The sequence below is a fragment of the Bos mutus genome, chromosome 26, assembly GCF_027580195.1.
Source record: "Bos mutus isolate GX-2022 chromosome 26, NWIPB_WYAK_1.1, whole genome shotgun sequence".
In the NCBI taxonomy this organism is placed as follows: domain Eukaryota; kingdom Metazoa; phylum Chordata; class Mammalia; order Artiodactyla; family Bovidae; genus Bos; species Bos mutus.
In genome coordinates this window covers 37,275,190-37,347,278 of record NC_091642.1, presented here as the reverse complement: position 1 = coordinate 37,347,278, position 72,089 = coordinate 37,275,190, and the positions used below count along the sequence as shown (strand labels likewise).

Below are 72,089 nucleotides of genomic sequence, written 5' to 3'. Positions count from 1 at the left end.
GAAATTACATATTTAACTATGATTTTGATTATTAAAAATATAAGTATAGATATTGGAAAAAATATATCAAAATATTAGTAGGACTTCCCTGGTGGCTCAGTGGTAAAGAATCTGCCTGCCAATGGAGGAGACAGAGGTTTGATCCCTGGTCCAGGAAGATCCCACATGCCTCAGGGCAACTAAGGCCATGCTCCACAACTACTGAAGGCCATGCATTCTAGAGCCTGTGCTCTGCTGCAAGAGAAGCCTCCGCAATGAGAAGCCCGAGCCCCATAGCTAGAGAGGCTCACCCGCTCACCACAACTAGAGAAAAGCCCTTGCAGCAACGAAGACCCAGCACATGACAGCCAAAAGTAAATAAATATTAAAAAGGAAAGAAAATCATCATTAAAAAATACTAATAGTTATCACTAGGTAATGAGAATCTATTATACGCATATAGGAATTTAAGAAAGAACAGGGAAAAAAAAAGAACAGGATTCATGTTGATGTATGGCAAAACCAATACAATATTGTAAAGTAATTAGCCTCCAATTAGAATTAAAAATAATAAATTTAAAAAAAGAACAGGAAAAAAAAAACACACATAGTAAAAATGTTCAATGAATATGTCAAAATTATTTTCCAGAACTGAAGGAAATGAGTTGCCAGACTGAAAGGATCCACCAAATGCTCAGTTTGGTGGGTGAAAATAGACACATACCAAGTCAGATTATTGCAGAATTTCGAGAGAGCTGATTATTAAGGTTCCAGAGAGAGAGAGAAAAAAGAAGCCACCAACAAATGTTCGGGAGTCAGAATGACTTTGGACTTCTCAGCAGTAGCAGAACCTAGAAAACACTGTCTTCAAAGTTCTGGAGCAACAAAGCACTTGTCCTAATGGTGGTCCCAAAGCAGCAGAGTTCCCAGTCTTAAGAGGCAAGTTGCACAATAGACATATCAGAAGTAACTCATAAACCAAAATGTGGAGGGCTCTCCCCACGTGTTTTTCTCTGTGTGAACCCCTGGGCCTTTGCACATCCCAGAGTGTGAGTTGTGTGGTGGAACTTGCAAGAGTAATCAAGGTTGAAGTTTCCAGGTGGAAGCAGAACTCACATTTAATGTCATTTAAATAAAAATAATGTGATATTTCTTATACCACTCAAAATCATGGTTGCAAAATCTTATCTGCTATCATAGTTATTAGAGTAAAATTTAAGGACATAAAAATTATAGTAATAATCATAGGTATAAACTAATTACTATGGAAAACCAGATGTTCGTGAGCTGGTGGTTTATATAAAACTCTGTAAGTTCTCCAGATTACTAATAACTTCCAACAGGTGTCACATAGAAAGTCCAAGATAGTAGCAAACACTTGCCATCCTTAAATTATTCTTCAAAAAGGCCTAGCTCCCTGCTTGGAAGAAAATACAGTGAGAACAAAACACAGACTTATATTTCAATAAAATATAATTCTGCACTAGGACAATAGGATGCCTATTTAATATGCTTTTTTTTATTTTAACGATAAAAGTAAAGCTCTGTGAAATGACCAAAGATACTTTTTTTTAAAGGTTTTGAAAACTATTCTTTGAGAGCAGTTTTAGGTTCACAAGAAAATTGAAAGGTTCTGAGTTATCCTAAACACACCCCACCTGTACATGTACATGGTCTGCCCTATTATCAACATCCCCCACAAGAAAAGTACATTTATTACAATTGATAAACCCACGTTGAAACATCACTACTACCCAAAGTCCATAGTTTACATTAGAATTCACTTTTGGTGTTGGACACCCTATGGATTTGGACAAATATAATGACATGTATCCATCATTATAGAATAATACAAAGTAGTTTCATGGCCCTAAAAGTCCTCTGTGCTCTGCCTATTCATCCTTATCTCCCCCAAACCCTGGCCAACACTGATCTTTTTACTGGCTCCATAGTTTTGCCTTTCCAGAATGTCATACAGTTGGAATTATTCAGTGTCAAGCTTTTTCAAATTGGTTTCTTTCTTTTAGAAACACATATTTAAATTTCCTCCACATCTTCTCATGGCTTGATAGCTCATTTCTTTTTACCACTGAACGGTATTAACTTCTTTGGATATAGCAGTTACGAAAAGGACATCTTGTCAGCTTCTAAGTTCTGACAGTTTTGAATAAAGCTGGTATAAACATCCACTTGCAGGTTTCTGTGCAGATGTAAGTTTTCAATGTTTTTGGGTATATACAGTCATCCATCAGTTCTCACAGGCGTTGGTCCCAGGACTCTCATGGATATAAAAGTCTGTAGATGTTCACATTCCTTATACAAAGTGGTATGATATAGGTGGTCCTCCATATCAACGGGTTTCACATCCTTGGATTCAACAAACCATGGATCAAAAATCAATCTATAAGGAATTCCCTGGTGGTCCAGTGGTTAGGACTCCACACTTTCACTGCCAGGGGGCCGGGTTCAATCCTGGTTTGGGAACTAGAATCCCACAAGCTGTGTAGTGCAGCCAAAAAGACAAAACAAAACAAAAATCGATCTACATCTGTGATCCACAACAAATTCTTTCTTTGTGAAGTATGTAAGTCTATGTCTAGAGTCATATTTTTGCCAAAAGCACATCTTGTGTTTAAAAATTAATCACTGCAGAGAAGATGCAGAAGTACTTCTGTTGCAAATACCAAAAATCATGCTGAGGAATTTTTTTACTGAGATAAAATTCACATACCATACCATTTGCCATTTAAAAGTATATAATTTAGTGGTTTCAAGTATATTAACAAGGTTGTGCAAACATCACCACTATCTAACTCCAGAATATTTTAATCACCCCCAAAAGAAACCCAATCAGCAATCAGCACTCCACTATGTCCTCCTCCCTCAGACCCTGGTAACCACTAATATACCTTCTGTCCTTATGGATTTTCTTATTCTGAATATTTTGTATAAATGGAATCATACAAAATGTGGTCTTTTGTGTCCAGCTTCTTTCACTTAGCATAATCTTTTCAAGGTTTATCTGTATTGAAACATCTATCAGTACTTTAATCCTGTTTATTGTAGAATAGTAAATATTCCATTGTTTAGATGTACCGTATTTTTTAAAAATCCATTCATCAATGGATGGACATGTGGGTTATTTCCACTTTTTTTTTTTTTACTATTTTGAATAACACTGCAATTGAACATTTGTGTACAGTTTTACATGGACATTTGTTTTCAAATCTACTGAGTGTATACCTAGAAGTGGAATTCCTGGGTCATACAGTAACTCTGTGTGTAAACTTTTGAGGAACTGCAAGACTGTTTTGCAAAGTGGCCACACCATTTTGCATTTCTGCCAGCAGTGTATGAGGATTCCTATTTATCCACATTCTTACAGTTGTTATTATTCATTTCTAAAAAAATATAGCCATCCTAGTATATGTGAGGTAATAGCTCCACACTGAGATTTTAAATGTATTTGTGGAACAATTACTGATTGTGGACAAAATACTGATTGTGGACAAAATACTGATTGTAGAACAAATATTGATTATTTTAATCAGTGAAAGAGCTTTTCAAAGCCCAACATTGTTATTTCTGAAGTGATTAGTGAGAATGTAATTAATGTATAATCATTATCTCCTACTCTACCCATGGTTTATGACTTCTCACAAGTATAACTCAAGTTATACAACCCAGACAATTACACAAATATTAGATGATTATGTTTGTGATGAATATAAATGGGTTATACAATAAAACCACTGACAGCTAGAGAGTCCCATATGGCAGCTCACAGAAAGAGAAATCTACTTTTGATAGAAAACAGACTATAACTACATTTAATCTTATCTGGGATCTTTGTATTGGCTAACCAAAGCTCTTTAAAAAATCCATTAGAATATAAATTCAGATTCCTCATCAGCACTAAGACATTTAACAGAACAACATCAGAATAAATAAGGGACTTTTATTATATCCTTCCTGTGGTAGGTTGAATAACTATATCCCCAAAGATATTCACATCCTATTTCTTTTGAATGTCACCTTATGAAACAAAAAAGGACTTTGCAGATGTGATTAAATTCAGGAACTTGAGATGAGGGGATCTTGGACTATTACTCAAGTAGTCCCTAAACGTAATCACATGTATCCTTATAAGAGAGAGACAGAAGGAGATTTGACATAGAGGAGAAAACATGGAAGTACTGGAGTGATGTACCATAAGCAACAGAAAGCTAGCAGCCACCAGAAGGCTGGAAGACACAAGAAACAGATTCTCCCTGGAGAGTCTCCAGCAAGAGTCTGGCCCTACTGACATCCTGATTTTGACCCAGTGAAACTCTGTTCGACTTCTGGCCTCCAGAACTGTGAAAGAATGTTTCTGTTCTAAAACCAACAAGTTTGCTGTGAATTGTTACAGCAGCTATAGGAAGCTAATACACCCCCTCAAAAAACAAAAAAACTTGACATAAAAGTACTTAGAATCTGGAATTCTATGCATCAGTTCAGTTGAGTCGCTCAGTCCTGTCCGACTCTTTGCGACCCCATGAATTGCAGCACACCAGGCCTCCCTGTCCATCCCGAACTCCCGGAGTTCACTCAAACTCATGTCCATCGAGTCGGTGATGCCATCCAGCTATCTCATCCTCTGTCATCCCCTTCTCCTCCTGCCCCCAATCCCTCCCAGCATCAGAGTCTTTTCCAATGAGTCAACTCTTCACATGAGGTGGCCAAAGTATTTGAGTTTCAGCTTTAGCATTAGTCCTTCCAAAGAACACCCAGGACTGATCTCCTTTAGAATGGACTGGTTGGATCTCCTTGCAGTCCAAGGGACCTCAAGAGTCTTTTCCAACACCACAGTTCAAAAGCATCAATTCTTTGGTGCTCAGCTTTCTTCACAGTCCAACTCTCGCATCCATACATGATCACTGGAAAAACCATAGCCTTGACTAGATGGACCTTTGTTGGCAAAATAATGTCTCTACTTTTCAATATGCTATCTAGGTTGGTCATAACTTTTATTCCAAGGAGTAAGCATCTTTTAATTTCATGGCTGCAGTCACGATCTGCAGTGATTTTGGAGCCCAAAAAGATAAAGTCTGACACTGTTTCCACTGTTTCCCCATCTATTTCCCATGAAGCGATGGGACCAGATGCCATGATCTTGGTTTTCTGAATGTTGAGCTTTAAGCCAACTTTTTAACCCCCTCTTTCACTTTCATCAAGAGGCTTTTTAGTTCCTCTTCACTTTCTGCCATAAGGGTGGTGTCATCTGCATATCTGACGTTATTGATATTTCTCCCAGCAATCTTGATTCCAGTTTGTGCTTCTTCCAGCCCAGTGTTTCTCATGATGTACTGCATATAAGTTAAATAAGCAGGGTGACAAAATACAGCCTTGATGTACTCCTTTTCCTATTTGGAACCAGTCTGTTGTTCCATGTCCAGTTCCAACTGTTGCTTCCTGACCTGCATACAAATTTCTCAAGAGGCAGGTCAGGTGGTCTGGTATTCCCATCTCTTTCAGAATTTTCCACAGAAAATAATGAGTCAGAGTAGAATAAAAACATTTTCAGACAAGCAAGTTCTCAAGAAATTTATCTCCTCTATACTGTTTCTCAGAAGTTACAGGAGTAAATAAGAGAGTAAACCAAGAAAGTGTACACAGATCAGATCCAGAAACATGATCTCCAATATTTTGGTCAGCATGGCCAAAACAACAGCAACAACAAAAATAACCAAGGGAAACCCTGGCAGCCAGTACAGGCATAGACAATAATCAGCTCAGTTTGAAACTGATAGATTTCTAATGTGACTGAACTGGTGGAAAGTTTTACTGAGAGGATATAGGAAGAATTAAGAAAGCAAGGAAAGCTAATCAAACAAAATTGGGCAACGATTAACTTTAGGATAGGCAAAAAGCAATGGAAACATAATCTCACTAGATTGAAATGCTCACCTATGAATAGGCACATAAGCTAAATATGCTAACAGGTCTTTGATTTAAGAAAAATTGTAATATTGAATGTATGGCAAAGGGAAAGCAGAGGGGATGGTAAGATTCTACCTTTGTTAAGAGGAAGTCAATAAAGTTGAAAATCGATTAATCAAAAGATAATAGTATATACAAATTCTTTACAGAAATGAAACACATGTAAATGCTAGAAAAGTAGTCAAGTTGAAAGTAGTTATTTCTGACATGGAGGTCTGGAGAGACTGGGGGTGAGATAAGGTAGGAAAATAGCTTTTTTATTGTCATTGTTATAAGCCTATTAGAAAGTATTTAACTTTTAAAATAATGTCCATGTTTTACTTTTAGAAAAATAAAATTCAATTAAAAATAATTTTTACAGGATGTATACAGACTTTTGAAAGAGAAAATATCAGGATAAGCACAAGGCCAATGATATTGCATTGGTAGAATTTATGTTAACTATTCTTGAGATCAGATCAGACCAGATCAGTCGCTCAGTCGTGTCCGACTCTTTGCGACCCCATGAATCGCAGCACTCCAGGCCTCCCTGTCCATCACAAACTCCCGAAGTTCACTCAGACTCATGTCCATCGAGTCAGTGATGCCACCCAGCCATCTCATCCTCTGTTGTCCCCTTCTCCTCCTGCCCCCAATCCCTCCCAGCATCAGAGTCTTTTCCAATGAGTCAACTCTTCACATGAGGTGGCCAAAGGACTGGAGTTTCAGCTTTAGCATCATTCCTTTCAAAGAAATCCCAGGGCTGATCTCTTTCAGAATGGACTGGTTGGATCTCCTTGCAGTCCAAAGGACTCTCAAGAGTCTTCTCCAGCACCACAGTTCAAAAGCATCAATTCTTCGGCGCTCAGCCTTCTTCACAGTCCAACTCTCACATTCATACGTGACCAGTGGAAAAACCATAGCCTTGACTAGACAAACCTTTGTTGGCAAAGTAATGTCTCTGCTTTTGAATATGCTATCTAGGTTGGTCATAACTTTCCTTCCAAGGAGTAAGCGTCTTTTAATTTCATGCCTGCAGTCACCATCTACAGTGATTTTGGAGCCCCCCAAAATAAAGTCTGACACTGTTTCCACTGTTTCCCCATCTATTTCCCATGAAGTGGTGGGACCGGATGCCATGATCTTGGTTTTCTGAATGTTGAGCTTTAAGCCAACTTTTTCACTCTCCACTTTAACTTTCATCAAGAGGCTTTTGAGTTCCTCTTCACTTTCTGCCATAAGGGTGGTGTCATCTGCATATCTGAGGTTATTGATATTTCTCCTGGCAATCTTGATTCCAGCTTGTGTTTCTTCCAGTCAGCGTTTCTCATGATGTACTCTGCATATAAGTTAAATAAACAGGGTGACAATATACAGCCTTGACGTACTCCTTTTCCTATTTGGAACCAGTCTGTTGTTCCATGTCCAGTTCTAACTGTTGCTTCCTGATCTGCATACAGGTTTCTCAAGAGGCAGATCAGGTGGTCTGGTATTCCCATCTCTTTCAGAATTTTCCACAGTTTATTGTGATCCACACAGTCAAAGGCTTTGGCATAGTCAATAAAGCAGAAATAGATGTTTTTCTGGAACTCTCTTGCTTTTTCCATGATCCAGCAGATGTTAGCAATTTGATCTCTGGTTCCTCTGCTTTTTCTAAAACCAGCTTAAACATCAGGAAGTTCATGGTTTACATATTGCTGAAGCCTGGCTTGGAGAATTTTGAGCATTACTTTACTAGCGTGTGAGATGAGTACAATTGTGTGGTAGTTTAAGCATTGCCTTTCTTTGGGATTGGAATGAAAACCGACCTTTTCCAGTCCTGTGGCCACTCCTGAGTTTTCCAAACTTGCTGGCATATTGAGTGCAGCACTTTCACAGCATCATCTTTCAGGATTTGGAATAGCTCAACTGGAATTCCATCACCTCCACTAGCTTTGTTCGTAGTGATGCTTTCTAAGGCCCACTTGACTTCACGTTCCAGGATATCTGGCTCTAGGTCAGTGATCACACCATCGTGATTATCTGGGTCGTGAAGATCCTTTTTGTACAGTTCTTCTGTGTATTCTTGCCATCTCTTCTTAATATCTTCTGCTTCTGTTAGGTCCATATCATTTTTGTCCTTTATCGAGCTCATCTTTGCATGAAATGTTCCTTTGGTATCTCTGATTTTCTTGAAGAGATCCCTAGTCTTTCCCATTCTGTTGTTTTCCTCTATTTCTTTGCATTGATCGCTGAAGAAGGCTTTCTTATCTCTTCTTGCTGTTCTTTGGAACTCTGCATTCAGATGTTTATATCTTTCCTTTTCTCCTTTGCTTTTCGCTTCTCTTCTTTTCACAGCTATTTGTAAGGCCTCCCCAGACAGCCATTTTGCTTTTTTGCATTTCTTTTCTATGGAATGGTCTTGATCCCTGTCTCCTGTACAATGTCACGGACCTCATTCCATAGTTCATCAGGCACTCTATCTATCAGATCTAGTCCCTTAAATCTATTTCTCACTTCCACTGTATAATCATAAGGGATTTGATTTAGGTCATACCTGAATGGTCTAGTGGTTTTCCCTACTTTCGTCAATTGAAGTCTGAATCTGGCAATAAGGAGTTCATGATCTGAGCAACAGTCAGCTCCTGGTCTTGTTTTTGCTGACTGTATAGAGCTTCTCCATTTTTGGCTGCAAAGAATATAATCAATCTGATGTCGGTGTTGACCATCTGGTGATGTCCATGTATAGAGTCTTCTCTTGTGTTGTTGGAAGAGGGTGTTTGTTCTGACCAGTGCATTTTCTTGGCAAAACTCTATTAGTCTTTGCCCTGCTTCATTCCGTATTCCAAGGCCAAATTTGCCTGTTACTCCAGGTGTTTCTTGACTTCCTACTTTTGCATTCCAGTCCCCTATAATGAAAAGGACATCTTTTTTGGGTGTTAGTTCTAAAAGGTCTTGGAGGTCTTCATAGAACCGTTCACCTTCAGCTCCTTCAGCGTTACCGGTTGGGGCATAGACTTGGATTACTGTGATATTGAGTGGTTTGCCTTGGAGACGAACAGAGATCATTCTGTCGTTTTTGAGATTGCATCCGAGTACTGCATTTTGGACTCTTTTGTTGACCATGATGGCCACTCCATTTCATCTGAGGGATTCCTGCCCTCAGTAGTAGATATAATGGTCATCTGAGTTAAATTCATCCATTCCAGTCCATTTCAGTTAGCTGATTCCTAAAATGTCGACATTGATTCTTGCCATCTCTTGTTTGATCACTTCCAATTTGCCTTGATTCATGGACCTGACATTCCAGATTCCTATGCAATATTGCTCTTTACAGCATCGGACCTTGCTTCTATCACCAGTCACATCCACCGCTGGGTATTCTTTTTGCTTTGGCTCCATCCCTTCATTCTTTCTGGAGTTATTTCTCCACTGATCTCCAGTAGCATATTGGGTACCTACTGACCTGGGGAGTTTCTCTTTCAGTATCCTATCATTTTGCCTTTCATACTGTTCATGGGGGTTCTCAAGGCAAGAATGCTGAAGTGGTTTGCCATTCCCTTCTCCAGTGGGCCACATTCTGTCAAATCTCTCCACCATGACCCACCCTTCTTGGGTTGCCCCACAGGCATGGCTTAGTTTCATTGAGTTAGACAAGGCTGTGGTCCTAGTGTGATTAGATTGACTAGTTTTCTGTGAGTATGGTTTCAGTGTGTTTGCCCTCTGATGCCCTCTTGCAACACCTACCGTCTTACTTGGGTTTCTCTTACCTTGGGCGTGGGGTATCTCTTCATGGCTGCTCCAGCAAAGCGCAGCCATTGCTCCTTACCTTGGACGAGGGGTATCTCCTCACCACTGCCCTTCCTGACCTTCAACGTGGGATAGCTCCTCTAGGCCCTCCTGCGCCCGCGCAGCCACGGTTCCTTGGATGTGGGGTTGGTCCTCTCCGCCGCCGCCCTTGGCCTCGGGCTTAGGGCGTGGGGTAGCTCCTCCCGCCCGTTGCCCCTGGCCTCAAAAGCATTAAAAATAATTTCTAAACATGGGCAAATTTTCAACAGAAAGGCGTTGATTAGTTTGAGTAGGTTGAGCTCTACAGAGACAGTGTAAAATAACCTGCCTAGTGTAACAAAATTCTCACAAATGTCTGTAAGACCCCAGCCATCTCCATTAGGTTTAGTCTTGAGGTCAGGAACTACAATTCAACCTATTTCTACAATGCCTAGCTCAAAACAAGCAACTCAATAAGCATATAGTGAAAATGGGGTGCAGGGACAGTAACCACACTGACCACATGGAAAACCTAGGTGAATTAGGTGAGGGAGATAGCAGTTAACAATCTGGGATTTGGGCTCAGAATGAATTCTGAAGTCCTTCTCTGTTACTTATTAGATGTAGACTATAGAAAATATGCTAACTTGGCTTCTTTTTCATAAAATAGTGAGAAATACTAGTTTCTGCTTCAAAAAGTTGTCCTGAAGATTAAATAAGATGGTGCATACAAAGTATTTCATAGTCTGACGCATGAGAACCCTAGATAAATGTCAGCTATAACTATTACCAAATGGAGACTCTTTAATTTCTTGAATCAACTCAAATGACTGCTAGTATAAACACTGTTTTTGTTTTTGGCCATGCAGGGCAGCTTGTGAGAACTTAGTTCTGGGACCAGGTATCTAACCAGGCCTCAGCGGTAAAAATGTCCAGTCCCAACCATTGGACCACCAAGAATTCCCTAAATATTGTTTAGATGTCTACCTTTTGAACTGTGGTGTTGGAGAAGACACTTGAGAGTCCCTTGGACTGCAAGCAGATCCAACCAGTCCATCCTAAAGGAGATCAGTCCTGGGATTTCTTTGGAGGGAATGATGCTGAAGCTGAAACTCCAGTACTTTGGCCACCTCATGCGAAGAGCTGACTCACTGGAAAAGACCCTGATGCTGGGAGGGATTGGGGGCAAGAGGAGAAAGGGACAACAGAGGAAGAGATGGCTGGATGGCATCACCGACTTGATGGACATGAGTTTGGGTAAACTCTGGGAGTTGGTGATGGACAGGGAGGCCTGGTGTGCTGCGATTCATGGGATCGCAAAGAGTTAGACATGACTGAGCGACTGAACTGAACTGACTGAATGAGAAAGAAAAGGAAAAGAAATGAACAGTTTTGGCCTATCATGTGCCACGTAGTTTACATATGTTATTATTTTAATTCTTATAATAATGGTAATCATTATTATCTCCATCTTGCAGATAAGGCAACCAAGGTTGGGAGAAGTTAGGCAATTTCCTTCAGGTACCCATTGGACAGAGGAGCCTGGTGGGCTACAGTCCATAGGGTCACATGGAGTCGGACATGACTGAAGTTGCATGCACACACTCATTTATTTAGTGACCACTTTGTGTAAGACTCCATTCAAGATACTGGGAAAACAATATTGAACAAAACAATCACAGAACTTACATTCTAGAAAAGTAGATGGACAATATACTGTAATGTAATTATAGATTGTAGTAAGAGTTATGAAGGAAATAAAGAGGATCTTGAGAGAGAAAATTATAGGAGAAATGTTTATATATTTAGATAGGAAAGATATATATTTAAATATAGATATATATTTAGATATATATTTAGTCAAGAAAGGCCTTTTTAAAGAGAAAGTTGACCTGAGATTTGAAAGATAAGAATGGATAAGGAATCCAAGGAGCCAAACTAGACGGCTGTAGGGAGATGGTACAGGCCTGGATGTGTAGATATACACATACAAAGGTATGGCTGCAGGAAAGAACTTAGAAACTCTGGAACATGGTAGTGGCTGGAGCTGTTTGTGCAGGCCAAGGTCAGATCATGAGGGTGTGGGGGCCCATGGTAGGCTGCCCCAAAATGTATCTTGGTGCCATATTTTTAATCAATTAATTAATTTTGGGGGTTGCACTGAGTCTTTGTTGGGCTTCCCAGGTGGTGCTAGTGGTAAAGAACCTGCCTGTCAAAAGAGGTGGCATAAGAGACTTGGGTTCCATCTCTGGGTTGGAAAGATCCCCTGGAGGAGGGCAGGGCAACCCACTCCAGTATTCTTGCCTGGAGAATCCCATGGACAGAGGAAGCTGGCAGGCTATAGTCCTTGGGATTGCAAAGAGTCAGACATGACTGAAGCAACTTAGCAGGCACGCGTGCACACACGGGTGTGTGCAGGGTGAAGGCTTTCTCTAGTTTCCTGGAGTGAGGGCTACTCTCTAGCGTGTGGGCTTCTCATTGAGATAGTTTCTCTTGTGTAGCATAGGCTCTAGGCACATGGGCTTCAGTAGTTGTGGTCTACAGACTTATCTGCTTTGAGGCATGCGGGATCTTCCTTGACCAGGGATTGAATTTGTGTCCCCTCACTGGCAGACAGATTCTTAATCACTGTACCACCAAGTTCAGTTTAGTCCAGTCGCTCAGTCCTGTCCGACTCTTTTGTGACCCCAAGGACTACAGCACATCAGACTTCCCTGTTCTTCACCATCTCCCAGAACTTACTCAAACTCATGTCCATTGAGTGACTTATGCCATCCAATCATCTCATCCTCTGTTGTTCCCTTCTCCTCCTGCCTTCAATCTTTCCCAGGATCAGGGCCTTTTCTAATGAGTCATTTCTTTGCATCAGATGGCCAAAGTATTGGAGTTTTGCTTCAGCATGAGTCCTTCCAATGAATATTCAGGACTGATTTCCTTTACAATTGACTGGTTTGATCTCCTTGTAGTCCAAGGGATTCTCAAGAGTCTTCTCCAACACCACAGTTCAAAAGCATCAATTCTTTGGTGCTCAGCTTTCTTTATAGTCCAACTCTCACATCCATATATGACTACTGGAAAAACCATAGCTTTGACTAGATGGACCTTTGTTGGCAAAGTAATGTCTCTGCTTTTTAATATGCTGTCTAGGTCGGTCATAGCTTTCCTTCCAAGGAGCAAGCGTCTTTTGATTTCATGGCTGCAGTCACCATCTGCAGTGATTTTGGAGCCCCCCCCCCCAAAAAAAAAATAAAGTCTGTCGCTGTTTCCATTGTTTCCCCATCTATTTGCCATGAAGTGATGGGACCGATGCCATGATTTTAGTTTTTCGAATGCTGAGTTTTAAGCCAACTCTTACACTCTCCTCTTTCACTTTCATTAAGAGGCTCTTTAGTTCTTGCTTTCTGCCTAAGGGTGGTCTCATTTGTGTATCTGAGGTTATTGATATTTCTCCTGGCAATCTTGATTCTAGCTTGTGCTTCATCCAACCTGGCATTTCTTATGATGTACTCTGCATATAAGTTAAATAAGCAGGGTGACAATATACAGCCTTGACGTACTCCTTTCCCAGTTTGGAACCAGTCTGTTACATGTCCGGTTCTAACTGTTGCTTCTTGACCTGCATACAGATTTCTCAGGAGCCAGTCCCTTAATGTTATTTTGATAATTTGGAATTAACGTTACTCAAGAAATGGCCAATGCTAGAGGGACTCTTTGACTCTCTGTATCCCTAGGAGCAGGAAATAATCTCTCACAGGAAAGGTGCACTCCCTGCATCTGGAGGTAAAAGGACACCCTCTGGCCAGAGACAGGGAATTCAGGCAAGAAGCCTAGTTAAACAAATCTTGTTACTTTAATTTGCTACCCCAAACCTAAACTGTTTAGATTCTTCACTAATTGAGCACCCAAAACTGAGTTTCTCTGTCTTGTCAATTTTTCACAAATTTATTGCTTCTTTGTCTAAAATTATAAACTGCCTGCTTTGCCACTTCCTAGGTCCCATTTCTATGAGACCTCCCTCTGTTTCAATTAAAATTTAGGTTGTTTTTTTTTCTCCTGTTATGGCACCCCACTCCAGTACTCTTGCCTGAAAATCCCATGGACGGAGGAGCCTGGTAGGCTGCAGTCCATGGGGTCGTTAAGAGTCAGATAGGACTGAGCGAATTCACTTTCACTTTCACTTTCATGCATTGGAGAAGGAAATGGCAACCCACTCCAGTGTTCTTGCCTGGAGAATCCCAGGGACGGGGGAGCCTGGTGGGCTGCCGTCTATGGGGTCACACAGAGTTGGACACGACTAAGTGACTTAGCAGCAGTAACCTGTATTGTGTCAATTTCATCATTAGTCCACCAGTAAGAACTCAAAATAGTTTACCTGTCCTAAAAATTTCCCCCTTCTTGACAAGGGCTGTACAGGGCATGGTAAGAAGTTTGGATTCTATCCCAAGTACAATGAAAAGCTAATATAAGGTTTAAAAGTACACGAAGAGCATGATCTGTTCTGTTCTTAAAAAGTGCCTTCCCTCTGCTAAGCAAAAGAGATAGGAATGGAAAAGAACAGAAGTAGAGAAACCTGTTAAGGAGGTTATTAAGGACAGTTATTCAGGGTGGAGATAAAAGACACTTGGACTACAGTGGTAGGCAGAAGTGATAAAACCAACAGGTCTGCATTGGTCAAGGAGAACAAAGGAATCAAAGGTCTGGTTAGAACCACGTGTCTAAACCAGAAAGATCAGGGTGGAGGTAAGGGGGGTTAGGGTGAAGAGTTTCATTTTGGATAGGTTCATTTAGGTGCTGGTGAGCCATCTAAGAGGAGATATCAGTAGACAACTGGCTATGCAAGATAAGATGACCATTCATCTAAGCTGTGAAAGTGAAAGTGAAGTCGCTAAGTCGTTCCCGACTCTTTGCGACCCCATGGATAGTAGCCTGCACCCAAGCTCCTCCGTCCATGGGATTTTCAAGGCAAGAGTACTGGAGTGGGTTGCCATTTCCTTCTCCAGGTAATCTTCCTAACCCAGGGATCGAACCCAGGTCTCTCACATTGTAGACAGACGCTTTACCGTCTGAGCCACCAGGAAAGGCTAAGCTGTAGATGTGTTGATTCCTTGGGGGAAGAAGGTAGGTTAATAAGCAGAGGAACACTTTAGGAGGCCTGCGAAATTTCCACCCCATCTGGCCATCATCACATCATCACTTCGGAAACTACAAAGATATCTAGGTTCCTGTGGGCTAAGGACGGTCCCAAACCGAAGTTCCCAGAGCCGAGTATAGCACAGGCCCATGATTCTTATTTCCTAGGTCTGCGACCCACATCTAATCTGGTCGAGTAACCGTAAACACTGCCAAAACGCTCTAAATACTCCTACGGAAGCCTGCGGTCACTGAGCGGCTGAGGAGCCAGGTAGCGTTGCCTGCCGGGAGTTGTAGGCTGACGGCCGTGGGCGTTTGCGCAACCTCCTTGAGATGCCTGCGGGATGCTGCGCCACGTGGATTGAGCCTGCAACAGCTACTGCAGGACAGTGGTTGGAAAACGCAAATCTGACCTTGCTTTCTTGCTTGGAATCATTTGGCGAGGACGAGTTCTCATCAATCAAAGAATAAATTCATAGTCCTAAAGTAACATTCAGTGTCTTTTCGAACCCGGGTCTCCTGCATTGTGGGCAGACGCTTTACTATCTGAGCTACCAGGGAAGCCCTTTTTAGTCTTAACATTTCCTAATTATTCTTCAAGACGATTCTGGACGCTTCCTCCGAGAAAGGGGCTTGCTTTGGACCTCTCTTTTCTGTGCTTCCACAGCACTGTCTTACAATTCTCTAATTTCATTTACAATAACCGCTAGGTTTCCCCAGCGCTTACAGGGTGTTTCTAGTCTGAACTATTTACCCTCACCAGTGAGACAGTTGCTATCAGTCCCATTCTGCAGATGAGGAAACTCTGGCCTAGAGACGTTTTGTAATTTGAGCAAGACCACGTCGACGTGTGACATTACTCACGGGGAGTCTCCCACAAGACTACACGTTCCAGGGTGGCACCTTCGGACCAGCTATTTACTTTCCCGCGGGCCACGCCCCAGGGGCGGGGGTCTGGTGACGACACCGCGTCCCATGGTGCTTTGCGCCCCAGCGCTGCCATTGGCCCGGCCGGTCGGCTCCTTTTTCAAATTGAGGCGCCGAGTCGTTGCTCGGTTTCCTGGGCTTCGGGCGGAGACTAGGTTTGTGATTCCAAGGCTCGGACTGGTGCGGGGCAGACGGCGCGGCCAGTCACGGTGGCCGTGACTGGTGGGTAGCAGTTTCCGCGGGCACGCCAGCACCCGGCAGGGGAGGAGGGCACCTAGGTCCGCGCCGGCCGCCGAGCCGCTCCACGCCCCACGGCGAGTCCGTGACCCGGCCTTCTTAGGGGACAGTCATGGCGTCTCAGCCGAATTCATCTGCGAAGAAGAAAGATGAAAAGGGGAAGAACATCCAGGTGGTGGTGCGATGCAGGTAGGGCGAGCTTGCAGGGTTTCGAGCCCTGGGCTTTGCTGCCGGGCTCCTTCCTGCGCGGGCCGAGAAGAGGGATTTTGTTGGCTATTTTCTGAAGGAACCAGACCTTCCTGTTTCTTAGTTTCCTGCGTTCTGTTCGAGAAAATGACACCAGGTTACTGTGAGGAGTAAATTAGTATTTTGTTTTGTTTTTTCCAGAAGAAAGGATATTTGTATCTGAGTTTATAGTTTAAACTGCTATTGAGGAGAAGTTCGTCGCTGTTCTTTAGTGAAATGTGTTTTTTTAAAAAATACTGTCGACAAAGATTTAGGTGTCATTCTGTATGCCACTCCTTGCAGTTGATCAGTTTGGAAACGACTGCACACCTACTAAACAGATGTTTTAGCATTTAAGTTGTTATTATCATCCTGTCCATCATCTCTAAAAAAGTAATCATTTACCTCTTCACTTTGTTCTAGAAGTAATATTTTCTTAATCCTTAGTAAAAAAATAAACATCTTTGTTTTTAAAATTGAAGTTGTAGAATGAGTTTATGTTTTAAAAAATCAAGGAGACAACTAAAGTTGTGCTACATTTTCCAGTGGGTGGGTGAAGGTGTTCAGCTCTCTCCTGATTAGTTTATGCATCATTTCCCAGAAGGAAATGGCAACGCACTCCAGTATTCTTGGCTGGAGAATCCCATGGACGGAGGAGCCTGGTAGGCTACAGTCCATGGGGTCGCAAAGAGTCGGACATGACTGAGCGACTTCACTTCACTTCAGGAGAGGAAGAACATACTTGTACAATCTATTGCTTAACCAAATATTGGATTGATTTGGCTTTTTAGACACCCTACACAGTTTGCTGGTATATGTGTATTTTGTGTGTCTATTTTTGTTGCTGTGATATTAAAAACTCTACCAACTCTCAGAAACTATTTTGTAAATCCAAACGTATTCTAAAATTAAAAGGTTATTTTAAAAGTGTATTAACAGACTTTCTTAGGTTATTGCCCACACAGCTTTGGTGGCTTGAGTTGTATGTATCAAAGGTAATAGCTAACTCTAAAGTAGGTGCCTGACAAGACACTTGGTGGTAACCCAAAGTCTAGCCAATTACCAATTGCATTCTCGGGCCTCTGTTAATAGTTACTTGTCTTGAAGATTAAAAAAACCAGCCCATATTCCAATACAAATTTTTATATGATTTTGATCATTTAATTAAGTCAGGCAGTATTACCTTTTCTATGTGGCTTTATTTTCTTTAATTTCATTTTTATTGTGAGTTAAAAAATAGGTCAGACCTATAAAAAAATATAACGAATATAACAAGCATCTTTGTTTAGAAACAGAAGAATCATTACAGCTAGAATCCCACTGTATCCCTCCACATCCCTTTCTTCTACCTTAAGAGTTGAACATTATCCTGAATTTCATGTTTATTACCTCCATACATTTAAAGCCTTAACTTAAAAGAGATTTATTTTATTGTTAATGAAAAGTGCTTAGTGTCCAATGTTTACAATAACTTCAGTATAAAGAGATGTTTTTCTCTTCAAATTAGCCTTTTCTTTTTCAAATAGCCCTCCTACTGCAAAGATTTCTGTTCTTGGTGTGGTGGTGGTGTGTGTGTGTGTGCTCAATTGTGTCCGAATCTTTGTGACCCCATTGTCTGTAGCCCACCAGGCTCCGCTTTTCATGGGATTTCCAAGGCTAGAATACTGGAGTGGGTTGCCATTTCCTTCTCCAGGGGATCTTCCTGACCCAGAGATTGAACCTGTGTCTCTGCCGTCTTTTACCACTGCTCCACCTAGGAAGCCCAATGTGTCCTTCAGTTCAGTTCAGTTCAGTCGCTCAGTCGTGTCTGACTTTGCCACCCCATGAATTGCAGCACGCCAGGTCTCCCTGTCCATCACCAACTCCCGGAGTTCACTCAAACTCACGTCCATCGAGTCAGTGATGCCATCCAGCCATCTCATCCTCTGTCATCCCCTTTTCCTCCTGCCCCCAATCCCTCCCAGCATCAGAGTCTTTTCCAATGAGTCAACTCTTCACATGAGGTGGCCAAAGGACTGGAGTTTCAGCTTTAGCATCATTCCTTCCAAAGAAATCCCAGGGCTGATCTCTTTCAGAATGGACTGGTTGGATCTCCTTGCAATCCAAGGGGCTCTCAAGAGTCTTCTCCAACACCACAGTTCAAAAGCATCAATTTTTTGGTGCTCAGCTGTCTTCACAGTCCAACTCTCACATCCATACATGACTACTGGAAAAACCATAGCCTTGACTAGACGGACCTTTGTTGGCAAAGTAATGTCTCTGCTTTTGAATATGCTATCTAGGTTGGTCATAACTTTCCTTCCAAGGAGCAAGCGTCTTTTAATTTCATGGCTGCAGTCACCATCTACAGTGATTTTGGAGCCCCCAAAAATAAAGTCTGACACTGTTTCCACTGTTTCCCCATCTATTTCCCATGAAGTGGTGGGACCAGATGCCATGATCCTCGTTTTCTGAATGTTGAGCTTTAAGCCAACTTTTTCACTCTCCTCTTTCACCTTCATCAAGAGGCTTTTTAGTTCGTCTTCACTTTCTGCCATAAGGGTGGTGTCATCTGCGTATCTGACGTTATTGATATTTCTCCCAGCAATCTTCATTCCATCTTGTGCTTCTTCCAGCCCAGCGTTTCTCATGATGTACTCTGAATATAAGTTAAATAAGCAGGGTGACAATATACAGCCTTGACGTACTCCTTTTCCTATTTGGAACCAGTCTGTTGTTCCATGTCCAGTTCTAACTGTCGCTTCCTGACCTGCATACAGGTTTCTCAAGAGGCAGATCAGGTGGTCTGGTATGCTCATCTCTTTTAGAATTTTCCACAGTTTATTGTGATCCACACAGTCAAAGGCTTTGGCATAGTCAATAAAGCAGAAATAGATGTTTTTCTGGAACTCTCTTGCTTTTTCTATGATCCAGCGGATGTTGGCAATTTGATCTCTGGTTCCTCTGCCTTTTCTAAAACCAGCTTGAACATCTGGAAGTTCACGGTTCACGTATTGCTGAAGCCTGGCTTGGAGAATTTTGAGCATTACTTTACTAGCGTGTGAGATGAGTGCAATTGTGCAGTTGGTAGTTTGAGCATTCTTTGGCATTGCCTTTCTTTGGGATTGGAATGAAAACTGACCTTTTCCAGTCCTGTGGCTACTGCTGAGTTTTCCAAACGTGCTGGCATATTGAGTGCAGCACTTTCACAGCATCATCTTTCAGGATTTGAAATAGCTCAACTGGAATTCCATCACCTCCACTAGCTTTGTTCATAATGATGCTTCCTAAGGCCCACTTGACTTCACATTCCAGGATATCTGGCTCTAGGTGAGTGATCACACCATCGGGATTATCTGGGTCATGAAGATCTTTTTTGTACAGTTGTTCTGTGTATTCTTGCCACCTCTTCTTAATCTCTTCTCCTTCTGTTAGATCCATACCATTTCTGTCCTTTATCGAGCCCATGTTTGCATGAAATGTTCCCTTGGGATCTCTAATTCTCTTGAAGAGATCTCTAGTCTTTCCCATTCTGTTGTTTTACTCTGTTTCTTTGCATGTGTCCTTAAACTTTACTAAATAAACAACTTATGCCCTTGAAGGTTATTAAATCTTTTCTCAAAGGGCCCACATAGTAAATATTTTAGGCTTTTCAGATTACATGTGGTTTCTGTCACGTAATCTTGTCTGATTTTTTTTTTCTCCCCAGTTTTAAACTTTTAATGGCAACAGTTTGTAATAACCTAAGAGATCAGCCTAAGGGGTTCCCTAGTAGCTCAGTTGGTAAAGAATCTGCCTACAATGCAGGAGACCTGGGTTTGATCCCTGGGTCTGGAAGATCCTCTGGAGAAGGAAATGGCAACCCATTCCAGTATTCTTGCCTGGAGAATCTCATGGACAGAGCAGCCTGGCAGGCTATAGTCTATGGGGTCACAAGAGTTGGACACAACTTAGCAACTAAACCACCAAGAGATCAGCAAATTTTTAAGAGAGATGACTTCAGTTTTTGATTACAATGAATGCAATCTTTGTGATAACCTAAGAAATCAGCAAAATTTTGAGAGATGACTTCATTTTTTGATTATAATGAATACAATCTTTATGATGTTCTTTACTTGTACAGTAGCTATATGAATATTTATGGAGTGAATGAATGAATTTAGTGGACAGGACTTTTTTTTTTAATCTTCAGTCTGTCTTACCATTTTAGTTGTTTGAATTTTAATATGACTGTAGTGAAAGCATTAGTGTTAGTCGCTTAGTTGTGTATGACTCTTTGCGACTGCATAGACTATAGCCCGCCAGGCTCCTCTGTTCATGGAAATCTCCAGGCAAGAATACTCGAGTGAGTAGCCATTCCCTTCTTCAGGGTATCTTCCCCACCCAGAAATTGAACCCGGGTCTCCTGCATTGCAGGCAGATTCTTTACTGTCTGGACCACCAGGGAAGGCCAAGTACAATTGATGGTTTTGCTAGTGTCATCAGCAGCAACCTTGCAATTTCTAATTAAAGAAGTCTGGATAGGAAAATAGTTGGTTGACAGTACTCTTTATTGCAGCTATAAACAGTCCCTAAAGCTCCTTTGTGGGAGCTTTGATAACTTTTAGGAATGTGTGATTTGTGGGAATTTCTACTACTTTGCCCAAATAACTTGAATGGTATTCATTTGGTAACTTAATCACACATCCTGACGAGAGATTAGACCAATTGGAAAAGCTTTAACCACAGGAGAGCAGTTATGGATACTGTGACTTTTGTGCATTGTTAGGTTTCAGTACATTTAACAAATGATAATATGACAAGATATTACTTGGAAGTTACTGAGTTAGATTTCTCAGGATCACAAATGTGGTTTTCAAACATGGGGGTGGGGCATGACAGGGACATTGAGGTATCCTTAACATAAACAGCAGTTTGGTTAGTCTAGTGATGAGGGGAAAGATAACTTCCTATTTGGCATTTCCTGTCACAGTATGTGATAATGAATGGGAAAAGTGAACTCAGGGCAAGAGTACCTCTCCCTTTGGCTCAGATTTGTGCTCAGTATCTTACGGATGCTACTCTGTGGACTGTGGTTCTTTTTAGCTTTCGTTTTCGTTCCCCTAGGGATGACATTTATTAAGCAGTGTAGTATAACAGATATTATTAATATTTGAGTGTCTGCTAAGCAGAGTAGTAGATGCTGGGGAAACAGTAAATTACATAGGACTTGTTTCCCTACATTTTGAGGTTGGTACTATTATCAACCTTTTAATTTTCAAATGAGGAGACAGGCACAAAGGGCTCCATTGCCCAGGCAGACTGGATGAAGAGTCCTCATTCTACTGAAATGCCTAAGGAGGCATTTATCTTATTTTACTTCACATGGAGTCTTTCCCATCACACCTCCTCTATCCTGCTCTGTCCTAATCAAGGCCCCATTAAGTTTCTGCTGTAAGTTCCTACAGCACCTTTTACTTCCCCTTACTAAACATCATCTCTCTTATAATCACTTGTTTTATGTTCCCCACTAGACCTCAGTGTCTTGAGGACAGATTGAATTAACACATGTGAAATACTTGGAACAGTGAGTACCTGGCACGTAGTAAGCGCTCTATGTATTAGTCATTATTTTAATATATTTTTAATTTTGTGCCACTTATCCCTTGGCAGGTTAATATTTTGGATGCAAATTTGGCATGTTCTTTCTAATACATCATAACCTAACTTGGCCGGATTCTAGGAACATTGGAAATAGAATTCTGAAAAATAAGTTTCACCTTTTTTACAAATTAATTCTCTTAGCATCTACTCCAAGAAACTGTCAGAATTGTATATATCTTTCAAAACTTTTTAAACTAATTTTATTTCTGGCAATTGAAACCCTTAAAATTCTGCTGTCTGCTTTAGCAGTGTCATTTAGGCCCCATTTAATCTCTGTCACCAACAGTGTGGTTAAAACTTCCCATTGTTCTTGTCTGAGATATTAACAAAAATGTCATCAGTAACCTGATAACTAAGAGTTCTTAATTCTTAAGTGAACTTAACTTACAAAACAGACTCACAGACTTAGAGAACAAACTTAGGGTTGCTGGGGAGAAGGGATAGTTCGGGAGTTGGGGATTGACATGGACTCACTGCTATATTTAAAATGGATAAGCACAAGAACATAGAACTCTGCTTACTGTTAAGTGGCAGCCTGGATAGGAGAGGAGTTTGGGGGAGAATGGATACATTTATATGTATGGCTGCGGAGAAGGCGATGGCACCCCACTCCAGTACTCTTGCCTGGAAAATCCCATGGATGGAGGAGCCTGGTGGGCTGCCGTCTATAGGGTCACATAGAGTCGGACACGACTGAAGCGACTTAGCAGCATACGTATGGCTGAGTCCCTTAGCTGTTGACCTGAAACTATAACAACAGTTTTAATTGGTTATATATACCCCAATACAAAATAAAAAGTTTTAAAAAAAAGAGTTCTTGAATAACCTTGTATGTTTCATTTTACAGACCATTTAATTTGGCAGAGCGGAAAGCTAATGCCCATTCGGTAGTAGAATGTGATCATGTGCGGAAAGAAGTTAGTGTTCGAACTGGAGGACTGGCGGACAAAAGCTCAAGGAAAACATACACTTTTGATATGGTACTTACTTCCTAAAGTGCTGCTACTTCTTATTATCCACTAATGTAAAATTATCCTAGTACGTATATTTTCTGTAGGTTCTGATGTAGTTAGAAATTGCAGTTGATCCTTTGAGTTGTCAAATGGTTTCTAGTGGGCTGGATAAGTTAATATATTAAATTAAGGTAATTTTGAAGTTTTTTTTTTTTTTAAGAAATGCCTTTTGTTTTTTGGCTAGGTTTTTGGAGCAAATACTAAACAAATTGATGTTTACCGAAGTGTTGTTTGTCCAATTCTGGATGAAGTTATTATGGGCTATAATTGCACTATTTTTGCGTGAGTTAAACACTTTTCAAATTGATGAAAAGTTTTAGATGCATGTAATCATTTTTTTTTGTTTAACACTTCTGTTAATTTTGACAGATATGGCCAAACCGGCACTGGAAAAACCTTTACAATGGAAGGTGAAAGGTCCCCTAATGAAGAGTATACTTGGGAGGAGGTATTTATTGTTTATATCAGACTTTTGTCTCTAAAGTGGCTCAAGTGCAGCAGAATAAAACTTGGTTGGACGCCTCTGTCTGAAATAGATCAGAGTACCATGTCAAACATGAATTTAGGATAAACTACTAGTATAATGATATTAAAGTATATGTAATGGCTTCTGTTTAAGAAATATAAAGTCTTACTGGGAGAGAGGAGCAATACATATGGTACAGTTAGATGATGAGAGAAGTGTCTCTTTGGGACAGAGAGTTGGAGCAGACTATTGTGGGAAAGTGGAATGTGAGTAGGACTTGAAGAGGAAGGCTTTGCAGTGAGGGAGTGAGTCTTGTAAAGTTAGCACAACCATGGGAGCAGTATGGTACTTTATTAATGATGACTTTGAGTATAAAATTAAGATCACTGTATTGCTGAAGATTATAGAAAGCACATAGTACATTTCACAAACAAATGTGTTTAAACCTAAATGAGTTTAATGACTAATATTTTCCAAATTACCAACATTTAGGTAGATCCTTTCTTCTAGTGGTTGGGGCATTAACTTACTTTATGCATGGGTAATAGTGTTATGGAATTGTAATCATAGAAAATATGGACTAGGCTTAAAGCACAGTTTCAAAATTTAGAGTCATAAGTTTTATTAAGGATAATTAGACATTTGAGAAACAACTTTGTTTTATGTCGGAATTAGGGAATACTGTTAGATGAGCCACTTTTCTGATTAAAAGAATGGTTCTATGTTCTCATGAGAAAAATTGGAGAGGATGATTGAACTTGGCTTTATAAGGAACTTGATTCAGTTGGTTTCTGTATAATGCTCAGGCATGAAATAGCTGACTGGAATGACAAATTTGTGGAAGGTGTAAGGAAGAATAATTGGTATTGAACAGATTGTTGTAAATGGCTTGTAAATGATTTGGCTTCTCTAACATTAGGTTAGTTTTTTGATTTTTTTTTTAAACCTGTTTTGACATATTTATGTTTAAATATGCTATAAAGGAGGCCCTTGTTATATGTGTGTTTTAACTATTGCAGTAAATGGTATTCTTTAAGTCTTTATTAATATTATAATTTCAGGATCCTTTAGCTGGTATAATTCCACGTACTCTTCATCAAATTTTTGAGAAACTTACTGATAACGGTACTGAATTTTCAGTGAAAGTGTCGCTGTTGGAAATCTATAATGAAGAGCTCTTTGATCTCCTTAATCCATCTTCTGATGTTTCTGAGAGACTGCAGATGTTTGATGATCCCCGTAACAAGGTGACTTGAGTCTTTGACAATGAAATGTCTCCAAATGTTAATGTGTGATATTTTGAGAAATACATATATATATATATATTTTTTTTTTTTAACCAATTTAATGGGTGCTCTTCTGATATTTGGTCAGAGGGGAGTGATAATCAAAGGTTTAGAGGAAATCACAGTACACAACAAGGATGAAGTCTATCAAATTTTGGAGAAGGGGGCAGCAAAAAGGACAACCGCAGCAACTCTGATGAACGCCTACTCTAGGTAAGAAAGCCCTTGTTTCCCCCGCTGCTCCATTTTGTTTTCAAGAAGAATATCCAAACTTGGGAAATCACATTGGGGCATGTCAAGTATGTGAGCCACACAGCTAGATCGTGTGCTGGATTGCTTGCCTTAGCGATTGGCTTGAGGTTTATAAGGAGAGCACCAGTGTTGGGAGAATGTTGAAAGGAGGACAAAGACAAGTTAAACTTGCGCAGAATTATTGTTTTTTTAAGTAGAAGATTTCTTTTCCCAAATGAAATTATACATGGGAGCCCTGATTAAAATGTGGCTGGGGTAGTTGATTTGGCAGTGGGATACTCAGGGGCTTACTTCTTCAGCCTTCAGGAGATTTGCCCTGAGTACTTTTCTGGAGCCCCTAAGGATACTTAGAATACAGTTTGAAAATCCCTTTTTTGAGTAAAGATTAGAAGAAAACCAAATGGCCTGTTTTTTTTCCCCCCAGCTTAATCAAGGTATAAATGACAAAATTTTATATATTTAGGTTGTACAACATGACTTCTTTCTTCTCAAATGGCTTCACTTTAATGTAGGAAGACATATAATCACTAATAGAATACACATGATCACTAATACAGGTTTTCAAGGGGAGAAAGAGGCATATTTGATAGTATCCCTTATGAGATGAATCCCAGACTCTACAAATGCACTTTACCAAATCAGAGGTGATTTTTTTTTTTTCCCTCATCTTTGAAGGAAATATCAGAATGTAATTGAAAGAGTTGTAGATTAGGAGTTAGGTATTTGTGCTTAGTTCCAGTTCTGCAGTTAACTAAATATGTTACTTTAGGTAGTTAAACTTACTTGAATATCATTTTCCCTGAACTGCAAAATGACTTTGAGGTCTTGCTCTCTTATAGTTGCTGTCTTATAGTCGGACATTTCTACAATATGCTATAACAATTATAATATAGCTCTATATAAATATGTGTGTATTTAAAGAAAGAAGAAAAATAGCATAACATGAAAGTAATCAGTATCATGGAATTATGGGTTGTTTTATAATTTAAATTAAATTTCCTGTAATAGCTTTCCATTAAAAATGGAATTATAAACAAATCATAGAATGAAGTTTCCACTTGAATTAAATGTTTGCTTTATAACTTCATTTGATTTAGACTTTGGAAGAAGGAATTTAAGAAATTTTCTTTCTCTAAATACTTTTCTCTGAAATATAAAATTCCCATTATTCTGTAAATTTGAATAATTTAAAATTTCCTAATTTTCACTGAAGACTGCAGTAAAGATATCTTCTTATCAATGTATGTGATAAAGAAAAGAAACATGATTCAGTTTTCCAAAATCAGAATTGACTTTTATGCTTAATAGCATTAATCCTATTATCTTAAATTCAGTTCAGTTCAGTTCAGTTGCTCAGTCGTGTCCAACTCTTTGCGACCCCATGAATCGCAGCACTCCAGGCCTCCCTGTCCATCACCAACTCCCAGAGCTTACTCAAACTCATGTCCACTGAGTTGGTGATGCCATCCAGCCATCTCATCCTCTGTCGTCCCCTTCTCCTCCTGCCCCCAATCCCTCCCAGCATCAGGGTCTTTTCCAATGAGTCAACTCTTCACATGAGGTGGCCAAAGTATTGGAATTTCAGCTTCAGCATCAGTCCCTCCAGTGAACACCCAGGACTGATCTCCTGGGCAAATAATGGTAGGAAAACATGAGATTAATTTTATAATTCAAATCTATAGTTTATATTTTTCCCTCTGTCCCTCCCTTTTTCTGTTATTTAAAATAACTTAAATAATTTTTTAAAAATGATACTTATAAAATTTTCCAAGTCACATGAAAAGTACAAATGAGAAAATTAGAAATTACTATATTCCAACCATCAATGACATTAACAAACATAATGTTCTTCATCAGATATTGATACAGAAAGGAATGCTGTCTTTGGTTGTCTGTATTGTTTTTTATATCACTAAGATAAAAGTTGAGTGTCAGTATACAGCTTAAGAAGGACTTTGGAAAACCTTGTAGTCTAGCAGTGATTACTTGTGGTGTTTCAGTGAACACTGCTATTTACTGTTTGTGCTGTTCAGAGGAAGGACCTACCTGTCTCTGGTGACCTTCTTAAGGCAGAGCAATGTACTTTTAGGACAGTTGACACTGAGGGGGAGTGATCTGGTGGCTTGCCTGATGCTGTTTGAGTTTAAGGTAATGATATTTCAAGTGGTTCTTAGATCAGTTGCAAGCCATCTCTTCTGACACACCAGGCAGCTGTTCAAACATTATTCCACATCCAGCTTTCAGAGGTGCCTGAGGATTCTAAGTCATTTAAGCTGTTTTCAGGTAGCTTATTATTGGTTTCCTCTATGCAGGCAGCAGGAGGAAGAAAGCCAAAACCTAGCATCATTCTATCTATCCACTGTCTTCCAAAATCTTACTGATATCCTGTCTGATACTATCTTTCTCTACCCTGGTGGATTTAGATCTTTCTTTGCTGTTTTCATTATGTTACAGAAAGAAATAATGTTTTGCATTATAATGATTGGGCAACTTGGTCTTGTTTTCTAGTCGATCCCACTCAGTTTTCTCTGTTACAATACATATGAAAGAAACTACAGTTGATGGAGAGGAGCTTGTTAAAATTGGAAAGTTGAACTTGGTAAGCATCAACTGTAATACCACTGTTCATTCTGTCAGGTTTTTTTTTTTTGTAGTTTTATTGAGGTATAACTGACAAATAAAATTATGTATTTAAAATGTACAATGTAGCAAGATATCCTTTCTCATGCTGAATAATATTCGAGTGTGTGTGTGTGTGTGTGTGTGCGTGTGCATGCACATCATGTCACATCTTTATTCATTCGTCAGTGGGTACCTAGGCTGTTTCCATACCTTGTTATCATTAACAGTGCAGTGAACGTGGGAGTGCAGACATTTCTTTGAGAGAATGATTTTCATTTTCTTTGCATACATACCCAGAAGTGGGATTGCTAGGTCAAATGGTAGTTCTATTCCACTGTTTCTTCTTTATCACCTCATAGAGCAGTTTGAAAATTGTGTATTTAGAGACAGTACTTTTGTAGTCACTGGGTTATTGGTTTTGTAGTGGGTTGTTACTTATAGAAAATTATTTTACTGGCTATTTAATATCTTTATGTACAATATGAGAATGAAAGTCTTCTATTCCAAATCCATAGACTGAGGACTTATTTTTATTTTTAAAATTCAAGGTTGATCTTGCAGGCAGTGAGAACATTGGCCGTTCTGGAGCAGTTGACAAGAGAGCTCGGGAAGCTGGAAATATCAATCAGTCCCTGTTGACTCTGGGAAGGGTTATTACTGCTCTTGTAGAAAGAACACCTCATGTTCCTTATCGAGAATCTAAACTGACTAGAATCCTCCAGGACTCTCTTGGGGGACGTACAAGAACATCTATCATTGCAACAGTTTCTCCTGCATCTCTCAATCTGGAGGTAAGGTCTTAACTATCACTTTTTTTGGCTGTGCTGCGTGGTTTGTGGGATCTTCGTTTTCAACAAGGGATTGAACCTGGGCCCTCAGCAGTGAAAATTTGGAGTCCTAAACACTAGACTGCCAGAGAATTCCCTAACTATCATGTGTAATATTTTTAAGAGTTCACTAATTAGCTTCATTCATTCTATACTACAGTAAAAATAATCTAGACATTGTATGTGGTGGACACATAGAGGAGAACACCACTGAAAAATTGTCTTTCTCCTTCCTGGCAGTTTTCAATCTTAAAAAGCTAGTTACTTAGTTGTATTTTTCCCGTCTTCAAAGATAATTGCTGTGGTCATTAACAGTGGATGGTTTAATTGAGGCCTTAGAAGTGGGTTAAGCGAATACTAGTGCTTTAGAGGCTGCTTAGAGATCACTAAAGATGGGGCTGGATGTGGGGGTACAGGTAGGAAAACCAAAAGAAAGAACAAAGATGGTAAAATCTACTTTAATTTTACTGGATTATCCTCTTTAAATGGAATTAGAAAAGCTTTTATAAAGTCTCTTAATTCCTCTTTCATTTTAAAAACTATTTTTGTTGAGAAATGATTTGTATACTATAAAATTCATCCATTGAAAGTATATAATTAGGTGATTGTACTATATTCATTGAGCTATGCAACTGTCACCAAAATCTAAACATTTTTATCCTAGAAGGAAACTCTGTAACCTATTAGCAGTCACTCCCCATCAGTTTCCATTTCTAGCCCTAGGTCACTATTAATCTACTTTCTTTCATCTATGCCTTTGCGTATTCTGAATATTTTATATAAATGGAATCACACCATAAGTGTTCTTTTGTGACTGGCTTCTTTCACTTAGCATAATGTTTTCAATGTTCATGTTGCAGCATCAGAACTCATTCCTTTTTGTGGGTGAATAATATGGATATAGGACATTTTGTTTATTCATCAGTTGATGAAATTCATTGAGGTTTTTTTTTTTAATAGAGCTTAAGACTAAAGCAAAAAATTATTAGATTAAATTATAGTAAAGTTAAAGACCCTGAACCTTGAGGAGTAAAAAATAAGGATGTTTTAAACAGTCCTCTGTCTTATTTATTTACTTAATTGGAGTATAGTTGCTTCAAGAACATTCCTTGTTTTTAAAGGTTGGGTATAGTAGTATTACTGGGTAAATGTTTATATTAGATATAACCAAAAGTTATTATGTTATTGTATAGTACATTTTAGGTAACAGAACTACTTTATTCTCATATCTTCAGTAATTGGCCTTTTCTTTTCATCACAGGAAACTCTGAGTACACTGGAATATGCTCATAGAGCAAAGAACATACTCAATAAGCCTGAGGTTAACCAGAAACTCACCAAGAAAGCTCTGATAAAGGTAATTGTGAATTTTAATGGAGTAATATAAATTTGTTTGACAAATGTGAAAATGAGGAACTGAAATAGATAATTGTTTTTAAAAATTTATTAAATTGCCTTTGATAAGGCTTTTCATTTAATGGGTTGAATTAAATGCCCTGTGTGTTAAAATGCTTTTTCTAATACTAATAGATGACCTTACAAGCTCTATCCAGTCAGTAAAATTTAAGTGTATAATGGTACTTCAGTGCAGTTTTAATTAGCATTTCCTTAATAGTGATAGTCAGCATCTTTTCACATGCTTATTATCCATATGTATATCTTCGTTTGTGAAATATCTATTTAAATTGCCAGTTTTTAATTGGGTTGTCTTTTTATGAAGTTGTAAAGGATTGTTCATATTTTATACATACTATCCTTTATGAAATAATTTGTAAATATTTCCTCCCAATCTGGCTTGTCTTTTCCTTTTATTGGTAGTGGTTTTTTTTTTTTGTTTCTATTGAGACAACTATAGATTCACATGCAGTTGAAAGAAGTAATACAGAGAGATCCTTTATACATTTTATCAAACTATACAGTAATCACTGTAGGGACACCGTTAATAGCAATTCATTGGTCTTATTCCTCAATTTTCCTGGTAATCATGTGTGTGTGTTTAGTTAGTTCTATACAGTTTTGTTATGTGTAGGTTCATGGAGCCACTACCACAGTCAAGGTCCTGAACAGTCCCATCTCAGCAAGGATTCCTCATTGCCCTTTTATAATCACTTCCTTCCCACTCTGACCTCACACCCTGATCTTTGTTATCCAATGATCTGTTCTCTTTCTAAACCTTTGTCATTTTAAGAGTGTTATTGAATGGAATCATGCAGTATGTAAACTTTGGGGATTGCTTTTATCACTCAGCATAATTCTCTGGAGGTTAACCTGAGTGGTGCATATCAATAGATCTTTACTTTTTAATGCTGAGGAATATTCCTTGGTATGTATATACCACCCACCTGCAGTGCAGAAGACCCCAGTTCAATTCATGGGTCAGGAAAGTCCCCTGGAGAAGGAATAGGCTACCTACTCCAGTATTCTTGGGCTTCCCTGGTGGCTCAGACTAAAGAATTCACCTGAAATGTGGGAGACCTGGGTTCGATACCTGGGTTGGGAAGATCCCCTGGAGGAGGGCATGGCAACCTACTCCAGTATTCTTGCCTGGAGAATCCCCAAGGACAGAGGAGCCTGGTGGGCTACAGTCCATGGGGTAGCAAAGAGTCAGACACAACTGAGCGACTAAGCACAGCACAGCACTGCACATGTATACACCACACATAGTTTGTTGTCAGATTCACCTGTGAGAGACATAGGGGCTGATTTCAGTTTTTCACGGTTGAAAATAAAACTGCTTTGATCATATTTGTTAATAGTAATTTGTGTACATGTAAATTTTCATTTTTCTGAGAAAATTGCCCAAGAGTATAATTGTTGTGTTGTATGGTAATTGAATATAAGTTTTCTTTTTTTTTTTTTTAAGGAACTGCCAAGTTGTTTTCCAAAATAGCTGGGCTTTCTATTCTGTTGCATTGATTTATGTCTGTCCCTCACTAATAACACAGCTTTAATTACTGTAGCTTTATAATAACTCTTGGAATCAGACTGTTTAAAAGGAAGCTTATATGAGCAAACCTTTCTTGATAAAGGGTGTCAAAATTTTCAGGATCTGAGAAACACTACAGTGATTTTTATATTCATTATTTTTTAAAGGGATTTGATTTATGTCATACCTGAATGGTCTAGTGGTTTTCCCTACTTTCGTCAATTGAAGTCTGAATCTGGCAATAAGGAGTTCATGGTCTGAGCCACAGTCAGCTCCTGGTCTTGTTTTTGCTGACTGTATAGAACTTCTTCATCTTTGGCTGCAAAGAATATAATCAATCTGATGTCGGTGTTGACCATCTGGTGATGTCCATGTATAGAGTCTTCTCTTGTGTTGTTGGAAGAGGGTGTTTGTTATGACCAATGCATATTCTTGGCAAAACTCTATTAGTCTTTGCCCTGCTTCATTCCGTATTCCAAGGCCAAATTTGCCTGTTACTCCAGGTGTTTCTTGACTTCCTACTTTTGCATTCCAGTCCCCTATAATGAAAAGGACATCTTTTTTGGGTGTTAGTTCTAAAAGGTCTTGTAGGTCTTCATAGAACCGTTTAACTTCAGCTTCTTCAGTGTTACTGGTTGGGGCATAGACTTGGATTACTGTGATATTGAATGGTTTGCCTTGGAGACGAACAGAGATCATTCTGTCGTTTTTGAGATTGCATCCAAGTACTGCATTTTGGACTCTTGTTGACCATGATGGCCACTCCATTTCATCTGAGGGATTCCTGCCCGCAGTAGTAGATATAATGGTCATCTGAGTTAAATTCTCCCATTCTAGTCCATTTCAGTTTGCTGATTCCTAGAATGTTGACATTCACTCTTGGCATCTCCTGTTTGACCACTTGCAATTTGCCTTGATTCATGGACCTGACATTCCAGGTTCCTATGCAATATTGCTCTTTACAGCATCGGACCTTGCTTCTATCACCAGTCACATCCACAGCTGGGTATTGTTTTTGCTTTGGCTCCATCCCTTCATTCTTTCTGGAGTTATTTCTCCACTGATCTCCAGTAGCATATTGGGTACCTACTGACCTGGGGAGTTTCTCTTTCAGTATCCTATCATTTTGCCTTTTCATACTGTTCATGGGGTTCTCAAGGCAAGAATACTGAAGTGGTTTGCCATTCCCTTCTCCAGTGGACCACATTCTGTCAGATCTCTCCACCATGACCTGCCCATCTTGGGTTGCCCCACAGGCATGGCTTAGTTTCATTGAGTTAGACAAGACTGTGGTCCTAGTGTGATTAGATTGACTACTTTTCTGTGAGTATGGTTTAAGGGCCTAGATCTAGATAGATCTGATAGAGTGCCTGATGAGCTATTGAATGAGGTTCATGACAGACAGGGATCAAGACCATCCCCATGGAAAAGAAATGCAAAAAAGCTAAATGGCTGTCTGGGGAGGCCTTACAAATAGCTGTGAAAAGAAGAGAAGTGAAAAGCAAAGGAGAAAAGGAAAGATATAAACATCTGAATGCAGAGTTCCAAAGAACAGCAAGAAGAGATAAGAAAGCCTTCTTCAGCGATCAATGCAAAGAAATAGAAGAAAACAACAGAATGGGAAAGACTAGAGATCTCTTCAAGAAAATCAGAGATACCAAAGGAACATTTCATGCACAGATGGGCTCGATAAAGGACAGAAATGGTATGGACCTAACAGAAGCAGAAGATATTAAGAAGAGATGGCAAGAATACACAGAAGAACTGTACGAAAAAGATCTTCACGACCCAGATAATCACGATGGTATAATCACTGACCTAGAGCCAGACATCCTGGAATGTGAAGTCAAGTAGCCCTTAGAAAGCATCACTACGAACAAAGCTAGTGGAGGTGATGGCATTCCAATTGAGCTATTTCAAATCCTGAAAGATGATGCTGTGAAAGTGCTGCACTCAGTATGCCAGCAAATTTGGAAAACTCAACAGTGGCCACAGGACTGGAAAAGGTCAGTTTTCATTCCAGTCCCAAAGAAAGGCAATGCCAAAGAATGCTCAAATTACCGCACAATTGCACTCATCTCACACGCTAGTAAAGGAGTGCTCAGAATTCTCCAAGCCAGGCTTCAGCAATATGTGAACCGTGAACTTCCAGATGTTCAAGCTGGTTTTAGAAAAGGCAGAGGAACCAGAGATCAAATTGCCAACATCTGCTGGATCATGGAAAAAGCAAGAGAGTTCCAGAAAAACATCTATTTCTGCTTTATTGACTATGCCAAAGCCTTTGACTGTGTGGATCACAATAAACTGTGGAAAATTCTTCAAGAGATGGGAATACCAGATCACCTGACCTGCCTCTTGAGAAATTTGTATGCAGGTCAGGAAGCAACAGTTAGAACTGGACATGGAACAACAGGCTGGTTCCAAATAGGAAAAGGAGTACGTCAAGGCTGTATTTTGTCACCCTGTTTATTTAACCTATATGCAGAGTACATCATGAGAAACACTGGACTGGAAGAAACACAAGCTGGAATCAAGATTTCTGGGAGAAATATCAATAACCTCAGATATGCAGATGACACCACCCTTATGGCAGAAAGTGAAGAGGAACTAAAAAGCCTCTTGATGAAGGTGAAAGTGGAGAGTGAAAAAGTTGGCTTAAGGCTCAACATTCAGAAAACGAAGATCATGGCATCCAGTCCCATCACTTCATGGGAAATAGATGGGGAAACAGTGGAAACAGTGTCAGACTTTATTTTTCTGGGCTCCAAAATCACTGCAGATGGTGACTGCACCATGAAATTAAAAGACGCTTACTCCTTGGAAGGAAAGTTATGAACAACCTATGTAGTATATTAAAAAGAAGACCTTTGCCAACAAAGGTTCGTCTAGTCAAGGCTATGGTTTTTCCAGTGGTCGTGTATGGATGTGAGAGTTGGACTGTGAAGAAGGCTGAGCGCCGAAGAATTGATGCTTTTGAACTGTGGTATTGGAGAAGACTCTCGAGAGTCCCTTGGACTGCAAGGAGATCCAACCAGTCCATTCTAAAGGAGATCAGCCCTGGGATTTCTTTGGAAGGAATGATGCTAAGGCTGAAACTCCAGTACTTTGGCCACCTCATGTGAAGAGTTGACCCATTGGAAAAGACTCTGATGTTGGGAGGGATTAGGGGCAAGAGGAGAAGGGGACAACAGAGGATGAGATGGCTGGATGGCATCAGTGACTCGATGGACGTGAGTCTGGTGAACTCCGGGAGTTGGTGATGGACAGGGAGGCCTGGCGTGCTGCGATTCATGGGGTTGCAAAGAGTCGGACACGACTGAGCGACTGATCCGATCTGATCTGATTTTTTAAAGGCCATACTATTTTATCAGCATTCATTTTATTTTAGACACTTTAATTTTTGAACCCTGTTGCTATTATTAAATCTAAAAATATTTAACAGTAATTTATTATGATAAAATATTTAATCATTGTTTAAAATTCCCGTTGTTTCAGTGTAGACTTTTAATATTTTGTTTTAGGATCCAAATAAGGTTTGCCATAAATTAGTAGTTGGATTTTGAGGCTTGATAGAGTCAGGTTTTATCGTATTTATATATTTTTGGCCAAAATACTTGATAAGTGGTGGTATATTCTCCCACTTGGAAGCACATAATATCTGGGTCTTTCCCTTTTTTTGGTAAGGGATTGATTATATTGAAATGACCTGATCCACTAGTTCTTCTTTAAGGGTTGCAAAATAATAATAATTTTCGAATTGTTATTTCTTAGTTGACTGCTGGACTAACTCTGTAAAGAGGAATATTCCCTCAGCTCCCCAAGGCTATATTTCTTATAGGAAAGACAGGACAAATGCTTGATTCATTTCCTTTGACAGTTTGGAGAATAATGGATTGGTTTCCCAACTTTCTTAACATCATTATAAACTCATGGATTTAGAATATTTGTGCTAACAATTGTAGTTAACAACCTCACTGACATTCAAATTGTTCCTTCTCTGGCCATTGGGTACCCTTTCAGTGGGTTCTTTAGTCTTTTTTGTTGGCCTAAGCTTCCTTCGCTTCCTTCCTAATTTGTTTTACAAGATGTTCCAGGTTCATCTTGAATGTTTCTTGACCCAGTCCTGGAGTCAGACACTTCCCTAAGAAACCCTGGTTCCTTTTAGTGTGAAATGAGATTTGGAGACCAACCTGGCTACTGGGGGTTATTTTTTCTTCAGAAGCCTGTATTTTTATAATGAATGAAAGCTATTGACTTTATTCTAACCATATTAATATTGAATGAAAAGTAAGATTGTGACTTTTTAATCACATACTTTTATGCTTTAAAAAAGATAAGAGGGCTAACTTTGTTTTATTTATTATAAATCTTCCCCATACTGAATGAAAAAAAAGTGAAGTGCTAAACTGACACAACATTCTTCTTTCATAGGAATATACAGAAGAGATAGAGCGTCTGAAACGGGATCTTGCTGCAGCTCGTGAAAAAAATGGAGTGTACATTTCTGAAGAAAATTTTAGGTAAGCCCTTGGTTATGGAAATTAATTTCTAAGAATGTACAGCATAGGGAGTATAGTCAGTAGTATTGTACTATTATTGTGGTGATCATTTTGTAATGTATGAGTATCAAATCACTATGTTGTACACCCAAAAATAATGTAATAAGTCAATTATACGTCAATTAAAAATTATTTATCTAAACTATATCATTCATTTAATAACAATGTTGCATTCCTCTTGTACATTTAATGTAGAAAAGTATTTCAAATAGCTCATCTACTTTGAAGAGCTATTTCCAATAAAGAACTGATGTATGATATAGTTAACAAAAGACTGTTAGAATGAACTCTCTTCTTGTACCCCCTCAACTTTATCTTTTCCTTTAATCAATATCTCTAGCAAATAGTTTGAGGAAATCTGCATTCTTAAAATTCTTTGTCATTTAAGCACAATGTGGAATAGAAAATGGTTGGTAGTTATGAAGGAACTAGAGGAATGCAAACGATAGCACTCGCTTCTGACTCTTGCTAATCTCAAGAAATCAGAGGCTCATTAAAGCAGACCAGAATTGTCTGGTGCAAAATGTCAGTAGTGCTAAAGCTGAGAAGCTGTGCTCTAGAGAAGAATCCGGAGAAGGCAGTGGCAACCCACTCCAGTAGTCCTTCCTGGAAAATCCCATGGACAGAGGAGTCTGGGGGACTACAGTCCATGGGGTCGCGAAGAGTCGGACATGACTGAGCGACTTCCCTTTCACTTTTCACTTTCATACACTGGAGAAGGAATTGGCAACCCACTCCAATATTCTTGCCTGGAGAATCCCAGGGACAGAGGAACCTGGTGGGCTGCCGCCTATGGGGTTGCAGAGTCGGACACGACTGATGTGACTTAGCAGCAGCAGCAGAGAAGAATCGTTTATCTCTTGAGGACTTTTGTGGTGGGGTGATAGTGGTATGTGTGTTGGGGTGTGTACTGGGGTCTGTGTGCTGGGGGCAGGAGGTTTAATTGCTCTGTATACATAGCTTTAGTTTTCCAGGTTTTAGCCCCTTCCCTTCCTCCTGTGAGACCTGACGCTTTCACACCACAAGCCTCTTCAGGATTCTGCCTGTCTGGCTTATTATTCTTCATATTCCTGATTATAGACACCTGGTATCCCCCACCTCTGCTTTATGTGGGTTATTGTCCTCTGTCACCTTTGTAGCTTCTCAGATTTTATATCCATACATGGTTTTTTCCCCTGTAACTGGTAGGGATTCTCAGTTTCAAAATGGAGAAAACAAGAAAAACAGTCTGTTTATAAACCTAAGACAAAGAATATATTTGTTTTTTGCACTTTGTATCTATTGCTTATTGATACTTAGGCATCATTATCATGATAGTGATAAATAGTAGAGATGATATGTAACTGCCTCAGTTGTGTTAGAGTAAATTTTATAGGCATTAGGAAACAATATTCACTGTTAAAATCCTGTTAAATTTTATTTTAGAGCTATGAGTGGAAAACTAACTGTTCAAGAAGAACAAATTGTAGAATTGGTTGAAAAAATCGCTGCTGTTGAGGAAGAGCTAAATAGGGTAAGCATTCAAAACTGTATTGACTGTCATGTAAAAAGCAAATATTAAAAGGCACTATCAGAATGTGAGGCACCTGATATTTTTTCTTTAAGATTTTTTTTCTTGCTGACCTCTAAACTAAAATTAAGTTGTATCACAGTTTTTTTATCATTAATGATAATGAAGAAGTGAGTCTTTTTTGAGGAAGTTATTCAATTTGACACATACTAATGCAGCATTTTAAGAAATTAAATGAATTGTATAATTTAATATGAAAGTTGTATAGTGAATGCTGAGACATTTTCATCAACATGTTTATCAGATGACAAAAGGCAGATGTTGGGAGAAGCCAGATGTTAAATAACTAAGGTTGAAAGACCTGACCCTTCAGTGCCACCCTCACACTGGCAGTGTTGAAAGGAATCTGAAGAATTAACACCATTTCATTAGACCTGTTACTTATTTTTGTTTGGTTGGCTGTGCCCCACGACTTGCGGAATCTTAATTCCCTGACCAGGTATCAAACCTGTGCCCATAGCACTGGACACGCAGAGTCCTAACTACAGGACCACCAGTACTAGTAGTAGTTATAGGAAGAAACCAGTTACTATGTGAAGTGCTCTAACCTACCTGGTAACTTGTTACAACTTTTATATGGAAATAATTTGTTTGGTTCTTTTAGTATTATAAACTAGCCCGGTGTGTCAACGACCAGTTTGGCATTTTTAAATTCTAAAATAAAAATGTTTCATGTGTTATATGTAGGTTACAGAATTGTTTATGGATAGTAAAAATGAACTTAACCAGTGCAAATCTGACCTGCAAAGTAAGACACAGGAACTTGAAACCACTCAAAGACATTTGCAGGAAACTAAATTACAGCTTGTTGAAGAAGAATATATCACCTCGGCTTTGGAAAGTACTGAGGAGAGACTTCATGATGCTGCCAGCCGGGTTTGTCTTTTATTTTTATTTGAAGTCGAGTTAAAGAAGTTAACTTTCTTAGCATAAGAAAGTTAGAAAGCATAAGAAAGCATAGAAGTAACTTTCTTAGCATAAGCTAAGAAATTGTGAAATTCTGTGTATTCACTCCAAATGATACTTCTGTCCATTTAAGAAACATTATTTTACTATTTCGTCTAGATTTTCTTCACTGGAGATGCTTATTTAAGAAAAATCTATTCCTTAAGTTTTGAAAATAGAACCTGACTTTAATATATTTTGTGAATGTTTAGAATGTAGTACTGCTTTACCTGTGGTCATGGTTGAAACTAGTCATCAAGAATTTAGTATCTTCTAATGATGGGCGATGTTGAAAATACTCACTTTTTTATTAGGTGTATCCTTCAGAAATTAGTAACACATGAAAGTGAAAGTCACTCAATCATGTCCAGCTCTTTGCGACCCCATGGACTGTACAGTCCATGGAATTCTCCAGGCCAGAATACTGGAGTGGGTAGCCTTTTCCTTCTGCAGGGGATCTTTCCAACACAAGGATCAAACCCAGGTCTCCCACACTGCAGGCAGATTCTTTACCAACTGAGCCACAAGGGAAGCCCAATAATACTGGAGTGGGTAGCCTATCCCTTCTCCAGCGGATCTTCCTGACCCAGGAATTGAACCAGGGTCTCCTGCCTTAATAACACATATTGGGGAAACATTTGTGAGGGAGCATAATTATTAAAATTGATTGGCAAAGTCAGTTGTCCTTGTCTAGATGGCTAGTGGAGGAGAAATAAACATTGGCATGAATTTAAAATTTTCTTCTGATACTATATATAAAATTTACTAGTTCTTTTTAGAAGTCTTTAATGAAGCACAGATATTTTCATTAGATTGCTTTTGTCATATCCATCTTATCAACACTTATTTTTAAAAATCATATATAGTTGCTTAACACAGTTGAAGAAACTACAAAAGATGTATTTGGTCTCCATTCTAAACTGGATCGTAAGAAGGCAGTTGATCAGCATAACGCAGAAGCTCAAGATGTTTTTGGCCAAAACTTGAATAGTCTATTTAATAACATGGAAGAATTAATTAAGGATGGCAGCATGAAACAAAAGGCCATGCTAGAAGTTCATAAGACCTTGTTTGGTAAGTACAAACATTTCTTTTTTCCTTTTAATTGAAGGATAGTTGCTTTAAAGAATTTTGTTGGTTTCTGCCAAACATCAACATGAATGAGCCATCATTTCAGTTCAGTCACTCAGTCCTGTCCAACTCTTTGCGACCCCATGAATTGCAGCACGCCAGGCCTCCCTGTCTATCACCAACTCCCGGAGTTCACTCAAACTCACATCCATCGAGTCCGTGATGCCATCCAGCCATCTCATCCTCTGTCCCCTTCTCCTCCTGCCCCTAATCCCTCTGAGTAGCAGCGTCTTTTCCAGTGAGTCAACTCTTCGCATGAGGTGGCCAAAGTACTGGAGTTTCAGCTTTAGCATCATTCCTTCCAAAGAACACCCAGGACCGATCTCCTTTAGAATGGATGGTTGGATCTCCTTGCAGTCCAAGGGACTCTCAAGAGTCTTCTCCAACACCACAGTTCAAAAGCATCAATTCTTCGGCCCTCAGCTTTCTTCACAGTCCGACTTTCACATCCATACATGACCACTGGAAAAACCATAGCCTTGCTAGACAGACCTTGGTGTACATATATTCCCTTCCTCTTGAACCTCCCTCCCATCTCCCTCCCCATTCCACCCCTCTAGGTTGTTGCAGAGCGCCTGTTTGAGTTCCCTGAGTCATATAGCAAATTCCCATTGGCTGTCTATTTTTACATATGGTAATATTTTTCCATGTTACTCTCCATACATCTCACCCTCTCCTTTCTCCCCCAACCCATGTCCATAAGTCTGTTCTCTACATCTGTGTCTCCTTTGCTGCCCTGCAAATAATTCATCAGTACCATCTTTAGTTCAAGCATTTCTTATTTCAGTCTTACTGTGTTTAGTGTGAGACTAATTTCAAAACTGATATTAAAGTATTATTTTCACTATAGAAAATTTTGAAGATGCAGACATGAAAAATTTAAAAGGTCACTTAGAGTCTAGTCACTCTAGCTAACCACTAAAAAATTTATTTATTGATTTCTAGTTACTCTTCTTTAACCTTTTTTTATCTTCAGTAATACTGTGTATTACTTTTAGTTACAGATTAATTTTTAGATTATTCTGACTCTTACACTAGTTACAGTTTCAGGTCTGATACACTTACAGATGTGCCAAGTGCTTCCTGAATACTATAGAACATAATTTATGTTTAATATAATTCCATGCTTATGTAGTGAGTCAATTATTTTAAGCTTATTTGTTATAAATTTCCACAACAGGTATATAAATTTTGCCAAGATTGTATTTATGTTTAAATATATTCTTGTCCAGATTTACATCTTTTTTTCTTTTTGGTGTAGGTAACCTGCTGACTTCCAGTGTCTCTGCATTAGACTCTATTACTACAACAGCACTTGGATCTCTCTCATCGATTCCAGAAAATGTGTCTACACTTGTTTCTCAGATTTCTAATATGATATTGAAAGAACAGTCGTTAGCAGCAGAAAGTAAAACTGTACTTCAGGGATTAATTGTTAGTAAATCTTTTATTACATTTGATAAGTCTCTAAAAACAATGTTAACTGCTCTTCTCTCATCTTTTTTTTTTTTTAATCATTTATTTATTTTAATTTGGCTGCACTGGGTCTTAGTTGCTGCATGTGGGATCTAGCTCCTTGTCCAGGCATCGAACCCAGGCCCCCTGCATTGGGAGCACAGAGTCTTAGCCACTGGACCACCAGGGAAGTCCCTCTTCTTTCATCTTAAGCTTTACTAGACACAGTGGTAAACAGATTACTTTAATAGAGTAGGTTTATATTTTTAAAGACAGGTCTCTTCACTGTTTTTTTCCTCCCAGAAAGATTAATTTCCGGTAGCATATATATAACCTTCAAAACTTTTTTCACTTATATTCTGTTACATAGAGTGAGGAGTTCATATGCCTTTTAAAAGAGTTGTAGGTTTAGCTTCACATGAATTCAGGGGACCTATGACTTGTTAGCTGGCTCAGAAATTGGTCAGTTATCCTTTTCTTAAGGGTCCTGGAATAGTCATGCTAATGTTACACTGATCCAACCTGAAGGGTATATTAAGTAGTTAATTTTAAAACTACAGAAATACAGAAAAACGTGTAAGAAAAATGACTTATAGAATTTGGGGAACATATATAACAATTTATATATTGTTATAAAACAATTTGTGGGGTCCAGTATGTGTAATCAAGTCCTTCTGGCCTGTAACTGTGAGGCTTTTTCCCATAATTCTCTAGAAGCCAGTCATCTAATTATACAATGTTGTTTACCTTCTCCACACTTGATTTCTTTATACCCTTCATTTTGTAATTGTATCATTTGTCTAGGAAGTTCTTGGCCATATAACTTACTTTGGTTTTTCCCTCTGTATAGGCTCTCTGCCTCCCTTTTTGAGTTTAACAATATTTGTTGAACATTTTCCAAGTAAATACTGCTCATGTTGGCCAACATCTGCCTAAATTCAGTGCTTGCATGACATTATTAGGTAGATTTCTTTAGTCACCCAAATTTGACAAAGTTAAAAGATGCTCACTGGCACTTAGTTTTTGGGATTTTTTTTAAATTGGAATATAATTGCTTTACAATGTTCTGTTAGTTTCTGCTGTATGAAAATTGATTCACTCACTAAATAAATGGTAGTCTCTGTTTATTGATGTCTTCCTACCAAGTTATAAGCAAGCTTGAGTCTGAAGAGGTGATTGCTGTTCCCACAGAATGAGTTGAAATTAGTATGATAGCTCTTCTTTCCAAAGAAAACCAGTACTGTTTTAAGCATTTACTAATTATTTCGTTATAGTTCTTCATCCTTGCCCTAGTAATAGGAGCTTAGTTCAGAATTTTTTTCTTCGTTTTATAAAAATTTCCAATCTACAATACTTTCTAACTTTTGTATATACCTTGACAAGAACCAGAACCATGACAAGTTCTTATCCAATAGAATGTAAGTCACCAGTTCTTCAAACTTAAATGCCTCCAACCCAAAGCCTACTTTTCAAGGCTATGTGGTTTCAGCCCTTTTGACTTAGTAACCTAAAGTTGTTTGAAATTTATTTCTTTGAAATAAAATTGTAGGTGTTTTTTTCCTTTCTTTGGTTGAATTGCTGAAATTTTATCAAATGACTGTCATTTTCCCCTCTTCTGAATTCTTCTGACTTATGTTACAGTAGACTATTAAGAATTTATTGTACATAAAGTGACCATTTCTTAATTCCTATATGCAGGATTAAGTGATTTATGATGAATATAAACTCTAGTAGGCTCTGTAGGCTATAAAAAAGAGAACGTGTTTAAACTATTTAAAAAAAAGAGAATGGACACTTAGGGTTTTAATATACAAGTGTTTAGTTAACAGGGTATTTAAGATATTATCATTTAACTATCCAGATTTATGGAAGTGAAAATATCCTTTTTAAAGAGTTGTGTGTGTATTTTTCAAACCAGAACGTACTTAAGACTGACCTCCTCAGTTCACTGGGAACAGTTTTATCGCCCACTGTGGCATCTATACTGGAAATCAATAGTCAACTGAAGAATATTTTCAAGACTTTATCGATTGTGGCTAATAAGGTAATAAATATTCTTATTATCTCAAATTGTTAAGAAAGAAACTCCACATGAATTCAAGGGACCCAGGACTTGTTAGTTGAGAAGTGTTTACATGCAGAATCTGTGGGTTTTGAGAAGGAATCTGGAGGAGGGAGGAAGAGAGGATGCTGTGGTCAGGATGCTGACCATTGATGTGGTCTGCAGAATCATGGCTAAGAAAAACGAGAGGAAATGATCTTCAAGTATCACAGCATACATAGCAGTCTATCATATGGTGTGTGTGTGTACATATGTGGTTATATATACATATGTATGCATACCTGCCTAAATATGGATAATAAAATACCTCTGCGTGCGTGTCTGACTCTTGGCGACCCTATGGACTGTAGCCCACCAGGCTCCTCTGTCAGTGGGATTCTCCAGGCAAGAATACTGGAGTGGGTTGCCATGCCCTCCTCCAGGGGATCTTCCTGACCCAGGGATTGAACTCACATCTTCTGCATTTTATCAGTTGGGTTCTTTATGACTAGGGCCACCTGGGAAGCCCCAAAATACCTCTGCTGCTGCTAAGTCACTTCAGTCGTGTCCGACTCTGTGCGACCCCATAGACGGCAGCCCACCAGCTCCGCCGTCCCTGGGATTCTCCAGGCAAGAACACTGGAGTGGGTTGCCATTTCCTTCTCCAATGCATGAAAGTGAAAAGTGAAAGGGAAGTTGCTTAGTCGTGTCCGACTCTTAGCGACCCCATGGACTGCAGCCAACCAGGCTCCTCTAGATGTGTTTAAAAATGGTAATAATCACCTCTCAGAGGTGGGAGTGGGACTGGGGCGCTAGGGGCTAGAGGGGAAAGGAAGGGACTTTTCTCTGCAATACTGTTTTCTACCTTTTCTAATTTATATGTATTCAAAAAAGTAAAAATAAAAAACAAACTTAGAACATTAAAAAAATAATTTTTTTTTTGGCTGTGCTATGTCTTTGTTATTGCAAGAGCTTTTTTCTCTAGTTGCAGTGAGCAGGGCTGCTCTTTAGTTGTGGTGTGTGGACTTCGCATCGTGGCGCCTTCTCTTCCTTTGGAGCACAGGCTCTAGGGTGCATGGGCTTCAGTTGTTGCAGCATGTTGGCTCAGTAGTTGTGCTTCTGGGCTCTAGAGCACAGGCTCAATAGTGGCTTGTAGGCTTAGTTGCTCTGCAGCTTGTGGAATCTTCTGGATCCGGGATCGAATCTGTGTCTTCCTTCATTGGCAGGTGGATTCTTTACCACTGAGCCACCAGGGAAGCCCCTAGGACATTTTTTTTTTTTTAATTTAAGAAAAGAAAGAAAAAAATTATTTTTTTCTCTTCAAAGATAGAAGATCAGAAGAAGGAAATGGATGGCTTTCTTAGTACATTGTGTAACAATCTACACGAACTAAAAGAAAATACAGTTTCTTCCTTGGCTGAATCACAGAAGCTGTGTGAAAACTTAACTGAAGACATGAAGAAAACAAAGAAAATCCAGTCACAGGTATATAGGTGATTTGAGTGTAAAAAGAAAGCTTTATGATCTTTAGATCCCTGTTACAGACTGAATGCTAGGTAACTAAATGAGATACCTGAAAAGACTGTCAGCACTTGTGCTTATAGCAGTAATGAATGTGAAATAAGAGTACTTCTCTTGATCAGTTAACATTTGATGATTTGCTACATTCAGAGCACAGTGAGACAAGACAGTCCTTTCTTCATATCAAGAAGAAAGCGGAAGCTGCAGAAATATTCCATTGGGAATACAATTAGAAGAAAATGATGAAAGCATTTAAAGTGAACTTGTATCTACATTATAACCCAGATGACTCTAGTGATTCCAGCAGCACAGTAGCTGTAGTAGTGGCAGAAGGAAACAAAGCTTAGCAGGAGAGGAGAGCCAGAGAAGTGACAGGGAAAGCTATAGGTTGCAATAGATTTATGAACTCAGCCAAGAATGGTGGTGGCAGAGCCTAGCTGCCTCAAAGAAGACACGTTTTAGACAATACTTATGTGTATGGGCAGAAAAACTTGAGAACTATATTTGTGACTAATTGTGTAACAGTTTATTTTAGTTTCTATTCTGTGGAAAGTGTAAAGCATTCCAGCAGAGGGTTTTAATGTAGATTTTATTTTTTTGCACCTATTCTGTTGTTTGCTAAATGTAATAGTCTGATCACGACACTGAATAAATGTGTCTTTTTAAAAACAGTCTACTCTGAAGCCATTTTGGTAAATACCCCAACATTGTGAAGTCAGATTTCCTTCAGGGTGATGCTGGGTTCGGAATTTATTTACAGCCTGCTTGGGCGGAGAAGGCCTTGTCTTCAGAAAGCTTGTTGTAGTTGAACTAACAGTTACTGTGTTATGACCTGGCGTTCACAGCTAATAAGGTCACCCAAGCAAAGTCATGGAGTTTTTAGGTTACTAATATGATTGTTGGCACATCCTATGCAATATATCTAACTTGAATTATGGTGCCATGTAAAGTTCTAGATGGAATGAAGCTTGTGAATCATCCATTATCATGTGTAATCATTTAATAACCTCTTGAGAGAATTCTTTGGTGTATAGTGCTTAGGACGCCATGCTTTTACTGTTGTGGCCCGGGTTGTTCTATCCCTGGCCAGGGAACTAAGATCCCACAAGCTGCGCACTGTGACCAAAGAAACCAAACCAACCAAAACAAATACACCCCTCTTGGATGGAATGAAAAAAAAGAAACTTTAAAATAAGATTGTTTCCCTAACTGATAAGCATAAAACTTTTCACACAAAAGGTTAATATTGAAATTCGTACAAGTAATAGTTAACATTTATTGAGCAACTCACTATGTGTTTATTCCTCCCACCAGCGTAGATACAGGTTCTATTACTAGCTCAGTTTTCTGATGAGGAAACTGAGTCCTTGGGAACATCTGACAATATTTAGATCCCCATATAGCTATGGTGGGGATTATACTGCCTGAAAGGAATCCATTTTTTTTTTTTTTTTAGGAATCCATTTTTGAAGGAGCTTTTCTAAATCTTTCTAGAACATATTCTTGAAATTTGAAATTGCAGCAATTTCTTATACCTCTTCATAGAGTGTTTGCCTTTAACCTGTCTAGATCTTTTTAGGTATATATTCTGAGGAACACCTATGATGTGAAAAGTATTTTAGCATGAGTGACTTGACTTCCTTGGCTTAAAAGAAGCAGGTTTACTAACTGAGCTGTTTCTTAGATATTCTAGAACTTGAGGTTAGCACTGACAAACCTGTTTACGTGTAGATAAATCTAATACCTGCATTTCCCTCTACTTTGAGATTAGCAGAAATACTGACATTTTATTCAAAACCAATGTGTTAAATGTGTATGCCAGCTGCTGTATTATTCAGAGATGTGTTTCAAGATGCCACATATGAGAAAATGATAAGCTCTTTTAACATTAAAATGATCCAACTAGGTTCTATAAAATGTTTCAGCTATATTGGTTGATAATATTTTTGGATTGCTTGACTCATTAGATTTTCAGCATTACTTTCCCTTCTAGTAGTGTTATCAGTTAAGAAGCAACTATGTGTATCTGTCAGAATGGTTCTCTTTTTGGTTTATTTGGTTAGTTCTGAAGTACACTGAAAGCAACTTGTTACTTATAGTTAAAATAGCTTGCTAATTTAAAAGTTTGGTAATTATTTAGTTTTTTAAAAAGTGCCTGTAATACGATTATTCCTTTAACATCACTTCTACTACCTTCCTCTGTCAGAGAGGTGGAGTTAAAGATCTCTTATCAGGAATGTGAATCATTCTCACCTATGGGAAAATACTTTATATCAGTATGGAGTAAAAAGTTTAACCATTATACTTTCAATCTTTTCCCTCCCCACACCTTTCTTACAGGAACTTTACCAGTTAATCAAACTTTGGGAGGAGAGATACTGTGATTTGGAGGAAAAGTGTAAAAACATCCAGAAACCACTTAGCAGTGTTCAAGAAAATACAGAGCAGTAAGCTGTTTTTAAATTTCTTTAGCTTTTCTCTCCCTGAAATTATTTCTGAATAAAAAGTTTAAATAGTACAAATACTATCAACCCATTTTCTCATATATTTTATTATGTTCATTTTATCATCCTCATTTCCTCTCTCCCCCTTTCTCTGTAATATTATATACTATATTAAATAATTATATAATATTATATAGTACGTTGAAGTGATGTGAAGTGAAAGTTGCTCAGTTGTGTCTCTGTGACCCCACCAGGCTTCTATGTCCATAGAATTCTCCAGACCAGAATACTGGAGTGAGTAGCTGTTCCCTTCTCCAGGGGAACTTCCCAACCCAGGGATCGAACCTAGGTCTCCCACATTGCAGGCGGATTCTTTACCATCTGAGCAACCAGAGAAGCCCATATAGTTTGTATGTTGTATTATATAATATTGCCTGTAGATGAACAATCTTTTGAATGACAGTGGATATAGATATAGATATATTATATAGCATATACTATATATATATATAATTTTCTGAATAAGTTACAGTCTTTGTAATCTCCACTTTCCCCAAATACTTCAGTGTATATCCTAAAAACATAAGATACTGTCTTATGTAATAATTATTTTATTAAAAAATTTTTTAAATTTTATTGGAATATAGTTGATTTACAATGTTGTGTTAGTTTCAAGTATACAGCAAAGTGAATCAGTTAAACATATACATATATCCCATTTCTTTTTAGAGTCTTTTCCCATGTATAGTATTACAGAATATTAACTAGAATTCCCTGTGTATACAGTAGGTTCTTATTATCTTTTGTAACAAGTATTTTAAATTAGAAAGTTAATATTGAGAACTACTGTTATCTAATATACATACCTGATTCAAATTTTGCCACTTCTCTCACTAATGTTTTTTATAAGAAAAAAATAAAAAAAGATTTTCCTCCTGGTCCAAGATTTAATTCAGAATCACACATTGCATTTGTCGTGTCTCTTTGAGTCTCCTTTAATCTAGAGCAGTCACTTAGTCTTTGTCTTTCACGGCCTTTTCCTTTTCCGTGAGCATAGAATATTTATTTAGTAGAGTGTCCCTTATTTGGGGTGGCCTTCATGGTTAGTTGGAGTTGTCAAGCATAACACAAAAGTAGTGTGTTCTTAGTGCATCTCAGATATCAAGAGGTTTAACTTTGATAATTTGGGTATAGTATTGTCCTCTAGATTTCTCCCCTGTAAAGTTCCTTTGCAATTAATAAAGAACTTAAGGGAGATACTTTGAAACTATATAAGTATCCTGTTCTTCCTAGAATCCATTGATATGTATATCTGAAATAATTATGATAGTGGTTGTCAAATGATCTTTTTCTAATTCCATCATTCCTTCTACATGTGTTAGCTGGCATTCTGTTGAGAGGAAGAGCTTTCCCTTTCCCTTGCCATTTATTCTTATTCATTTATATTATCATGTACTCATGGATTCTTTTATCCTCTAGGTTATAATCCACTATTTTTTTATTTTGATGCTCAAATTATCTCAGGTTTTTGTTTTGTTATTGTTATCTTTTTTTTTTTTTTTGGCTGTGCAGCATGGCATGTCAGATCTTAGTTCCCTGAAGAGGGATCAAACCTGTGTCCCCTGCAGTAGAAGCATGGAGCCCTAACTACTGGGCAGCCAGGGAGCTCCCTGTCCCAGTTTTGACTAGTGAGAGCCTCTTCAAGTTGTCTTCTGTGTCCTTTTGATATGATCTGTCTCTTTTGAGGAGTTGCCAAGAATCAGACACAACTGAGCAACTAACAGACAGACACATAGCGTGGTGTTCCAGTAATCTTGTACTTTCTCAGCTCCAGCTCTAAAATCACAGTAATAGCAACCAAGATCTGGGCACTAGACGTTCTTACTGCTACTGGGGTGTCATTTCTTCTAAGGCTTCTCAGGTGGACATAGCTGGAAATATATGTGTGAATGTGTACATATGTGTGCACATAAGTATCTTTTCAGTTCATATTTGTGCTACTTTTTCAGACTGTGAGAAACTTGGCTTTCATCCACAATGTATTTACATATTTGCTCAATTTTAGAATACACATTAAGTAATTTAACAATTTCTAACTCATATTCATGATGAAATACCCTGCTCTAATTAGTAAATATATATTGAACTCCGGGAGTTGGTGATGGACAGGGAGGCCTGGTGTGCTGCGATTCATAGGGTCGCAAAGAGTTGGGCACGACTGAGCGACTGATCTGATCTGATCTGATCTTGGCAAACTCTGTCTCTGGGCTGGATGCCTGCTACTGCAGATAATTTTATTGACATATCCATGTTTGTTTACTCCATCTGCCAGTTTGTTTATGTGTTGCCTCTGGCTGTATTTAGCTGCTTTTGTACCGAAAAGAGTATATCAAAGACTACTTGTAAGCCTAAAATATTTACTATCTGGATTTTAAAGAAAAAGTTTGCTGATTCCTGCATTAGTGTTTAATGTTACTTTATAGTTCATTGCTTGCCAGTCTCATATCCTTATCATATAGCTCAATCAGACTTATGTTTTCTTTTAGAAGTTTTATAGTTTTATGTAAGATTTAAATACATGAGTTTTTTACAAAAAATTTGGCCTTACCACGTGGCTTGCAGTAATTTAGTTCCCTGACCGGGATCAAATCTGAGTCCTTGGCAGTGAAAGTACCAAGTCCTAACCATTGGACTGCCAGGGAATTCCTCATGATCTGGTTTTTAATTTTTTGTGTAAGGTGTGGGGTTTGTCAAGATTTTTGCCTGTAGATATTATAAACTCACAAGGATAAGAATATTCTGATATTTACCCCTATTTTTGCCCATTAAATTGTTCCTTCCTGAAGTTTCAAGCTTTCTTCTGTTTGGAGAACTTCCTTTAGTCTTTAGGGTAGGTCTGCTGCCCACAAATGCTGTTTTGCTTTGTCTAACAATATCTTGATTTTCCTTTAATTCCTGAACAGTATTTTCACTGGCTATAGAATTCAGGGTTGACAAGTCTTTTCTTTCAGCACCTGGAATATGTTGTTTCATTTCCTTTTGGTCTCCAAGAGATGAGAAATCCACAGTTATTCAAATCTTGTTCATGTATAGGCAGTTTCTCTGTACCTGCTGTCAAGATATTTTCTTTGTCCTTAGTTTTTAAACGTTTGATTATATTGTGTTTGCTTAGGTATTTCTTTGATTTAATCATCTTTGGGTTTGCTCAGCATCTTGAAGGTGGCGCTAGTGGTAAAGAACTGGTAAGAGATGTGGGTTTGATCCCTGGGTCAGGAACATTCCCTGGAAGAGGGCATGGCAATCCACTTTAGTATTCTTGCCTGGATAATCCCATTGACAGAGGAGCCTGGTGGGCTGTGGTCCGTGGGACTGCAAAAAGTCAGACACAACTGAAGCAACTTAGCAGCAGCTTCTTGAATCTGTAGACTTATGTCTTTTACCAGACTTTGAAATTTTCATCCTCTTTTTTTTAAAACCAAGATTGATCGATTGATTTTTTTGGCCTTGGCACACAGCTTGTGGGATCTTAGTTCTCCAACCAGGGATTGAACCCCAGGCCATGGCAGCACCAAGTCTTAACCATTTGACTACCAGGGAACTCCCTCCATTATGTCTTTGAACATTTTTCCGCACTGTATTTTTTCTCCTCTGATTCTAGAACTTTGATGACACAAATGTTCAGTTTTATTTTTTTTATTGTGGTCCCATAGTTCTCTGAGACTATAGATATATAGTCTATTTTCTCTTTGATAAGATTGAGTAAATTCTATAATCTGTCTTTATGCTCACTGACCCTTCTTTTTTCCTGTTTGATCTACTGTTGAACCCATTCAGTGAGATGTTTTATTTCAATTACTGCTTTTTTTCAGTTTTATAATTTCCTTTTACTTCTTTTTAAAAATCTCTTCTATTTCTTTGTTAAGATTCTCTTTGTCTGTTTTCTAGATGTATTTTAATTGCTCATTGAAAACGTTTTTATGATGGTTGATTAAAATCCTTATGAAATTGTTCTAACATTTGAATTATCTCAGTGTTGGTACGTATTGTCTTTACACATTCAAGGTGTGATTTTCCAGAGCGGTTTTCAGTTGTTTCCTGAACATTTTGTTTGTTATGTTAGGTGATTCAGAACCTATTATTAAAATCTTTTTTAAATGGGAAGGTCTTGGCCCCCTTTTGGGGCTGTGATTCCAATAACAATTTACTTTTCAGAGCCCCAGTAGTTTTATTATGGCATGCTTCATTCCCGTGCTGCCTATATGAGAAAAATCTGTATTCTGCTTTTGATGAACTAGTGTTCTAAACATGTCATGTAGGACAATTGGTAGTGCCATTCAGGTCACCCATATCCTTACTGAGATTCTGTTTACTTGTTCTACTAATAAAGGGGTATTGAAATTGATTTTAATTGTAGATTTGTCTGTTTCTCTTCTCAGTTCTGTCAGGTTTTTGCCTCATATAAGTGATACTCTGTTGTAGATGCATACACAGTAGGGTTGATATATCTTGGAGAATTTACCTTTTATCATTATGTATTAATAGAGTCCCTTTTTATCTGTGATAGTTTTTGTTGTTCTGAAGTCTACTTTGTCTGAAATTAATTCAAAATCTTCTGGCTCAGATGGTAAAGAGTCTGCCTACAGTGCAGGAGACCTGGGTTCGATTCCTGGGTCAGGAAGATCCCCTGAGAAGGAAATGGCTACCTACTCCAGTATTCTTGCCTGGAAAATCCCATGGACAGAGGAGCCTGGCAGGCTACAGTCTGTGGGGTTGCAAAAAGTCACACAGGACCGAGCAACTTCACTTTCACTTTCTTTCAATACAAAAAATGTCAGTTTTCCATTGACTGCTATTTGCATAATATAGCTTTCTCCATCTCTTTACTTTTGAAGTAAGTCTTTATATTTAAAGTGGATTTCTTATAAACAGCATATAATTGGGTCTTGCTTATTTTTTTTTTAATCAAATCTAACGATGTATGGCTTTTACCTGGTGTGATTAGACCATTCTCATTTAAATATTGGTATGGTTGGATTAAAACCTACCATTTTGTCATTTTCTATTTGTTGCATCATTTATGCTTTGTTTTCATTTTTTCCTTTCCTAATTTAAGTCAAGCATCTTTATGTTTTCATTTTATCTCCCATTGACTTGTCATTTATGCTTTTAAAATTACTTTTTAAAACTGGTTTTCCTAAGATTAATAATATATGTTTTAAAATGATTTTAATCCACCTCCAAATAGTTTGCTGTTTTGTGTATAATGAAAGGACCTTAACAGTATATCCCCAATCCCTCCTTCCTAGCGCATACGCTTTGTTTTCATGTATTTTACCCAGTACATTGTTCCTCTGCTTTATCTGTTTTCTTTCTTAATATGGCTTCTAGAAATTTTTAAATTGTGTATATGACTCATATGTCTGTTGAATGACACAGCTCTAGAATTCTGGATGTCACCTCTCCTACTACTAACTCCTGTCATCAGTTTTTCAGTTCTGTTGTTGGTCCTATTCATTATTACATGTTCCATTCTGAACTCTTCTTTCTGGATTCCGAATCTAGGAAGCATTTCCCCACTTTTTATTTCTAGTGGGTTGTGATTCCTTGAGGGGATGGATTTGTGTCAATAACCTGTAAGCTTACCACTTAATTCTCTTTTCCTTTTTCAATTATTTCCACTTTGTCTGTAGCTGAACTTTGGTTTTGGGCACATTTGCTTCCCCACTTGATTTGCTCACATGGTGTACCATTTAGTGGTGAAAGTGAAGTCGCTCAGTCATGTTCGACCCTTAGTGACCCCATGGATTGCAGCCTACCAGGCTCCTCCATCCATGGGATTTTCCAGGCAAGAGTACTGGAGTGGGTGCCAAAGGGTAACCTTCATTCCCCAAAGTTTAACTCTGCTCCTATGAGATGACTTTGAATGCTATTGATATTATAGGGAACTTTAAGGAGAGAAGGAAGCCATTGATGAATTTTAAATATATATTTTGGTATTAGTTTCGTATCAGCATTATGTTACATTGCATTATATGTTCTATGTGTATAATTTGTCACACCTCAATATACTTGTCTTTTAATTATTAGAAAGTTTTATAATTGGCTTTTTTCTATAGTATTTATAATTTTTTATTTATTTTGTGTCATAGACAAGGCAAAACTGCTTAAGAACAGAATGACTTAACTGATTGTGGACAGTTTAGGAGCTGTAAACTAGAGGCTACAGGCAATAGGAGATGTTCTTAAGTAACGTAATTCAGTGGTTGTTTAGTTGGCTAAAGTTGTATCCAGCCTTTTTGCAACCCCTGGGACTATAGCCCGCCAGGCTTCTCTGTCTATGGGATTTTCCAGGTAAGAATACTGGAGTCGGTTGCCATTTCCTTCTCTAGGGGATCCTTCCAACCCAGGGACTGAACCCTCGTCTCCTGCATTGCAGGTAGATTCTTTACCACTGAGCAACCTGGAAGGAGTAAAACACTTCGGCAGAGTTCATTTTAATAACCATATAGTTAGTATTATAAGAGGTATGAAGTAAAGTGTCACATCTGGAAAAGGGCTGAAAAAGGTTTTATAAGAAAAGAGATATTTTCAAAAGTCATTTAGTCACAGATGTGGTATCAGTCTGCTGTGAAAAGACAAGAACTTGAACTCTAGAATAAGACTACTGAGGTTTGAATATTCCATTTTTGAGCTGTGTGATCTTGCGCAAGTTATGTATCCTTTGAGTCTTAGTTTTTCATTTTAACAGTGTTCTTCTTTTTTCCTATAGGAAATCTAAAGATATAATTAGCAAAACAACTTCTCACAGTGAAAAATTTTGTGCTGATTTTGATGATTTGTCAGAGGAACTCAGACATTTTAACCAAGAAGGTACAAAATTGGTTGAAGAGTCTAAGAAACACTGTGATAAACTCAGTAGCAACCTTGAAATAATTTCTAAAGAGACCGAACAGAGATGCGAGGCTCTGAACACAAGCACACTTTGTTTTTCTGAACAGTGGGCATCTTGGTTAAGTAAAAGGCAAGAGGAACTTCAGAATTTATTGAAGGTAATTACTTTGTAACTGGAACCTCCCTTGGGGATAACAGTGATACTCAGAAGATTTTATATTCTTGGCTAAGAATTGGCTTCAAAACACATGCTAAAGTATAATGAATAACTTAAAATTGTAGGGATAACAGTTGGTATGCTTATACACGATCTTGTTTCACATATATACGTTTTCTAGATCTCCAGATGATTTAACATTTGTCTGATCTGTCCTATATCTATCTTTGGTTTTTGATTTGTTAGTTAGTTTGGTTTAGAGCTTGCTGTCTTTTGGTATGTAATACTTTTCACTTATCCTTCTATTGCTTTAAGTATTTAGGACATTGTTCTGGTTACTCAGAAGATATCTGATAGGTTTGTGGGTTTGCTTGAACTTAACATTTGCATGAACCCTTTGTGCCTTGGTTTTCCTTCTGTGCAAGGAAAGGATTTTACTACTATTCTTAGAAATTAGGTAAAAGAACTTACGTGTTTTAAGCTATATAACCTATTTTCACAAAAAGGAACCATGACTAGTAGAAAAATAGATAATTTCAGGTTTGGAGCAGGAAATATACCAGATGAGCCTATAGATCTTGTCATACCAGAAAGTAAAGATGCTGTTAAAGATGAATGGAATTGTCTCAAAAAGACTTAGGAGACACTCCCTATAGAGGTGGTACAATTTGAGCATCATGAGCAACAATTGCTGCAGTAAAGATATATCAAATATGTTAAAATTGATAAATTCATAGAAATTTCATTAGTCTCCTTTGGATCATGCTAGGGAAGCAGTAAATTATTCTAAGAAGTGGTAAATGAAGGGAAACAATTGAAAGGTCATCTGTCTTTCCTGAAAGAACTCTGTCTTGGTTTAGCAGGGTAGTGGATGACGAAAAGTGTTTCAAAGAAGAATTCCAGCTAGTAAAATGCAGAAGAAATGATAGAATTAGGATATCACCATCTTGCAAAACCCTAGTGAAATAATCCTTGTGGACCTTAGTGACTGCGTACACCATTTGAGCAAAAGCTGACGAGAGATCTTTATAATAAGAAGGTGACCATACTCAAACACACTGGCTGATTTTTTTCCGTGCAGCTTGTGAGATTTTAATTTCCCAACCAGGGATTGAACCTCGGCCCTTGCCAGTGAAAGCACTGCATCCTAACCACTGGACGACCAGGGAATTCCCCACACCGATTAATCTTAACGTGAGAGACACAACCAGGCATTATGTACTTTCAGTACCACCTATGAAATATTCTTGCCCAAAAGTTAAAACCTGGTCTAGATCAAGCCTTTAGATCTAACTAATTTGTAGAAGATACAGAGGACAAATGAACATGTGAAAATAACAGAGGTGCAATTGAACATATCTAATAATTGAGATATTTAGTAGAGCACAAATACCTGGTTTCTTCAATGAAATTTTCTTTCAAAGAAGAAAGTATGGATAACCTATATCAAAAGAGAGTTCAGACCTAGAGGGCCTTAAGCCCTGGTTTGCCTAGGATAGTCCTTGTTTATATTTATTGCACTGGGATAATTATTATTAATGGCCCTTTTTACTCTTAGAATATCTCAGTTTTGATGAGAAATTATATAGTCACTTACTTAAGACATATCAACCAAATCTAATGATGAATTCTGATTCAAACAAGTCTGAAAAACATGAGAGAACTCATGAAATTTAAACAGACTAGACATTTGATATAAAGAAAGGAATGCTAAATTTTTTAGATGTGAATTCAGTTCAGTTCAGTTGCTCAGTCGTGTCAGACTCTTTGCAACCCCATAGACTGCAGCACGCCAGGCCTCCCTGTCCATTACGAACTCCTGGAGTTTACTGAAACTCATGTCCCTTGAGTCGGTGATGCCATTTAGATGTGAGAGTGGTCTTAAAAAGTTCTTAACTCTTGGAGAAGTACACGATGTAAAAGGATAAAATGATACAGAAATTGCTTCAGAACTGTCTTGGCTTCAGAACTGGCCAGTCTTAATTGATCTATATCCCATGTAGTAATAAACGGTGAGGCTGGGTAGTGAATATAAAGGGATTATTAGTATTACTATTTATACTTTTACGTGTGTTTCTAAAACCTTTGTTATGGAAAATTTCAAGGTAAGAAGTTAAAATGTTGCATAAAGCACTGGCAACTTTGATCTTAGTAATGAAATCTCATTTGCATCATTTACAGGTTGTAAACCAAGGCTGTGAGACTTCAAGTTTAGAGATTACTGAACAGTTAAGTGGGCATAAAGCAGCTAATGAGAACCAGCAAAACTTTTTTCTCAGTCAGATAACTATTGATGAAGAAGAATTAATGACACGAAGTCAAGAACTTAATAAAACCGTAAAAATAGGTTTGAATAAGCTTAACTGCTTTCTACAACAGGATCTGAAACTGGATATCCCAACAGGTACTTTTAAAGGGAAATTGAATTAAATTTTTGAAGTTGAATTCAACTGTATACAGTGCTAGTTGTTCCTAGAAACTAGGTCCTGCCATTCCCTGACACACATTTACCATCTCACTCTGATTAATTCAAATATGGAAAAACTGGAATCCTAAAGTAGGTTTAATCAAGCATTAGATGATATACATGGCATATACTCCCAGAAACTTGGGCAATCATAATTCAGTAAAAGTTTACAAACATTCAGGCAACTGGCTTTATTAAGAGAACACAAAAAGAAAGCCTACCATCTATGTAGCACTGTCTATTAAAGGACATTTTCATACCAAAAGTGGAGGAATGTAATTAAATAAATGTAGTTCAATGCAAGGTTCACCACACTGTACATTTTTTATGTGCACCTCTCCTTTTGTCGTGGACCGTTTAGATTGGCAATCAGGAATTACCATTTGGGGAGGTCAGAGCAGTGTAAGCTATAATGTGAAACCTTCATGAAAGAAGGTTTAACACAGGATGTTAACAACTGTTTAACACAGGATGAGTAATTGAGGTATTCATTAGGTTGCAGTAGTGGTGACACTGTAAACTTACTAAAAGTCATTGAGTGTATTTTGTGGTATGGAAATTATACTTTACAGTCTTTTTTTTTTTAGCAGTTATAAAAGGAGATGGCACTAAAGGATGCTAGTTAATTTTTCCCCCCAAGACTTTTGATATTTATTATCCATTTTCCAATGAAATTAGAAATATAAATGTTAAGTGAAAAGGCCAATGCCCATGTAAATTATTAGAACATGAATTATTATAAAGAAATGTAACTGGGTTAATATTTACTTTCCACCAAATTTACAGTAAAATGATTATTCCTGTCTAACTGATCATGCTGAGAAAATTGTATCTTATTCCAATAATGTTGCCATCTTTTTCAGAACACTGAATCCTTTTAGAGCCTACAATACATCTTCTGTAGGTGGAAAATTTCATGTTTTGGCATAGGTTCCATCTTGCAATTGGTTGAGTTGTCAATTTAGGAAATATTTTAAGCAACATATGCCTGACAGATAACAAAATTGATTCTCATATGTGGCAGTGCTTATATTTTTGGACGACAAAGACTTACTGGGAAGTATAAGTTTTAGCATTAAAAAAATGCTGGGAGAGAAGTTCAAGAGGGAGGGGACATATGTATACCTATGACTGATTGATGTTGATGTATGGCAGAAACCAACACAATATTATAAAACAGTTACTTTTCAATTAAAAAAAAAAAAACCTTACTCATAAGCCACATTTCAATTTTTACCACTTATATCCACTAAAGGTACGACCCCACAGAGGAAAAATTATGTATACCCATCAACACTGGTGAGAACTCAGCCACGTGAACAGCTCCTTGATCAGTTGAAAATGAAACAGCCTGAGCTGTTAACAACGCTAAACTGTTCAGAAAACAACAAAGAGACCAGTCAGGTAAAATTTATTTTAGGCATCATAATTTTAGAATTCTCCCATGAACTTTGTTTTAAATTTACCTTTATCTATTTCTTGTATCACTTATTTTGGCTGTGCTAGGTCTTCGTTGCCGCTTGAGGGCTCTCTCTCGTTGTGACAGTCAGAGCCTACTCTCTGGTGGTGGTGGCTTCTCTCGTCGCAGAGCCGGGCTCTAGGTGTATGGTCCAAGAGTTGGGGCACGTGGGCTTAGTTGCTCCTTGGCATGTAGGAGCTTCCTGAACCAGGGATCCACCGATGTCCCTGCATTGCAAGACGGACTCCTAGCCACTGGACCACCAGGGAAGCCCTAGACGATGTTTATGTTGTGTTATATTATGTGCTCGATATTGTTCTGAGCATTTTACATATGTATTTACTTAGTCAGTTCTCTCAGTAACTCCATAAGGTGAATGCTAGTACTATCCCTATTTTAACAGGTGAGGAAACTAAGAATCACCTTGTCCCAAATCACAAGGATGGAGCTGGAAGTAGAATGTAGAGAATCTCTACAATCTGTGCATTTAACTATAGTAATTATAGAAAAGTTGGGAAATTGTAAAGTAACAAAGAAGAAAGTAAAAAGTAAACTATAATCTCTTTATTCTGAGATTATCACATTTAACACTTTATTATAGGTACTTCTCTATGTGCAAACATAACAGGAATTATTTTTATTATTTTGTAGACTTTCTGCTAATTTTGTTGAGATTTAACTTTTAAGTAAGGGACATTGTGTTGTTTTTCAAAGAGGAAAACTGCCTTGTGTGAAGATTTTTTGTAACCCCACCCCCACCATGTGGAGATTTTTGAGCCCTGGGAATTTATCAATTCATCTAGCTTCTTCTTTTAGGACTTGGATGAAGAAAATGCGGTTCTGGTGCTCACTGTTGAAGAACCTCTGACTCAGGAACCATCTGTAGATACTAGTTTGGATTGTTCATCAAGTGGTGGGGTTCCATTTTTCCAGGTACCTGATTGTATCTTGTTAGATAACCCTTCCACATCTAACATAAATCTGTTATTTGCTATTCAGTATCAAGGCATTGCTCTTGATGGATGGAACAGGAAAAGTATTTTAGTCATTCCTTTGGGATGGCTTGTTAACTTTTCTGGTTTAAAGAATTTATACAAGTATGATAATTGGTTAGGGTTTTATTGGTAGGATAAATAAATGCAAAATTTGACTTATTCCCATCCTTGGCTGGTCATCTTCTGTTGTTATCCTTACCCCTTTTCTACTTCCTCCATACTCAGAATGATACTAAAAGCAGTCATTTCTCTCTTCCCTCCACCTTCAAAGTGGATGTCCTGGAGCCTATCTCTGCCCACAATAAGACTTTGAAGGCTAAGACGTTTAAATTGAGACAGAATGCCTCTCCGGTTTAATGACTGAGTCTCCTGCCTGAGGCTTTTCTCCTATTAACTATTCCCCCAGGTAGCCTGCACTTCTCACCTGCCTTGATCTTGAGCATTTACATCCTGTGCCCTCTCCTTCCCCCTTTTCACCCCTTTTGCGAGTATGATACTCTAAACTGTCTAATCTTTTCCTCTCATTTAAAGGCATAAGCCTCAACAGAGTCTGTGAAGTAAGAATTTCCTATTCTAGCTCAGATTCCATTAAATTCCTCTCTCTCTGCATCAAGGCAATTTTATCCTCCAAATCTTCCTACCTTTTGCTTTATTCTTTACTATTAGAAAACGCTAGATACATTTCTATTTTTCAACCCTCTCTTCTATCTTATAAAATTAAGAAAAGAGGGAAAGTTAAGAGGACTTAAGTGACTGCTTAATCCCTATTTGAAAATTCTTTCATTATTACAGCATATGATGTTCTGAAGGCCAGGCTTAGTGGTTCAGTTATGGCAAGGAAGTTCCTACGGTACCAGAAATGACTTGGGACTGGATTTTAGACCTTTAGCTAAAGTCCAGAAATTATTTTTTTCTCTGATATCTATCTGATTTTGGGAAGTTTTCTAGGTTAGAAACTCTAAAGCTGCTTTACAGTTTGTCTAAGAATTGATGAGTGGGTCTATAAGAAAAGTCATCAGTTACCTAAAGCTCTCTAAGGGCAAGTACAAGGATTCCAATGAAGTATTCCCAAATGAGAAACACGAAATAAGTTTTTTAAAAGATAAAATATAGGTTAAATAAAAAGTATCTTGAGATAGCCTATAGATCTATGCTTAAAATAGAATTACCTCTTTTTTTGGGGTGGGGGGCACTGCATCTTGCAGCCCATGGATCTTAGCTCCCTGACCAGGGATTGAACCCTGGCCCTGGCAGTGAAAGCACAGAGTCCTAACCCCTGGACTGCCAGGGAAGTCCCTGAATTGCCATTTTTGTACAATAGCCCATCTTTGTTTCCCTAGAGCAAGATTGCTAGCAGCAGCACTATTGACATTTTGAGCTGGCTGGCTAATTCTTTGTTGTGGTGACCTGCCCTGTGTATTATGTGGTATTCATTAGCAGCTTCCCTGGCTTCTATCCACCGAAAGCCAGTAGTGCCCCTCTAGCTTTAACAACCAAAAATGTCTTCAGACATAAGCAAATGTCCCTAGAGGCAAAAGTCTCCATGTTGATAACCGTGGCCCTACAGTAAAATCTGTAATTATTTTTTTGGAAAACCATACATAAAATTAAATTTCTTTCTCAAACACACCCCCCACTTGGTGATAAAATAAGAAGGCATTCATTTCTACTTTCCAGGCAAAGTGTTGGCTCCAATTTGTGCTGAGTATTTCTAAAGTTTTCCACACCTAATTTCTTCCCTATAACCCAGAGAATTTTGAAAATAGAATATGATTAATATGTGTCACATGTTACTTTATATTGACTTAATTTTCTCCCTTAAATCCACAGCATAAAAAATCACATGGAAAAGACAAAGAAAACAGAGGCACTAATCCATTGGAGAAGTCTAAAGTAGAAGAAATCATAGAGCAATCTGTTACGAAGAGCAGGTTACCTCTACGAGCCCAGAACAATTTTTAGTTAACTTGAGGATTGGTAATTTTACTTTTTAAGGAAAATGAAAAATAAAACCTGTAACCCCAGAACTTGAGCCTTGTGTGTAGATTAAAAATGAGTAGAAAATATCAAGGCAATACTGTAAATGTAGTTGAATTTACTGTCTACTTATTTTTCTGTCATTGCTGTAGTTCCCTCTGTGTTAAGTTAGATTTCATTTGGGATTTGCATGGAGTAAATATGTATTTCTAGCTTTTGATATAAAATAGCTCTTTCAGAACAAATGAAAAGTGTTTTCTTGTATATTACTAAATAGCAGATAGATAGACGCTGCAGTGTTCTTTTAGGCTTGAACTTATATGGGTAAATATCACCAGCACTTGGTCTTAGGAAGGCCATATCCTTTCTTTTCTTACTATGATTGAATTATGTTTATTTTTCCTTACCTCCTTCCCTAGACTTTTTTATTCTGCTTTCTCAGCTCACTTTCTCCCTTTCTATTTGTCACCAAACCATTTGTAGAGCTAGAAAATGGTATCTATCCATTATTATTAGGAGATAGCCAGAGTTTTATCTAGAAATCTTTGACACTTTTCTGTGGTTATCTCTAAAATCACTGTCAACAGTAAACATAACCCTGGAAATATCCCGTCAATATTTTTGTTTACCCCTACATGTGAAAAAGCATTTCATTCCTTTATGAGGCCTAACATATCAGCCCCTACACAGTTCACAAAAAGCCATTCTCTCCAGAATATAGATTGCTATTATGGGAGGAAAACCCTGAGTTCTGATTAATGGCTGTGTGACCCCATTTTGAGGCCTATGTCTTGTGCAAAAGGTCACACTGATTTAAGGGCTTTTTGAAGCTATTGATTATGAGTGTAATTTATATTCTTTTGTTTACTTGGTGAAACTTTTTGTTGTTCTTTGTATATAATAAAATATGTGTGTATATATTTTTCTCTACTGAAATCTTAACCCTTCATTGAAGGTCCCTGATATTTTTTTGATCTACCAGCCAAATTTCTGGAAGTTGGGATGTTTCAGCATGAAGAACCAGAGCACTTAGAATATATGCAAAGAATAAATTTGTGCCCACGTCAAGTTAAGTGTAGAAATTCAGAGTTTGATTTTGATAACTAAGTAAAACCAAGCCCTGTTGGAGAATTAGAAAATGTGCTACTTCAAGGAACTCAATTTGCCTTGCAGAGTATTAATTATCTTAATAAAAATGATCATATAATTTCTCTGCAAAATCAGATGTCAATACAAGCTATGAATAATATCTAATAAACATAAGCTACCCTTGGTAATAAATTTGATCTCTACATTAACTTCCTTGTCTCATTATTTCTTATTTTGCAGTGGGTATGTTTACAGAGTTAAGCAAGTTGTATTAAAATTCCTAAAATAGACTTCTGCACAGGTACCAGCAAGGAAGAAAGGCCTTGGTAAACATCCCAGCTTTCCGTTGCACCCCACGGGGCTACACCTTAGTGTGAGATGAATGAGAAACAGATTGGCCCTCACAGGGCCTGGAGTCCAGCTTTAAGCCATCTCATTCCCAAACTGTTTTAAGCTTATCCACTCCAGCACTCTTGCCTGGAAAATCCCATGGACGGAGGAGCCTGGTGGGCTGCAGTCCATGGGGTCACTGAGGGTTGGACACGACTGAGCGACTTCACTTTCACTTTTCACTTTCATGCATTGGAGAAGGAAATGGCAACCCGCTCCAGTGTTCTTGCCTGGAGAATCCCAGGGACGGGGGAGCCTGGTGGGCTGCCGTCTATGGGGTCGCACAGAGTCGGACACGACTGAAGCGACTTAGCAGCAGCAGCAGCAGCAGGAATGCTAATGCAGCTGGCTGAACAGCCTACAGAAGCCAAAATAAATCAGGAGAATTTTAACTTCTAGAGCCTTAAATTAACTTGGTACATTTTAATATACATTGTGAAGCACTCAAAAGGTAACCCTCAGCAAAAATAGAGTAGGTAGCTTCAGGGGCCCATCATTCCTCCTCAGAGATGAAAACATTCAGAAATAATTTTGTCATAACTTGGAAAAACAGAATTTTATAGAACCAAGCAAATGTCGCATCAGGAGCAAAGTAACCTAAGAATTAGGAAAGCCTTTTGGTGTTCTACTTGCCCTTGCTCCATCCCCCTTCCCAGCACTGTGGTAGTCTTGAAGACAGGCAGAAGCCCAGGGTTCTCAGAGAGGGACCTGTTCCCTGGTCCCAAAGAAGCTGAGGCAAGTTTTAATCTCAAAAAGTTGTTGAAACCTGTTTAGGCCAACGTGAAGGACTGAAGCAAGGGACTTTCCTTTGTTTCAGCTAACGCTGAACTCAGGTTGAAAAATGGAAGGCATTTCTCGAAAATATTGTAAGCAAATAACCTGCTGCCACGTTTGGCAAAAGATTACAGTTGAGGTAAATAAAGGTGTGCCCAAAGCCTGAGAGGAAATAATGGGAGAGGATTTCCTAGGGAAATCAGGCTACTCAAAAACAACATTGTATACTAAGGAACTGAGAAAGCCATCTATGTTTAGGGCAAGTTGCATCCTTAGAGAAGACCTGAGAAGACCTAAATGTTCACTGCTGGCTGAACTCAGCTCAGCACAAGTAGGAAGTGAAGGCTAAGCAGATTTAAAAATGATGTAGCTAAGCACTAAAAGAGTGCTCCAATATAGCCACTCTACAAAGACTAGGAGGAGGTTTTTTCCCCTTTTGTTTTCTTTTAATTCTTGTCTTATATTTTTGCCACCGGCATTCAAGGAAATCTGTCAATACTAGCTGAATACAAGCAAAAAAGTCTTCAAAGAAAAGTCAAGTGAGACTTTACAAAAAAAGTTGAGAAAAGTCACTAAACTGCTACAGCCCACAGCAAGGAACAAAAACAAACCACGAGGCATGAAGAATCTGATTGCCAAACTTAACATAATATTCAACTGTTCAGTTTTCAACAAAAAACTGGGAATTTTGCAAAGTATGGCTCATTCGCAGAAGAAAATAACAAACTTGCTGAGGGAGCATAAACTTTGGACTTTCAATCAACTGTCTCAAATATGCTCACAGAGCTAAAGGAATCCAGTAAGTTGTCTCCACAAATAGAAAATATCAGTGAAGAAATTGTAAAAAGGAACCATACAAATCTGGAGCTGAAAAGTAACAAGTGAAAAAAAATCACTAGAGGCTTCCAATAGTATAAATGAACAGGCAATTGAAAGCCAGTGAACTTGAAGCTAAGGCAATTGAAATTGTCCAGTTGGAGAATCAGGAGGGAAAAAGAATGAAGGACAAATAGAATCTAAGAGACCTGTAGAGCATAATGAGACAACATTTGCAAAAAGGAAGTACCAGAAGGATAGAGAAAGGAGCAGAAAGAATACTTGAAGAAATAATGGCTGAAAACTTAGATTTGCTAAAACACTCAAAGCTGCATATCCAAGATGCTCAACAAGTCCAAACAGTATAAACTCAGATCCACAAGACACATTATAACTGAACTGTTAAAACTGCAAACAGAATCTTGAAAGCAGCAAGAGTAGTCTTCAGGAAAATGCAAATTAAAACCACAGTTAGATATCACTTCACATCCACAAGAATAGCTGTAGTAAAAACAAAATAACAAAAACAAAACAAAAATAACCTCCCTGTTGGTCCAGTGGCTAAGACTCTGCACTTTCACCGCAGGGGGCCCCAGGTTTGATCCCTGGTTGGGGAACCCAAGATCCTGCCTGACAGTGCGGCCCAAAACAAAAAATAACAAGTGCTGGTGAAGACAGTGAGTGGAAACCCTCATATACTGCTTGTGGGAATGAAAAACGTCAGCCACTGTTTAAAAAGAGCTTGGTGGTTCCTAAACAAGATAAACGTAGAATTACCATTTCACCCAGCAAATCTACTCCTAGATAGCTCTCCAAGAGAAAAGAAAAAATTTATCCACACACATCTGTACACAGATGTTCATGTTAGCACTATAAATGCTATAAACAATACAACATAAAATGGATAAAATAACATAATGGATTATTACTTAGCCATAAAAATAATGAAGTGCTGATACCTGCTACTGTGTGGATAAACCTTGAAAAAAATGCTAAGTGAAAGAAGTCAGATGCAAAAATTCATATGTTGTATGTTTACATTTGTATGAAATATCCGGGATAGGTAAATTCATAGAAGCAGATTGGCAGATGCCAAGGTTGTTTTGAGTTGGGAGAAAGGGAGTGATTGCTTAACAAATGTGGACTTTTATGATGTTGGAAATGTGTTGGAACCAGGCAGATGTGGTGGTCGTACAACACTGAATATACTGAATGCCATGGAATTATTTTTTTTAACTAAAAATTTTGAGGTATAATTGGCACATATTAGTTTAATTGTACAATTTGATATTTGTATACATTGTAAAATCACCACAATAATTCTCACAATTATTCATTTTATGTGATTTTGACCTAAGAATAAAAGCCACTCAAAATATAAAATGAGTCCTATCATCTATTAAAGAAGAAGTACTTGAATCATAAAGGCATTAATATTGTAGGTAGAACTGATTAGCAGATAGTAAAATGTTCTTAAAGAAACATGACAATTTAAACATATGTTGTATACATTGTGTGCCCATAAAACACAGCTATTTACCCTCCTTTAAAAGTAACTGGGCTTCCCTGGTGGCTCAAACGGTAAAGAATCTGCCTGCAATGCAGGAGACCCAGGTTTGATCCCTGAGTCGGGAAGATCCCCTGGAAAAGGGAATGGCAACCCACTCCAGTGTTCTCACTTGGAGAATTCCATGGACAGAGGAGCCTAGCGGGCTACAGTCCATGGGGTTACAAAGAGTTGGACATGACTGAAGGAGTTGGCCATGACTGAGCGACTAGCACTTTCACTTTCAAAAAATAATCCAGTATACACAGAGTAAAAGTGAAAGTCAGTCGTGTCTGACTCTTTGCGAGTCTGTACAGCCCATGGAATTCTCCAGGCCAGAATACCCAGGTATCGAACCCAGGTCTCCTGCATTGCAGGTGGATTCTTTACCAGCTGAGCTGTAAGGAAAGCCCAAGAATACTGGAGTGGGTAGCATAGCCCTTCTCCAGGGGATCCTCCTGACCCAGGAATTAAACCAGGGTCTCTTGCATTGCAGGCAGATTCTTTATCTACCGAGCTATCAGGGAAGCCCAATATACAAAGAGACTGGACATCAACAGGAAAGACAACAGAAATAAGTTACAGAAATTAAAGCTAATGGAGTTGCCAAACAAGATAATTTTAAAACATTTAAAGAATTTATAGACAATGAAATATTTTGGATGAAAATTATTTTACAAAGAATCGATAGAAATTCTAGAACTGAAAAAATATAATAAATTATGAACACAGGGAATGGGTTTAATTGCTGAACAGACCTCGTTAAGAGAGTTTTTAAAAGTAGATGATAGGGACTTCCCTGATGGTCCAATGGTTGGGACTTAGTGCTCCCCGTGCAAGTGGTCTGGGTTTGATCCCTGGTCAGGGAATTAGATCCAATATGTTGGAGAAGGCAATGACAACCCACTCCAGTGTTCCTGCCTGGAGAATCCCAGGGACGGCAGAGCCTGGTGGGCTGCTGTCTATGGGGTCGCACAGAGTCAGACACGACTTGAGCGACTTAGCAGCAGCAGCAGCATGTTGCAGCTAAGACCCAGTGCAGCCACATAAATACATACTTTAAAAAAAGTGGATGATTAGGTTGGAAGAAAATCATTACACTGAAGCATAGCAAGACGAAAGTATAAGAAACACAAAAGAAACAGGACATGGTGAAGAAATTAAACATGTATATAATTAGGGCCTCACAAGGAAGAAGAGAGAATGGGACTGAAGCTTTATAATCCTGAACAGGACAAATGCAAAATCACACCTAGGTACACTCCAGGCAAACTGCTAAAAGGATAAATGAAATAAGGAAGTAAAAACAATAGAGATGTCTTTCCCTGCCGCCGCGGAGCCGCGCGGAGGCGGAGGCTCGGGTGCATTCAAGATTCGGCTCCACCCGTAACCCACCGCCATGGCCGAGGAAGGCATTGCTGCTGGAAGTGTAATGGACGTTCATACTGCTCTGCAAGAGGTGCTGAAGACCGTCCTCATCCACGATGGCTTAGCACGTGGAATTCGCGAAGCTGCGAACGCTTTAGACAAGCGCCAAGCCCATCTGTGTGTGTTTGCATCCAACTGTAATGAGCCTATGTATGTCAAGTTCGTGGAGGCCCTTTGTGCTGAACATCAAATCAACCTGATTAAGGTTGATGACAACAAGAAACTAGGGGAATGGGTAGGCCTCTGTAAAACTGAGAGAGGGAAAACCTCCTAAAGTGGTTGGATGCAGCTGTGTGGTGGTTAAGGACTACGGCAAAGAATCTCAGGCCAAGGATGTCATCGAGGAGTACTTCAAATGCAAGAAATGATGAAATAAAAAACTGATTTCTTGTCTAAAAAAAAAAAACAGAGATAATTAAACTGCTGAAAAAAAATAACTGTGATTGCCACCACAGTAAAAATATTTTTTAGGAATGATGGTGCATTAAAGGCATTATATGTGTCTAAGAAATGAAAATTTATTTTTGTCATCACCAATCTGGCACTAAAGGAAACACTAAAGGGCGTTCTTTAGGCAAAAACAAAATGGTATCAAATGGCCTCTCAGAGATGTAGGAAAGAATAAAGAACAGTAAAAAATATAAATGCATCAGAAAGGTAAATTATCACTGTAAAACAGTAACAGTGTTTTATGAGTCTAAAATATATATGGAATTAAAACCCTCAAGAATAACACAAAAGATGGAAGAAAGTTAGGAGGAATTAAAACAGTCAAAGATTCTTTGATTATTGGGGAGGTAGTAAAGATTCTAATATTAGACTTTGATAAGTAAAGTCTAAGGAAAATATTAAATATTAAATTTGAATATATTCTATCATTGGATAAATTTTTTCTGTAATGTCAGTAGGGCCAAGTTGATTTGATAGAATTGCAGGTCTCCTATAACATCACTAATCTTCTGTGTAGTTGTTCTGTTAATTAAAATGTTAAAGTCTCAGAAATTCTCTGGTGGTCCAGTGGTTAAGATTCTGTGCTTTCACTGCCAAGGGCCTAGATCTGATACCTGCTCAGGGAACTAAGATTCCGGAAGCACTTAGTGCAGCCCCCACCCCCTCTCCCCCACAAAAAAAAAATGTTGAACTCTCTAACTGTAAATTTTAAAATTTCTCCTTTCAGTTCTTTCTTTCTACTTCTAGGACTTGTGCTATGAAAGTGAAAGTTGCTCAGTTGTGTGTGACTCTTTGCGACCCCGGAACTCTCCAGGCCAGAATACTGAAGTGAGAAGCCTTTCCCTTCTCCAGGGGATATTCCCAACCCAGGGATCGAACCCAGGTCTCCCACACTGCAGGTGGATTCTTTACCAGCTGAGCCACTTGCGCTGTGAAGTACATATATATTTAGAATTGTATACTTCTTGATGAATCAACACCTTTATCAGTATTGTCCCTTTTTATTCTTGGTGACGTTCCTTAAAGTGAAAGAGTTAGTCCCTTCAGTCATGTCTGACTCTGTGACCCTATGGACTGTAGCCCATGGCTCCTCTGCCCATGGGATTCTCCAGGCAAGAATATTGGAGTGGGTTACCATGGCTTCCTCCAGAGGCTCTTCCCACGTCTGTTATGTCTCCTGCATCGCCACCTGGAAAGCCCAGTGGGGTGGGCAGTCATTCCCTTCTCCAGGGAATCTTCCTGACACAGGGATCGAACCCAGGTCTCTGGAATTGCAGACAGATTCTTTACTATCTGAGCCATCAAGGAAGCCCATTCCTTATTCTATATTAATGTAGATACTCTAGCTTTATTTCCTTTTTAAAAGATTAATTTAAAAATTGTATAGTTGACTTATAACTCCAGCTTTCTCTTTCTTAATGTTTGTAGACTTTTTGATGATGGCCATTCTGATCAGTGTGAGGTGATACTTTACTGTAGTTTTGATTTGCATTTCTTTAATAATTATGTTTTTTTTTCTTTTTTTTTCTACCTCCTTTAGAAATAATGTTTTTATGAGTCCATTTTATCTCCATTAAAACTTTCGTTTTTTCCAAAGGCTTACTATACATATATATATAGAACTAATCATAGTCTGCCCTCAAAAAAAATTATACTGAATCATATATAGCTTCAGAACCTAACAACAGCACACTTCTAATTATTCTCTCTCATCTTTTCTGTGTTTTTCATTTTACTCTTATATTTGCAATAAAACCACAATCCATTGTTACTGTATTTCATCTTGAAAGATAATTGTCTTTGGAGAGATTAAAAATAAGAGAAAGAATGTCTACTTTCATTTTAACCATTTCCAGAGATCTTTATTTTTGTAGATCTGTCTTTATGTATGATACCTAATATGCTCTAATACACTCTTGTTGAAGAGCTTCCTTTAATATTTCTTACAGTACAGGACTGCTGGTAATAAATTCTGTCACTTTTGTTTTCTAAAATATTCTTTGTTTTCATTTTGGGAAGATATTTCATCATGTGTGATTCTGGGTTGGCAGTTATTTTCTTTCAGCACATTAAAAATGTCACTGCATTGTCCTCTGGTTTGCACAGTTTCTATTAAGAAGCCTAATGTGCAATTCTTATCTTTGTTCTTCTGCATTTAATGTCTTCTTTCTCTGGCTGCCTTCAAAGTTTTCTCTTTAACTTTGGTTTTCAGTGGTTGGATTAGGGTGGGAGCTAGGTTGCTAGAGAGCTTTTCTCAATGTTCTTTCTCCACCCTCAGCTTTCAGCCTTCCCTGTGTGCCTGAACCGGTGAAGGGTTTCTGAGCACTTCTGCCATGGGAAGGTGCTACTCTCTTTTCATTCTTGGGTCTCGCTGGCCTGAAGCTGGGGGTTGGGAAGTGTTTTCTGCTGTCCAGGTCCAGCCTTCGTCCTAGCAGGCCCTGTGTCCTGGGTCTTGGGGGAGTTGGGCTTTCTCAGTGATCCTGTCCCTCTATGGGGTAGCCAAACTCTGCTGGGAACTTTGGCAGGTTCTTTGCAGGAGAGTTTCCTGCCCTTCCTCTATGAGTAAATTTTTTTTAAAACCTTGATCATAGTGGGCTTTCCATGTGGCCCTAGTGGTAAAGAATCCGCCTGCCAATGCAGGAGCTAGCAGTAAATTCCTGGATTCAGAAGATCCCCTGGATGGCAACCCACTCCAGTATCCTTGCCTGGAGAATCCCATGGAGAGCAGAGCCTGGAAGACTACAGTTCAAAGGGTCGCAAAGAGTGGGACACAACTGAAGCGACTTAGCACCCATGCCCAGCAGTCTTCACACGCATCCCTAGGAGCCACAACTTTGGCTGCCCTTCTCCCTGTGGCTTTGGTCTCTAAGGAAGAAGTCTCTGGCCAGAGCTTCATGCCTGTTTTTGTAGTAGTGGCTGCTTCCTTTTCTAAGCCTGCATCACAAATAGAGGCTTCTTCTGATTTCCTCCCTGGGTTTCTGTTTTTCTTGAGCACCTGTGAAGTCTGTGAAGAGCCTGGTAGTGGGTGCAAATTTCCATTGTGTCTGCAGCTCCCAGGGGTTCTGTACTTTCATGCTGCTACTGCTGCTAAGTCGCTTCAGTCGTGTCCGACTGTGCGACCCCATAGACGACAGCCCAACAGGCTCCCCTGTCCCTGGGATTCTCCAGGCAAGAACACTGGAGTGGGTTGCCATTTCCTTCTCCAGTGCATGAAAGTGAAAAGTGAAAATGAAGTCGCTCAGTCGTGCCCGACCCTCAGCGACCCCATGGACTGCAGCATACCGGGCTCCTCCATCCCTGAGATTTTCCAGGCAAGAGTACTGGAGTGGGGTGCCATTGCCTTCTTAAACCTTTGTCAATTTGTTAAATGTTTTAGCTGAATTCTTCTTACTTGCTTGCATGATATCTGGTGTCTCCTTCTCCCAGGTCAGCTATCACTCTTCCCTGTCTCTCAATAGGAAGTCCTTTTTTCTCAAAGTGCTTGGCTGGCCTGAGACCTCAGCTCTCTGACTGGTGCAGAAAAGTTATGATTGTGTTTGTCTAGATTTTTTCTTGTTAGAGCGACAACAATGGTCTTTACAACTTTCTGCATCCTAGGTGGGAGCAAAATCAATAGTCTCCTGTTAACATCTTCTAACTTGTTAGATAAATAGTGGGACTGATTTCAAGAGAGATTCCCTTTTCAAATGTGTGCCTGTTTTGTTCCTATTTGACTCTTCTTATTTATTATTTCTTCTGGCTCCTTACCAGCCAAATCTTTCTCAGTCTTTATGATAACCTCCCATGCCTTCAAAGATACTTCCCCCTGTGTATCTAAAAAAACACTTAAGCATATAAGAATTAGATCCTATTAAGTTTAATCTAATCTCCATGTTGAAAAGCTTTTATTTGAAGGAAACTGAAAACCTTGCTGCTGTACCTTGGGTGGTAAATTATCTGCAGGAGCAAGCGCTTTCGCTCAATAGAAGCTTCAGAAGCACATTTCACTTGGTACTTTTTCCCCTAAAGAGGAAGAGAAAGAAGAGAAACTGATAAAAACTATTTCACAGATATTCTATTTAAAATATTATTTTAAATGGCTGTTAATTTCTCACTGATTTATAGATCACATGGTTGGATAACTCAGAATTAGAAGAATTAACCAGTTAGCACCATGCTCAAAATAAATTTGATTTCTACACTACCAGTTACAAGAGCACCAATCAGAAGATCAAGAACAGGGACTTCCCTGGTGGTCCAGTGGTTAAGAATCTGCTTTGCAATTTAGGAGATGTGGGTTTGATCCTTGGCAAGGGGGCTAAGATCTCACGTGTTGTGTGGTGCCATCAAAAAATGAAAAAATGAATAGCAAAAACAAAATCAAGCTAAACTTTTAAAATCACTCTGATTTTTCTTTTTATCAAAGGGAATACACCATGAATTGATGAAACTAATAAGCTTTTCTTGAAGTTTCTATAAATACTGTGCCTGTTTTCTATCCTTTGGATGAAAAAGTATCTTTGACTTATTTAAAATAAAATATTGGATAATTAAAATGTAATCAAAACACTTTTAATATATGGAGTTTGAAGTTAAGTGAAAGTCACTTAGTCATGTCCATTTCTTTGTGACCCCATGGAATGTAGCTTGCCAGGCTCCTCTGTCCACAGAATTCCCCAGGCAAGAATACTGGAGTGGGCTGCATTCCTTTCTTCAAGGGATCTTTCCGACCCAGGAATCACACCCCAGTCTCCCACACTGAAGGGAGATTCTTTACCATCTGAG

The 72,089-nt window shown here is 38.6% G+C and overlaps 1 protein-coding gene and 1 pseudogene across 1 annotated transcript; both read left to right on the top strand.

Annotated features, from left to right (window-relative positions):
- The first annotated feature begins 15,832 nt into the window (after positions 1 to 15,832).
- On the top strand, positions 15,833 to 62,136 carry KIF11 (kinesin family member 11). Its single transcript, XM_005890630.3, has 22 exons — positions 15,833 to 16,170; positions 22,676 to 22,808; positions 23,026 to 23,123; positions 23,211 to 23,289; positions 24,369 to 24,554; positions 24,682 to 24,806; positions 27,354 to 27,444; positions 28,016 to 28,258; positions 29,556 to 29,651; positions 35,652 to 35,740; positions 37,205 to 37,292; positions 38,037 to 38,225; positions 39,161 to 39,368; positions 40,687 to 40,859; positions 42,799 to 42,924; positions 44,248 to 44,406; positions 46,783 to 46,889; positions 53,656 to 53,935; positions 56,116 to 56,338; positions 57,657 to 57,805; positions 58,677 to 58,793; positions 60,686 to 62,136. The coding sequence occupies exons 1-22, from the start codon at positions 16,094 to 16,096 to the stop codon at positions 60,815 to 60,817; spliced, it is 3,168 nt and encodes a 1,055-aa protein (XP_005890692.2). The 5' UTR covers positions 15,833 to 16,093; the 3' UTR covers positions 60,818 to 62,136.
- Positions 62,137 to 66,771: 4,635 nt separating this feature from the next.
- On the top strand, positions 66,772 to 67,246 carry LOC102266142 (small ribosomal subunit protein eS12-like; annotated as a pseudogene).
- Positions 67,247 to 72,089: the final 4,843 nt, after the last annotated feature.

What these genes read in the sequence shown, in the direction of transcription:
- KIF11 (XM_005890630.3), top strand. Translation starts at nt 16,094, where the DNA reads ATGGCGTCTCAGCCGAATTCATCTGCGAAGAAGAAAGATGAAAAGGGG. An exon ending in TATCGATTGTGGCTAATAAG is followed by an intron (nt 42,925 to 44,247) that starts GTAATAAATATT and finishes TTCTCTTCAAAG; the next exon opens with ATAGAAGATCAGAAGAAGGA. An exon ending in GTGGGGTTCCATTTTTCCAG is followed by an intron (nt 58,794 to 60,685) that starts GTACCTGATTGT and finishes TTAAATCCACAG; the next exon opens with CATAAAAAATCACATGGAAA.